Source organism: Arachis hypogaea, chromosome 16 (assembly GCF_003086295.3).
Source record: "Arachis hypogaea cultivar Tifrunner chromosome 16, arahy.Tifrunner.gnm2.J5K5, whole genome shotgun sequence".
Taxonomy (NCBI): domain Eukaryota; kingdom Viridiplantae; phylum Streptophyta; class Magnoliopsida; order Fabales; family Fabaceae; genus Arachis; species Arachis hypogaea.
The window spans coordinates 145,480,143-145,536,467 of record NC_092051.1 but is presented as its reverse complement, the minus strand read 5'-3'; the positions used below and the strand labels follow the sequence as shown (position 1 = coordinate 145,536,467).

The window sequence follows — 56,325 nt, the reverse complement described above, 5'->3', positions numbered from 1 at the left end:
TAAATACCCACTTAGTTCATTCGCAAGAGCATTAATGTCAAAATAATTGAAACAATTGACTATTACGACTTATATATATACACACACTAATTACAAACGATATAAATTTTAATGAAAATACTTGATACTAATAGAAAAAAATTATATAAATAGAAATTATTTAATTTCAATTTCAATTTCATATAACAAAACAATGATTTTCAAAAATTATGGAATCTTTTTGTGACATATGTATTATGCCATACGTATAAATTATACGGGTTATTATACAAATTCATATATATGCATAACAAAACAGTTTAATATTATATATTTTCTACATTAATTATATGTCAATATTTAAAAAAAAAAAGATAAAAGAAGAGATATATAAATATGTATAATATTATGGCTATATATGAAGCAGTTTTATATTGCTTTGATTATAGAGATTTACTATAATTATATAAAATTTAATTTAAAGAAATAATTTTCCTTGCCATAAATAATATACTAAAACTGTTAATATATTATCTTTTTTATGGTTAATTGAATTTATCAATGATTTTTCCGTATAAATCGTTATTATCCAGTTTTTAATAATTACTTAATATACAAAATTTGAAATTGAAAATTGTTATTACTAATTCAATTAACTGGTTAATTGAGTAATAATTGTCAAATTATTAAGGTGCAAAATCATTGATTTATTCAATTGATTTTCATATATTATTTATATTTTAAATAATAATTTGAAATTATATTATTTATCCAGTTAATAATACTATTATTAAAAATTATTTTTTGCATTGATTTTTAAATCAATTATTAAATAATTATTTTTGTTAAGATACTTGTTTATAAATTATTTCAAATTATATTTTGTTAAGATATAATTATTTAGATTATTACTCATGACACGGGTATAATTTCATTTTATACCAATTAATCAATTATAATTATATGACACGGGTGTAATTTCAATTTTATCTACGGATTATTTCCCGTAATAATATACAACATATTATTTATCGCGATAATTTGATTTGATTGATTTCTAATTATTTACGTACATAAATGATTAAAATATATAACATAAATATCGTAATTATTATAATTCTATGATATAATTATAATTGACATATTTTATCATAATTAAATATTGATTTGATATAATTATAATGAAAATACTTTTCCAAAATAATATAATCTACTATTATTCATCCACTAATTATTTGGCAATAAACCTTAATATGATTTTTTACATCTCCACTATGAGAAATAACTACTTAGATATACCAAATAATATGTAATATATTACTACTTGTATAAGTTAAGGCACAAAGACATGATTTAATTAAGGTGATTAAAACTTTCACCAAACAGAATATGACCTCAATTGAATAAAAATGGGTACTCAATTTTGTATTAATTAGCTAGTCGAAGAAATAACATACTCATTCATTATTCATGTTTCATTATATTTTTTAAATAATATATAGAAAACATATATCTTGTATATAAAATGTGACTATTAGTAATTTTATTAATAAACCTTTTTTAAAACTATTACTAATTTCAATTTTAATAAAAAATCTGAGAAAATAATTTCGCTTGCCATAAATAATATACTAAAACTGTTAGTATATTATCTTCTATATGGTTAATTGAATTTATCAATGATTTTTCCGTGTAAATCGTTATTACCCAGTTTTTAATAACTACTTAATATACAAAATTTGAAATTGGAAATTGTTATTACTAATTCAATTAACTGGTCAATTGAGTAATAATTGTCAAATTATTAAGGTGCAAAATTATTGATTTACTCAATAGATTTCCATATATTGTTTATATTTCAAGTAATAATTTGAAATTATATTATTTACCCAGTTAATAATACTATTATTAATAATTATTTTTTGCATTGATTTTTAAATCAATTATTAAATAATTATTTTTGTTAAGATAATTGTTTATAAATTATTTCAAATTATATTTTGTTAAAATATAATTATTTAGATTATTACTTATGGCACGGGTATAATTTCATTTTATACCAATTAATCAATTATAATTATATGACACGGGTGTAATTTCAATTTTATCTACGGATTATTTCCCGTAATAATATACAACATATTATTTATCGCGATAATTTGATTTGATTGATTTCTAATTATTTACGTACATAAATGATTAAAATATATAACATAAATATCGTAATTATTATAATTCTATGATATAATTATAATTGACATATTTTATCATAATTAAATATTGATTTGATATAATTATAATGAAAATACTTTTCCAAAATAATATAATCTACTATTATTCATCCACTAATTATTTGGCAATAAACCTTAATATGATTTTTTACATCTCCACTATGAGAAATAACTACTTAGATATACCAAATAATATGTAATATATTACTACTTGTATAAGTTAAGGCACAAAGACAGGATTTAATTAAGGTGATTAAAACTTTCACCAAACAGAATATGACCTCAATTGAATAAAAATGGGTACTCAATTTTGTATTAATTAGCTAGTCGAAGAAATAACATACTCATTCATTATTCATGTTTCATTATATTTTTTAAATAATATATAGAAAACATATATCTTGTATATAAAATGTGACTATTAGTAATTTTATTAATAAACCTTTTTTAAAACTATTACTAATTTCAATTTTAATAAAAAATCTGAGAAAATAATTTCGCTTGCCATAAATAATATACTAAAACTGTTAGTATATTATCTTCTATATGGTTAATTGAATTTATCAATGATTTTTCCGTGTAAATCGTTATTACCCAGTTTTTAATAACTACTTAATATACAAAATTTGAAATTGGAAATTGTTATTACTAATTCAATTAACTGGTCAATTGAGTAATAATTGTCAAATTATTAAGGTGCAAAATTATTGATTTACTCAATAGATTTCCATATATTGTTTATATTTCAAGTAATAATTTGAAATTATATTATTTACCCAGTTAATAATACTATTATTAATAATTATTTTTTGCATTGATTTTTAAATCAATTATTAAATAATTATTTTTGTTAAGATAATTGTTTATAAATTATTTCAAATTATATTTTGTTAAAATATAATTATTTAGATTATTACTTATGGCACGGGTATAATTTTATTTTATACCAATTAATCAATTATAATTATATGACACGGGTGTAATTTCAATTTTATCCACCGATTGTTGGCAAATAAATTTTATTCCAATTATAAATAAAATCTGTTTTTATTGGCAAATAAATTGTCTTTAGGTCAACGATTTAATATATGTAGGTTCATTTTTTGTCAAATATAATGAAAATACAAATAAAGAAATAAAGGATAAAAATAAACTTAATAATATCTGACACTACTTCATTTATTAAATTATTTAAAAATAGCACATCCACAAAAAATAATCGTAATATATAAATTGAGGCAATAATTTAAAATTCTATAATTATAATTTAATCAAATACTAATAGTAAAACCAAATTACCTAAACAATATTGAACCTATTCTAGTCCTTAGTCACGTATAGTATAGAATCATTCTTGTAACGACAACCAACTGAAATAACATCGTTTTAATATTTAGAATTCGTGCAAAATCAGACCATCCTCTTGTTAGATAAGCTTCATCATCCGCTATCCATGCAATGCGGCAAGGTATAGAATTGTCACACCGAGAAACCAAACTAACTCTTATTCCCCTCAATGGCATTGCATACATGCAAAAGAAAACTGGTAATTTCTGAAAAAAATCAAAATATGTTAAAATATTCTAATAATGAACAGTTTAAACTAAAAAAATTTAAATATATTACCAATCGTTGAAATTGCATATCTGAATTTGTCATGAATTTAGCAAAACTGAACGCTTACATTTTTCGATAAAGTAGAGACAATTGCCTCTTATTTGAACGCTTACATTCATGTAGTTGGAACCCGAATCAGTGAAGACAACTCAATGATGTATTTCATGGATGTGATGCATTATAAATGATTGTGACAAAAGACAATCGAATTGGAACATTAGACGATAAAAATAACTTAGAGTAACAACAAATAAAAAATTATCAAAAGAATAATATAATAGATTGAGTATATAAAAAAATATTATAAAAAATTATAAATTATACCTTAAAAAGATCAACTTCAATAAAAAACGAATAATACATTCTTATTCTATGAAGTAGTAAAAAAAAACACTAAATATAAAATGATGAATTGACTCTCAAATTTAGATTCATGTACCACAGGAAAACACTATATATAGACTTTAGTAAAACAAAAATAAATATGTAAATTATCTATTATTAAGGTAATTTTTTAATAATCCATTAAATTTTGATTTGATACAATTATAATAAAGATATATTTCTAAATTAGTATAATTATATATTATTCATTAAATATTAATTACAATATAATTATATTAAAGATATTTTTATAAAATAATTTAAAAAAATTATTTGATATACGTGAATCGGGTAACCAAGATTTATTATTATTATTATTACTATTATTGATATTATTATTATCATTAAAATTATTAAAAATATTTTTAATTGATAATTGATAAGTAGTTTAATAGTGCATTAAATATTGATTTGATATAATTATAATGAAGATATGTTAGTAATTATATATTATTTATTTAGTATTAATTATAATATAATTATAATAAAATAATTTAGAATAGAAAAAAAATTTTATTCGTTTTGGAGGGAAAATGGAGGCACGAGAGATCGACACATCACCTTTAGTAGTTGGGGGAAAACCCAGTTTTAGTATATTAAGTAGATAGTAGAAAAAGGTTTGCTATAAATTTGTCGACTAACAATTCATTATTCCTAGTAAACATATATATTTAGTAATTAGTGAATAAATGGAAATTATCCGATTTGTATATTTATTACGAAACACCAAATAATACGGATCATTTAATGTGTTGTATATGTATAGTATAGGATAGTCGGTGTCCTTATAGTATAGATTCATGTATCATCTATGCATGATAATAATGGTCCACTTTCGAAAATTTTCGTCAGATTTTGGCCTCAACTTTTTTGTTTTACCACATGTATTTCGTTGTGTTGTTCTTAGAAGGACAAGCACATCAAACTACTCCTACAACGACAACTCATGTAACTTTCAACTACTCCCTCACTCCCTTCTAACTCTATATACTAGATATTAAATGTTCACAAAACAGTAACACTGTTTATTATATACTGATATTCGTATAGAAATAAAATTGTTATTTAATTAATTATACATTTTAATTTCTTTTAATTAATAAATAAAAGAACACATATTAATTATTAAAGCTATTAATATCAAAATAGTGTCTAACTAGATGTAAGAGAATGTATATGAAATGATAGTTAATATATCTCTTGTTGAATGGTGTACAAATTTGTTAATGTAGAAACGAGTCATGGAGTGGAAGTATTAATAATATGCTCAAAATTTTTAAATAAACGATTAGGTAAACCACCAAAAATATATTTGAATTTGTTTATCGATCGAATATTTTTAAAATGTGATAAAAATACTCAACATTAAATAATGTTCTCAAAAAATATTTTAAAAATTAATTTTGATGTATTTTTGTAAATATGATTTAAAAAATGAAATATTTTATCTTTAAAATTTGGTAATTTTTTGCTAAGTATATATTTTTTTATGATTTTTCTGTCAACAACTAATAATACTTTTAAATAATAAAAAAATATAGAAATCAAATTTTTATCCAATTTTTGTATATGTATTTTTTAAATAATTATCTAAATATTTCTATAAAATTTTAGATCAAATACATAAAAAATTTGCTAAATACAAAGTTGTTTGCTATTTTCAAAAAAAAATATTCTTTTAGGTATTTTTATTGTATTTTTTAATTATTTGAGGATATGTTTGTCAATAACAAAATTTAAGTATATTTTTTTCTATGACAAATTTTTTTAAACACTATGATTCAAGGGTATATCAGTAACATCAATTGTTTTAGGGTCATTATATATATATGAATTAACAAAGTTATGCTACATACCCTCTTGATGTAGGGCCTCTAAAATCTGCAAAGAAAACATTATTAATTATGGAATGTGGTACCATACATAACAATTATGTAACCTTTTCTATTAAAGGCGTGCCCATTATATATTTTGCCTTTGCAGGTTTTTACTTTTTTACTTTTACTTTTAACTGGACACAAGAAACATTTAATTAGTTGTCCAACAATTGTCTTTACCTTGATTTCCTCTTTGTTTGCTTCATTTTGTTTATGCTTTTTATTTTTTTAAAAATTGCATGTGCAAAGAGCAATCATGTGTTTTATAATGAAATCCCCACACTTTACCAAAAGAACAAAAGAGAAAGTGTAATCATTTGTGTCTATTGAGACCACTGACCAGATATCATAGACTACTAACATTTTACTTTGAAGTTTGAGAAAGGGAAATTAAAGGAAAACTAAAACTAATCATATAGTTCAACATTTTTACAATAAATTATAAATAGTGCCACAAATCATTGACTTAGGTCAATATATAGTAGTGATTGGGACAGGCTCTGCAAAGATAATACATAAACCTAAAGAGAGAATCAAACTCTGTTTATTTATTTGTGGATTTAATTAATATATATCTTAAGGACACATGATAAGTTTATTATTAACAAAAAATTTTAAATTTTTTATTTAATAGATACAAAATAAATATAATAAAAATTTAAACTTTTTTATATTTTTAATTTTTTTTTTAATTTATAATTTTAACCTATATTTTTAAAGTTCATGATTGATAAACCCTTTATTTATTTCAGAAAATTTTCTTAGACACTGGTGGCCCCATCTTCACAATAATTTTCGTGGGGGGATACACTGCTAATGTCATGGTACTATGCAATTTATGATGCACACATTTATGTGTAGATTTTCATAAGATCATTTCTCATTTATCAAAGTCCCCACATATTCAGTTTACCCTAAATATGACATGTATGATGTATGTATAACATCATCATACACAAGCACTGAATTATTTAAAACTTTCATTTCATTTTTTTCCCCAACAACATTGCTTTATAATGCAATTTTTTCATTGAGCAGCATGTGAATGAAGTTATATATAGTGCAGTTTGACAAAGAACAATTGCCTTTGTCTAATTTATTGGCTTTGGCATGAAGCTTGAAATGGGTGACATCATGTTAATTTAATTGCAAATGCAATTAGTGGTTTACTTCAAGATAATTTAGGTTGAAAACTTTGTGTAATTAATTACTATTTATATACTCATTATGATTGTTTGGAATAACCCTTTGTTTTATAAAAACACACGTACAACATCTTTTTTGTATGAACTAATCTTCACATCATTTTCTCTCAAGTTTCAACGCAAATTCTCAAATTTGTTGCCACCGAATCAGGAAATTCACTATAGTGCCAACCACTAATTGACGCCTGCTTTTCCAGAATTTATATACATTATATGTTTATGAAATTACTATGGCACCCTGTAAAATTATAAAGGATCAATATTACTTTTAAGATGTGTGTGGTTAAGAAACTGCTAAAATTAATTTATCAATTTAAAAAAACTTAAAAGCCATTCTTAAACAATTGATTAGATTAAAAATACCTATATATTTTCATATAAAAATTAAAAAATATCTCGCATAAATGCTATTGGACAGAGATGGTATTTTTTAAAAAGAAATATAAAAATATTTTTCTCAAATATTATAATAAATATCAATCTTGTTAATATTTTTTAATTTTATTTGTATTTCAAACGTTTTTAAAAAGTCTAAATATTATTCTCACTTTTAATTCTATCAAGGTACTAATGAATATGTATGTAAATTTTTTTAAACTAATTATTTTCTTCAATTTAGTAGGGGAAAAAAAGGATCTTATAGAAAGATATAAGAATTTGAAATAATGACGTGGAATGGAAAACATGATCATAATATGCTAAATCTGTCATGAATTAATTTTTTTATTTTTCTATTTTAAGTTTATTATTTTTAACTATTCTTTATATTTATTCATGGTAAAAAGTAAAAAATATTACAAGAATTTGTCACATACAATATTTATGGCAATATCTTTATTAATAATTTTCAATTGAGTTAAAGTGGAATAACATTAAATCACTTTTGCACTGTCTGAGACAAATATGTGGATAAAAAAGTGTTATACTGTGCATGCTAAAAAAAATGTTTTAAATATACTTTAAAAACATGCAAATATTGCTAATATAGAAGACAACCCTTTGAAACTGCAATACCGGAAAAATTAAAGAAAATCAACCCTCAAGAGGCAGTGTAGTGTAGCGCATGATGGGAAGAGTGGCCTAATTAATTAATTTTATGAAACCAATAACTACATTAACATAAGAATATTTACACCAAAAAGTCAACAAAATTAAAAGCAAATATGAGAAGATAGCATTACAAAATGAGAACCCCACAAGGACCATCACCTAACATTTACATAGTGGGGACAAAATGCCATACATACTTATTTGCAACAACAGCTCAGCCATGCACTCAAACCAGATCTAAGTTGTAACCCTTTCTTCCATCACATATGGATCTGCGAATAGTTGAAAAAGAAATATATATTATATACTACACTTCAGTAAACTTATTCATATGGCATTAAACTATTTGAATAATTACTAGATGGCTATATCATTACTCTTTTTTCCAAGATTTCAACACATTTATATATTTAATATTGAATTTTGCTATCTTATGTCCTAAGACTATATGTTAAAATTACATTTATTGAAAGAAAAAAATTAAAATCTTTTATTATGTGTCTTAAGAATACATATTAGTTAAACCTTTTTAATATTTAAGAATATATATATCATTACTCATAAATATCAAGGGTTTTAACTTAATGGCTTATTAATCTGATTGAAAATGCATAAGCAATTAAGCATAATAAACTACAATCAACTCATTATCCAAGATTCCCGAAGCACAAAACCACGAGGAATTGACAAACCAACCGGGGGAAAGATTCTCAAATAGAGAAACTGCATTGAACAGTCTCTGTTTATATAGAGTGATGATAATGACCTACAATCTTTTCCTAATTGGCTCCAATTAGATTAAATATAATAAAACACATAGTAGGGCCATTAAGGAGACAAGACTGTACTATGGTTTGAAAGTCACTCCTGGAATGTAGGGACACTAACATCAATTGTTTGACTGAAAAAGCCCTAAGATTTGTTCAATTTTTCATGCATACCCCTTATTGGCAGGAACCCCACTATCATTGCAGTGTGTTTACAAATGACAAAGGGAAAAAAAACTCATACAGGTTATTGTCCATTTCTATAGCTTAAAGGGTCTCAATTTTAAACAGTGAGTTTTTTGTGTTGGATGGTTCGTATTCATGCTCATGTCATAGAAACAGGATCTGCCTTTAAAACACACCCAACAGACAACAGCAACCCAGAAAGAATGGATGCTACCAGAGAAAAAAACTAAAACTAAAAATAATTTAACAACTATCTAATATGATTTTGACAAAGGCTTATAACGAGCTATAGACATAAAATGAAAGATCAAAACAATTATGAATTGAAGACTAACTCTTCAAAATGGCAGGCTCTTCGAAGTTGAACTTGCAGTGAGTGATTTAAAATGATCTGAAGGAACAGTATCTTGAGGCAAATTGGCCCTTTTAGCAATCTTCCTCATATTGTTTTGCAGACTCTGCTGGACTAACTGCTTCACTGCTTTCTTCTCCTCACTCATCATCTCCTCCTCCTCGTCCGAACCATCCTTTCCCCCTCCATCCATCTTTGCACAAGACGATGACGATCCGCAGATTGGGGCGGATACCGTTGCGCCTAAATTCCCTCCAAAGCTCCCTGAAACCTGCTTCCCTTTGTCTACCCTCAAACATTCCAATATCCTTGAGGCCCTTTTCTGTGCCAATGTGGTGCCAAGAAGGGACAACTCAAGGAGTGACGACGCAATCCCAGCCTCAATCATGGCCTGCCTATCGCCATAAGATTTGTGTGCCATTATCATCAAAACATAAGATGCCTTTTCTTGGCATTCCGGTGAGTCAGTCCAATTCAACACATCCACAAGGATAGGGAAAGCATCCGGGACGGCACTAGTGGCCTTCCTACCCTCTCTTGTTGACACCAAGTTGCTTAGGATTGCGAGGGCTCGGTTGGTTACTTCCATATCTCCTACGGAGTTTATCAGAAATGGGACCAAGTTGGTTTCCAAAATGAATGAAACATTGCCTGGGAAGATTGAAAGATTGTACATTGCTCTGAGAGCATCTTGTTTGGCTTGGGAGCTTGTTTTATTATCTAAATTCTGGAGGGTTCTAACTAGGAATGGTACTGCTGCAGAGGATCCAATTATTGGTTTGTTCGAATCCAAAGCACTCAATCCGAGAAAGTTTGCAACTATTGCTTCTGAAACTGATGTTTCCACAGAATCTGGAGATTCAATTAGCTTCAACATCTTGTGTACAGACCCAACTTTCACAATAGCAGCTTTATTTCTGCAAAGAAAAATAAAATAAATTTTTTATTAAATAAATCACAGAATTTGGAAATTAACCACGAAAATTTTCATGAAAATTAGTATATGCAAAAGTGGAATGTGAAAACAGAGCAGCAGAGAATCACGAAAAATGTATAAAAAATATTAAAAATCACAGGCTCGTCAGTCCAACTAGCTAATCACCACAAATTAAATGAATGAATGCGCAAAAAAGACAGAGAAAAATGGCCAAATAATAAGAAAAGGGGGAAATGATCAAATTTTATGATTAAGCATGCTAACATGAAGGGAGAAAAAGGTGCTCTTGCAAAGTATAATTGGAAAATAAAACAACAGAAAAGAACACAAAGCTACGATTTTTCTCTTCCCTTCTCAGTTTGAATGCATTAATAGAACCACACACAACAAACAAAAAAAGCATAGGATTCTCATTTCAAGAACAATTAACTGGCCAAAGAAGAAGAATCAATCAATGCGCGCAAATGACCGCAGAATGAAAACTGAATAATGAAAGAAAGATGAGAATAACGAAATTAAAATAGGTTAATCGCGTTGAACAACACAACATGTCTGATCAAGAAAAAAGAAAAGAGAGAGAGAGAGAACGTTGACATTGAAAATGACACATAACAACTCAATCAATACAGTGATACACAGAAAAAGAAAAATAAATTCAAACAATTAAAAGAAGAAGAAGAAGCAGCAGCTCACGCATCGTTTCCGATTCCAAGGTTAAGCAACGCGTAGAGCGAAGCTACCTGAGAATCGAGGTCTTCTAAATCGAGCATGGCTGCAAGCGGCGGAATCGCTCCGAGCATTGCGAACGTCACTCTAACCTCAGCGTCCTCCCTCGCCAGCCTCCTCACGGCGGAAGCTGCGGCTACTCGCTTTACCGGAGGCGAATCCTCCGCCTGAAGCTCCGACACGAGGCGCTTCAGGTCGTCAAGAGCCTCCTCCTTCTTCTTCGTCTCGGTTTCCGCGTCCACCTCCGAATCCGCCATGCTCAGGAGATCCGAGAGCTTCTCGGACCTCACATTGCGCTTCGGGTTAGGGTTAGGTTTCGGGCATTCAGAGTCGGAATCGGATCCGTCGGTGGAGGAGGCTGAGTCGGTGTGATTATTCCGGCGGTAAGCGGCGCCACCGCAGCTGAGGGCGTCGAAGATAATGCGGCGGAAGGAGGCGGCGGAGAGGGAGTTCCACAGGCGGACGTTGCCGCTAACGGTAGCGGCGGAGGACTTTGTAGGGTGGTGGCCGAGAACGAGGGATCCGACGTTGTTCCGGTGACAGTTTGCCATTGTTCGGCGACCTACATTGCAGAGAGAGAAAACGGTTTCGGTTTTTTAAGGAGTAAGAGACCGTTGAGTCCACGCATTGGTTTTGTTCTTTGGCATACTAATTTATACTCTGCTCAACCAACATTTTTTTTCCCCGGAGACACTGTAGTTAATATGCGTGCTCACAAAGCTTCACTGAATATTTTTTTATTTCTATATATTTATTTATTTATTTTCCGTTTTCTGTTGGGGAAAATTGGAAGGATTGGTTGCTATCAAGTACGGACACTTTGCGGCTAAAAATTTGGTGCATGAGTCTCTATATTCTGTACAGCTGTACCAGCAAATATACTGGATTGTTCAAGTAATATATGAGGGAGTTAGGTCGATCCCACGAGAATTGTAGTTTGTAGTAAATTATGATTATCTTGCAGGTTTTAGTAAGGCGGATCAAAAGGTTGATGGATTGAGACAAGGGCAATCAGTAATAGAAATATGGTTAAGGGTTGGAGTTATATTTGTCTTTCTGAATTAATTCTGGTATTACTGTTTTCTTTGCTTGTGAATTATTTCTTCCATGGCGTTGATCGTGTCTGTGTGTCTGACACATTTTGGACACGACATTTATCCGATATTCGTTTGATACGCGTGTTTATTGTGTCCCACCGTATCTTAATAAAAACTAAAAAATTCTTTTCTGGACACACCTAAATACCATCACGTGTCAACATGTCCAGTCTTATTCTTAATATATATTCTTAAAATAAATTTAGATATAGTATATATTATTATTTATTAAAACAAAAAAATATTTTAAATACTTGATATAATTAAAATAAGGCGTTAAAAATAATTACAAAATTTAATTTATATTTTAATATCAATAAAATATCAAAATATCATTACGATTTATCTAAAAAATAATTTATATTTTATATCTATGCGTGTCCTCGTATCATGTAAAATTTTAAAATTTGTGTATCGACATATTCCATATCATATCGTATTCTATGTCGTGTCGTATTCTGTGTATATGTATCAGTATCCGTATATCATAGATCGGTAGAAATAGAAACAAGTCACTTCATGCTTGATGACTTGATGTTATCGAAATGAATAGTCAAAATTATCCTAAAATATCACCCATTTTTTAAATTGATTTTTGAAAAAATTTTAAATTAATTTCGTTTTTAAAAAAAATAAGTTAGCATATTAATTTTTTTGTTATTTTTATTGTTAATGGTATAAAAATTTATTAATATGATATGTTAGATAATGTTACAGTATACATTTAACAAACATTTAACCGTTTTAATTGATTAATAAATTTATAAATTTAAATTAAAAAAATTTAATGTCTTAAAAACTCTTTTAATTTGGAGTTAATTTAATTTAAATACATAAAATTTATTATGTTAACAATTAATATTTAATGTATTGGATCAACAAATTTTATTATCATTAATAATAAAAGTAATAAAAAAATAAATATGACTAACTTACAATTTAAAAAAATGAATTAGAAATATCTTTTTAAAATCAATTTAAGGAACAAATAATTTTTGAAGGACAATTTTAACAAGTTACTTATTATTAATATATCAATCTTGTATTGTAGATTTGTAGTTATTACATATTAGACATAAGGTTTGGCAAGGATGGACCGTTAGAAAGTCTACTTTGACCCTAAACTTGTTAACGACTATATTAGTAAATAAAAATTTTACGTTGAGTTAAAATTTTAAGTGGGTTTAAAAACTAATAAATATTTTTTGGTGACCACTCAAATAAAGATGTCTATTTTATTTTTTGCTAAAAATATTTTTATGTTGTGTTTTAATTAATTTCTGTATAATTTATTTGGTGTTTCTCTCACATATTATTAAATTTCTTAAAAAAAATTTCTTTTCAAAAAAAATAAAAAACATTTAATTTAGACTAAAATAAAAAAAAGTAATAATTTAACTATTAAATTTTTTTAAATTATTTATATAAAAAAATATATCACATTCATCAAAATATATATATAAAACAAGTTCAAGCCTCTTAAAATTTTTATAAATAAAAAATAATTAATTTATATTCGTATAATATATAAAATAATTACTATATTATTATTATATTATAGATTAAAATTCACTAATTTAAATTTTCTTTTCATTTTTAATATAAGAATTAGAAATAAATAAAATTTTTATAACTAAATGTAGTGAACAAAATATATATAATATTAATTAGTTCTTAAAAAATTATAAAAAATAGTTTTTTTAGTTTAGTAAAATAATTATTTATTAAAGTAGACAAATTAATTATTTTTTTTTCATATACAATCTTTTTAAGACATAAAAATAATTAATTAGGACATTGGTTAAGATAATTAAAGTCACTATTTCATTAAATTTTTAATTTAAAGAGAAATCCTAGTTAATTTTGGTATAAAAATTTTGAATTTGAAAACATTGATAAAAATTATGTTGAATTTTACTTTATTTTATTCTCATTTAAATTAATCACTACATAAGTTAAAGTTCTGTTTTGAAATTATATTCGAACTTTAATATGATTTTTAAAGTTTTAATTTACTTAGTTTGATTTTTCAACTTAGGTATCCGTGACTCATATTAGGGTTTTAAGTGTTTAGTTGAAAAAAAATTAAGGTAAAAAAAATTCAATTGTCAAATCAAATAGTCGCTAGAACATATAATATAGTCGTCGTTATTCCATCTCAGCATGTTGTTAACGATTTTGTGAGACTGTGACAAAAATAATATCAGGAACCAACGTGAGTTATAACTATTAAGTTGGGAGACTAAATTGAGTAAATCAAAATTTTTGAAATTAGATTGAAATACGAACATAATTTTAGAGACCAATAAGTATTATCTCTTTGTTGACAATTAAGTTGTTTTAATGGTAATTAAGATCTAATAATGATTTATAATAAAAAAAAGTAGTCTTTTGTAACAATGAACCTATAGTAGTAGTTAGGGGTGTTTATAGATTAAATCATATTCATAAATCCACAGTATTTATCCGTATCTGATCTGTAATTTGTGGATATGATCTTATCTGTAAGATGATCGGATTGGATCGAATCGGATCCACACTCTAATCAGATAGAAGTAAATATGTTTTAAAAAATCGGATCTACACTCTTTTTATTATTATTATTATTATTATTATTATTATTATTATTATTATTATTATTAATTATTATTATGTATATTAAAAAATAACAGACCAAATTATTGCCATAACATAATAGAAGTACGGAAGTGTTCTTCTCTAATGGAGAAAACAAAATTCTTTTTAATAGTTTATTTAACGTTTAGTAAAATAAAAATAAATTTTATTAGAATAAATTTTAATACGAGTTTAATATTTTTATTCATCATAAAATATTTATATAATTACTCATAGATAAATTTTAGAAAAAAAAAACATGATTTTTAATTTTATTTTTAAATAAATTTTATTTTTAATTTTAAATAAATTTTAATTTTATTTTTTAATAATATTAATTTTTTACCGTATATAATTATTCAATTTTTTTTAATCATATATAAATAAATTACTCTTAATAAGATTTTTTTGTGTTATTGATTTTTTTTTTAAATAATTAAACTTTTCACAACAAAAATAATAAAAGAATTATGGACGAAAAAAATTAACCATCATGATAATTTTTTATATTTTTATTAATATTTTAATTATAAACATAAATATAATTTGATTATATTATTTTTGAAATGTGACTATAAATGTAGATAAAATTTGGTTATATTACTTATATATAGTTTCATTGTATTGTATTGCTTATAAAGTTAGATTATAATTATGATAATATAATTGTTCTGATATTTTTATATGTGTGACTAATTAGTGGTGTTAAAATATTATTCTTAATTATAAATAAGATTTATAATTTAAAAAATAAAAAATTCAATTAAAAAGATAAGAAAAATATAATGTTAAAATATTCTAACTCTTTAAAATAAAAATATTCGAAATTCAATAAAAAATAATTTAAAATTTAAACTACTCAATAAGAATTTATATTCAATGTGTTTTGTATTAAATATATTTGATAACCTATTATATTATATTGGTTGAAATTATCTTTTATAATGTTAATTTTTTAATAACACTTTATTATAAAAACCATTTTTTAGAATATTTTAAAAACTAATTAATATTATATATATTTTATTACACTATATCTTATTATAAAAAAATTATTTATTTCTAATGCTTATATTAAAAATGAAAACAAAATTTAAATTAGTGAATTTTAATCTATAATATAATAATAATAATAATAATAATATAGTAATTGTTTTATATATTGTACGAATATAAATTAATTATTTTTTTATTTGTAAAAATTTTAAGATCTTGTTATATATATATATATATATATATATATATATATATATATATATATATATATATATATATATATTGGTGAATATGATATATTTTTTATATAAATAATTAAAAAAATCTAATAGTTAATCTATTACTTTTTTGGTTTTAATCCAAATTAAATATTTTTTATTATTTTTGGAAAGAAAATCTTTTGATAAATTTAATAATATATGATGAGAAACACTGAATAAATTATACAGAAACTAATTAAAACACAACATAAAAACATCTTAAAAAAAAGATGAAATAGGCGAGTGGTCACCATAATTTTTTTACATATTTATTGAAAAGATTTGGTAAATTCAAAATGGAATAATGGATTGGATAAGGATGTGTGCATAATGTTTTCAAAGAAAAAAAAGAGTTCAAATAATAGAATAAGTAAATTCTTAGATCTTTGTTATTTTTAAATATTATATATAAATAAATAATAGAATAAATAAATCATGTTTTATTTTTTTATTTAAATAAATTAATTTTATTTTTTGTTAGTCTTGCTAACTAAATAAATTGTAAATGATAATTTTTATATATTATTATTTTATTTTATTCATGATATGTATTATTATTTATTTATAAAATTATTTTATTATTTTGCAAGAACAAATTGTATAATAATTGAATATTACATATACATGTCAATAAAGTTAAAGTTACTAGTATATCTTTTATTCATTATATGTCTTTTACTATTATGAATATTTGATTGAAATTATATATTTAGTTTTTTTTATTTTATCATTAAAAATAGTAATATAAAATATTTTTAGTAAATTATTAAACATGATTTTCTTAAATAATTAGTCTAGTTTTGTCTCTGCTTATAAGCTTTAGTTTTTGGATGAGTGATTTTATTTAAGGGTGACAATATTGGTAGGGTTTGATAGGGTTTAGATCCAACCTTAACCCTATCTGCTAGTTAAAATTTGTATATAAATTTAACTCTATTCTATCTGTCGGTTAATAATATTCCAACACTAACCCTATATATTCACCCATTCTTAACTTGTGGGTATCCAACCCTACTTGCGAGTTACAAAAAAGATTTAACATTATTATATAACTTGACGATAATTTAAAATATAACTGACTTTGATTTAAAAAAGAAAAATATTAAATTATCAATTAATGATCTTTTTTTAGTGGCTAAGTATCTTTTGTATTTAGTGATAGGTCTTTGATTCAACATCCACTACATATGCATATATAACGTACGAGTTAATCAGATAGAGTTGAGACTCAAACCCATATCGGCATATCCTATCCGACCCGCACGAAAATTTTACCCACACTCTATCTTATTCGTTAGGAATCGAATTAACACCAAAAGTAAAAAAATAGTATAAACCATGATATAAATAAATAAGAAGGAAATGCTCAAACAACTTTAAAATAGGCTCTTGTTTAAGATTAATTTATTTTTTTATTAATTTAAATTTTTTAGATGAAAAATTTTATAAAAATTTATATTTAAAAATTATTATACAAAACTTAGTATATATATGTATATATCTTGCATGCTAATTTTAAACAAGTCTAGACCGGTTTGATAATAAGCTTCACAAGCCTAACAGATCCTTACATCTTAACATTAAAAAGTTATAACATTTGTCTAAGCTTTAGAATTTTCCCATCAAGCTGGGCCGCTTGGCCTGATTCAATTTTTAATTTGGTCGATTTTGGTGCAAATCCTAGAATCACACTTGATTTGCAAGTTTTTTTTTTTCATTTTTTAAATATTAGTTTTTACTCTAGTTTTTAATTTTAAACAAAATTTTATAATCTTAGCTCCATATTTAGTTTTTTCTAATTTATTATTGATAATTTAAACTGTCTTTTTAATCATTAGGATATGTATTTATTATTAGCATTTAGCATTTTGCACCACCACTCGTTATTTAACAATTAGTTTCAGAATAACTAAATTATTAATTTTCACGTTAAAAAAAATCATAACTGAAATTAGCAAAATATATAACTAGTTTTTAAGAAAAAACAATTAAAGAGTGCTGGTGGATCTTGACTAATCCAAGAGAAAAAAGATTCATGTCCTTTCTAAAAGCATTTGTCATGCATGCATACATACTTGGCCAAAAATGAAGGACCAGAACTTCTGGGTTCTGACAAGCTTCTCGATAATGTTGTGATTTCAGCAGTTCCAAATCATTTGATAAATAAGTGCTAATAAAGTAATTAACTAATTACTCGTCAGTTTCCAAATAAGAAAGGTTAGAATAGAAGAACCATGCATGCATGTAACCCGTTTTAACCCTCTCATGCAAGTGTGTGAAAACTAAGAAATAGAAAAGATATTGATAAGAGGAGGCATCATCATTATAACTCACAATATAAAGGTGGCTTCGGTGCTAACTGCATGCTTCCGGGCGGTCGCTACCCACTTTATATACGCCCTTAATTAATCTTGTATTCTTGTGTTTGTGTGGTACCGTCTGGAGGCCATGATGTCATGATGGTGTTGAAAAAAATTTAAAATTTTTTTATTTACTCAATTGTTTTATTAAGTATGATTTTTTATTATTTAATACTTTTTATTTATTTTTTTTATCTCACTTAAAAAATATATTATGAGAGATTACGCTTAATAAAAATAATTGAAAAAAATTTAAAAAATGCATTCTCTAGTAATATACATGCATTTCTTTCAAAGGATTAAAATAACATATTTTTGAATGAGAAAAGGTTAAATTGATCTATGATCTTTTGGTTTGCAGAAGTTTTTAATGATTTAAAAATACGTTTAAGTCTTTGACCTTTTTAAAATCTAAACACATCGATTCTTGAGTCTATTTTGTCCAATTTTAAAAATTTTATCATGTGTGTATGCATATGAACTAGGTTAGTATATACAACAAAGGGTTTTTTTCGTTAAATTTGACAAACCCAAGTGAATATAAGAGGTTGATATATTCAAATTTTAAAAAAGTCAAAAATTTAAATATATTTTTAAATCTTTTAGAAGTTAAATATCCGTGAATCAAAAGGTCAATAACCTATTTTTTCTTTTTTTCTTTTTTGAATCTATTTAATCAAAATAATACAACACATATATATATATATATATATATATATATATATATATATAATTATTATTTCATTCTTTCAAATTAGAAAGAGTATGTTATTTTACATTTGTATTTTTTAAATAAAGAGGTAAAAAATATCATTTAAGGAATTAAAAATAAAATTAAAATAAATTAAATATTAAAAATATTTTTTTTAAATTAGAAATTTAAGAGACAGAAGGCATATTTTTTGGGTTTGATTTTGATGGATTTTATATATAATATATCAAAACTTAATGCTTTAATAAAGAACTTTTTTTAGTTATAAATTTTCTATAAATATGTGCACTATTAAGTAATCTTTTAAAATGCTTTTGTTTTGTGACACGGTGTACAAGTCAATTTGATAATACTAGTGTTAAACCCGTGCGATGCACGGGCTTATATTTAAATTTGATAAGTTAAATTAAAAATAATATTTTATAACTATATATTTTTTTAAATTTAGTATAACACTATCATCGTAGTTATATAATAAACGTGTTAAATATGTTGTTTTATCTTTATTCAAAGTAAAATATAAATAGAAAAGTTTGAAGTTTATAATATTCTTAAACCATAAGGAGGGAGACATGAAAAAAATAAGAACATATATAACTGTAATAATAGCATGTTAATTTTACACTAAATTTTGTATAAAAAGCTAATAAAAATTTATCGATCGATAACCTAGTATCTTACTAACTTCATTAGAAAAGCAATTGGCATAGGATGTTGTGCTCCTTGTTACACATTTCATTTCAAATCTGAAAAAAGAGTTATAGATAAATTAGTAATATCTATAGTAAATATTTGTACAAAAGTATAAATCATAACATGCTATTAAAATAAAAATAATATTATTCTTACCTAAATATTATTAAAAACCTCTTTGAACACGACATTTGTTGTTGATGACTTTGGATTGCCGTCTTCATCTAGAATTAAAACCCTGAGGCCACTGCGACTCTTAACTCTTGACAAAGCAACATAAAGTTGTCCATGGGTAAACACTGATTTTGACAAATAAAGCCCTACATGTGATAATGATTGACCCTGACTCTTGTTAATGGTCATTGCAAAGCATACTGTCAATGAAAATTGTCTCCGTTGGAACTTAAATGGCAATCCTGAATCTGAAGGGATCAAGTTCATTCTTGGAATGTACACTTTATCTCCAATATTTCTACCGGTCACTACTGTCGCTCCAATTACATTGCTGCCAAGTTCGTTAACTATTAATCTTGTCCCGTTGCATAAACCTGCAAGTTCAGCTACCTCATTAATAGCTGCAATGAATTCCCTATCATCGCACAGTAGTCCCATGGAATAGCAAGCATCTTGGAAGCTAGAATATGTAATTCCATTAACTGTCCTAATAGACTCATATGTTGTGCAACCTCTCTGAACAGCTAACAAAATTCTCATATAATAAATATCACCTGTACCCGGTGGAACATAATTTAACCTCCCGATAGAATACCCTCTTTTGCGTGGATGCCACACCCTTGATTCTCTATCATAAACAAATTGATTTGGAAACTCAGCATACGTCAAAGTTTGACCTGCTTCAAATTTTTTATTGGCCTCCATCCATGCTAAGAACATTGTACATTTTCCTTCCTCTTCTTCCACGATTTCTTCAAGATCGTCATCATCTTTAAAGATGATATTTTGCTCTCCAGGCAAATGAAAGGTTAATCTCATCACTGAAGGCCACCTTTGATGAATATCATACGCTAAGGTTCTCCACACAGCCTCACATGCAGACAAATATCTGCAATCATAGAATTGTTTGATCTCATCAATAACCTGAGCATCCTCTCCACTGGAAGCTTCCTTTGTAACTCCAACTGCTACCCTGTCTGGACCTTTATTCACATACTTGAACAAATATTTGATAGCATTCGACTTGTTGCAGTACTCTACATTAACATGCGCTTGATAAGACATCAGTAGATATGCATTGTATGGAACCACATTCCTATTATCCATATGGACTCCCTTCTTCTCAGTAACCACCCCTGTGTCTCGTCTTCTATATGATGGGTATCCACTATCATCGATAACTGTGGTTTTACTGAATGTCTTGGGATAATATTTGGTGCAGTACCCATCTTTCATGCAGGGAGATTTTGAGAATGCTCTACCACATGGTCCATGAATCATATATGTAGATACAGCTCTAAACAATTTTGGATGCTGAGCAGGATCTGGCAACTCTGAAGATATTAATTGATCAATTTGAGTTGTCGTTGTTATCTTATGGTCTCCACTTAACCACAAAAGAATGTGAGCATGTGGTAGACCTCTTTTTTGGAATTCCACCGTATACATCCCTTATACCAAAAAGACAAAAAAAAAGTTATATGTTATATTTAAACTATCTATTTTATGTATGTGCTTTGATAAATTAAGGGTGATAATAAAAAATCAACAATACGTTAAGTAAGAAAATATTTTGCCATTTATTTTATAACAATCTAAATGAATATTTCTCTAAAAATAAGGTCGGATGATGAGCAATACCTGCATCTAGCACTCCAAATGGAATTCCTTGCTTAAGATCCGAGATTATCATGTCAAGCTTAATTTTGAATACTCTACATGATATATCCGGCCGGTCTTCAACCTTTAAGTTCCTTGGATTGTTAACCCTGCCAATCTCTTGCCAACTTGAGTTACATGTCATTGTGATGAAGAGGTCTGGATATCCATATTTCTTACAAATTGCCATAGCATCTTGACAATTATTAAACATGTATCTCATGCCACCAGTGAAGGACGCAGGTAGGATGATACGCTTACCTGCTTTAGAAGCACGTGTCTCACCCCTAACAACTGCATCTTGAATCCCTTTGTATATATCACTCCTCACCTTGGTTTGGTTGTTTCGGTAGTAGGTCAACCTTTGTGCTTCAATCATAGAAAAGCAATCAACCAAGAACTGCTGAAATAATCTTCCACCATTGACAATGGTTGCATACTCGACCTTTCTCTCTTGTATTCTAAATGCTATGAACTCCCTTAAACTCACACGCTGTCTCTTTCTATTTTCATGAGCCCTATGAGATTCTCGCAAAGGAATGTCTTCTTGGTAGCCATCTTCACCGTAAGGAAACATCATAGGGTACTGAAGAGGAATAAATGCGGTGTGTGTATCATGAATCCTTTGCAGATGTCCAGACTTTAATTGAACTATAATATCACGCCCTGCATCTCCAGAATCAAAATCTCCTACTATTAGAGCTGCGACCTCGTTAGAAGATGGTAAATTGTAGACTCTTGCATCCTTTGATCTTTTTCGGTACAACCGTAGTCTTATATTTGCGATATCTCCTTGATTCAGGTAGTTTCTCACTATCCTAAATGTGTGAGCAAGAACATTATGTTGATCGATCATGTCCTTGAGATCTAGAACTAAGGACTGGTCAATGTTGTTGTTGTTTGTTCTTGAACTGTATAAAACATCAATTGAAAAATATTAGTATTCATAATTAACCAAAATCAAAGTACGAACTACCTAAATAATTTTTTAATCAGTTTGGAATGCATGATACAAACCTGAAAATCTCTATCCTGTTTGAGACCTCATTTTCTGTATCATAAATATATAACTGCGCAAATTTTGGTCTTTGTCCCTCAATTGGTACCAAGCTTCCAATTCTGTGGTAGTTTTGTCCACTCACAATGAACTGGGGAGGACCTGTCCCATCATTGATAGAGGTCTCTATTTTACCTCCGAGGGACGTGAAGCAAAACATGCTATTATAAGTTCTTATATTATCCTTAAAGTGTTTGCTTCTCTGGTCTGCTCCAGATAATAAACCTTGCAAGAGCTGAGGTGGACGTTGCAAAAACGGCAATTGTACCTTCCCTCGCATACAACATATTGAGAACTCAATATTGGATCCTGTTTTAGACTTTTCTGATCTCTCCTCATACCACATCATGGCGTCGCAATGCCGACAAAAAAATTCTGGGTCACCAATATCTATCACATCTAATAATCACCAAGATAATAAATTATGTTTCAGTTATATCTGAAAAAAATACTTTATATAAAAATATATCTTTCTTTCACCATGTTAGGTATAAAAATAATATTTATAAAAGATTACCGAATACTGCTATTTATAGATTAAAAAGATGAGATCATATAATACAATTTTTTTGTGCCAACCTCAAGGTTTAAGTTTTATATGCACACTAATCAAACAATAAGAATTACAATATATCAATGTTCAAATACAAAAATCATAATATATAACCATATCTTAGTTTGAATTTTAAAAACTTGAACACTAAACGATAATTTTTTGTTTATAAAAAGCATAACAATAGTAAATAATAAACTGTTGATATTGCTACTTCTTAGATTACCTGTATTCTCAGCAACATCGAATATGGCTGGGTATTCAATTTGCACAGAATCATCTAATATAGTCGTGTTTTCAGTAATATCCTCAACTTCTTCAAAAATTTTTGAAAGATTTATAGCCAATTCCTTCAAGAATGTTTTTCTTTGTCTCAGGTGTCTTCCTTTTTCAGCTATGCACACTTCTTCTAATTCTTTAGTATCTAAATTTGAATTAGATTTACTTGCTCCTGTAATCATTAGAGATAGTAAATCAAGCACTTTATATTATAAAAAAAAGAAAAATGAATATATATTAAATGTTTGAATCAGCTGAGTTATGAATATATATTATGAAAGTAGTATTAAAGATAAAAGAAGTAGAATTTTAGCTTTATGATAATTACAATCTATCATGCTTATCTTACCATGTCTCTTTTGAAGTAGCATAGTCTTTCTATTCAGTCTTGCATCCCTTTGCAATCTAATTCGATTTGAGTACTCCAATGAATCTATAATAATTATTTAGCATATATCAAAGATTGTTTTCAAGAGACCAATTGAAAAGTTAAATGTTTGGTCTTTAAGTAATAAAAGCATATATTAACATACGCTGGCTTTGCAACTGGTCGATATTGTTTGATGTTTGTTGAAGCTGTTGTTGACTTGTCTGATGACATGGGCTATCATATGCTTCGCATGTGATACCTGAATTACTAATATCACTAATATTGGAACATCGTTCCTTTTCACCTACAGAGTGTAGATTAGTAGTTGGAGACCTTGATCGATATGGTGTTGGGTTATTATCTAATAAGATAACTCGAGATATTAGTTTTTTGAACATATTTTTTGTTAAAGTTTATAATTGAATAAATAGTAGGAAAATCAAAATACATAAAGTGCATGTACATTCACATAAGTAAGTTCCAAAAAAAATCATCCAAAAATTAACCTGTATTGAGTCCATTTGTAATGTTCGACAACACCGATTGAAAATGCACATCATTGGAACCATCACTCGAATTTCCTGTAATTTTTTCATAAACAAATTTAGTAACATATTACAAAAACAATGTAAATTAATAATTTATTACTTGTCAATAGCTAAATAATATATAGAAAATATTGTATTTTATGGGCTTTCATTCGTCCAAAATACTCATGACATGTTAGTTATTTTTTGTATGAAGTCTACCTTGAATTGTGGTCCGCTTTGTATTTTCTTTGTCTTTTAATATCAATTTTCTCTTCGATCTTGCTTCTCTTTGGACTTCTTGCATCTTTCAATATATACCTGGAAATACCAAATAAATAATTTTTTTAACTAATTAAAAATATATATACCTTATACCTAATACATTTTTATTATCAATTTTTTTATATTATTAAAAAAAATAAAGTACACAGGAGTACACATATGGCGGCGTTTGTTTTTGGTATACATATCGATCAAAACATAGATACGGGAGTACATAGGAGTACATGTATAGTGCTTGAATACTGAGACAAAAATGATGAAAGACATGGTATGGATTTAAACATATTTTATGGAAAATAATATATATTTTTATGGAAAATAATAATGTATGGATTTAAACATATTTTATGGAAAATAATATATATTTTTTTTCAAAAGTATCTTTTTTCAAATAAATATAAGTTTAATCTCACGATCAATAAATTCAACTTACAGAAGTAAAAAGAGAGAAAAAGATGAAAGTACCTCTATTGTTGTGCTGAGATAATATAAAAAATAACAATGTAAACGAAGTAAACAGAGAAATTTATAAATGTGACAAATCAAAAAAATTTAAATTTAAAAATCAAAACGGTTAAGAAGTCACTTAATTAGGAATTAGTATTAGAATTTTAAATTTCAAATTTTTAAATAGAGTTTCCTAATTAGCTAGTTTATTTAAAAAATTTTAAATAAACTTTCTTAATTAAACGTTTGTTGTTTATTAAGAATATAGAAATTTGTTAATTTACAAATAATTTTTATTAGTTTTGTCATAAATAGTATCAATCCTATTATTTATCGATAAAAATAATAAAATTAAATATAATCTAAAAATTAATAATATCGTAAATTTAGAAAAAAATATTTAAAAAGAGAGAAAAAGATGAAAGTACTTCTATTGTGGAGAAATAATCTAAAAGATAATAATAAAAATTTATAAATATGGCAAGTAAAAAAATTTAAATTTAAATATTGAAATGGTTAAGAACTTACTTAATTAGAAATTAGTATTAGAAATTCAAATTTAAAATTTTTAAATAGAATTTTCTAATTAGCTAATATAAATTTTAAATTTTTAAATAAAATTTTCTAATCAAACGTCCGTTGTCTATTAGGAATATAGAAATTTGTTAATTTAAAAATAATTTTTTTTAGTTTCATCATAAACAGTATTAACTTTATTATACTTTTTCTAAAATTTAAACAGTATTACATTTTTTTAAATAGTATAAATAATTTCACGTCTTAATAAGACTGATAATTCTATTTACTTTATTATACTCCTTTGTAATTAGCATAATAACTTATAAATTATATAAATTCTTAAAAAATATTGTCAAATTGTTTACGTAAAAATTAAAAAAAAAAGTATATTTGAATTTAAATTTAAAATTCTAAACATAATACTTTAATTATAAATTATAATTAGATTTTTTTTAAAAAAATAAATACACATTAAAAATTAATAACTAACTTAATTGTATCAACAATAATTCAAAGAAAAAATTTATAACTTTATGACATTAAATATTAAATTAGATATTATCAGAATATCAACGGTGAAAATCAAATTAAAAATAAAACCACAAGTAATAACCAAATAACTTCAATTTATATTTAAAAAAATTCTAAATTCCAAACATAAAAATAGAAAAGAACCAAAAGAAAAATAACAACTCAAGAAAAGATAATGTTTCCACCAAAACAAACATATGCTTGACATTATTCTATAAGATAGACTCTAAAAGGGATTCCAAAACATGTGTATCCAAATTCTCAAGTTTCTTTCTCAATCTTGATCTTCTTGGAAGTTGAGGTATCACCTTCTACCTTCGATTCTTCCCACTCCGAGCATAATGTTTAATGTTAAAAAAGTAACTACCAATAAAATAATATCAAATTATATATATTTTATATTTTTAAAATTTAAAATTTAATAATAAAATTAAAATATCAAATACAATTTAAAAAATTAATAATTAATTAAATATTTTAAATTTATAACAAATAAATCGCGGAAAGAATGCTTTTTATTATTTTTTTTAAATTTGAATCTTTTTTTTTAAATCAATCCGAAGTGATTTATTTTAAAAAAATTTAAATTTAAATAATTAGACGTTTAAAAACGGTGGCTTTGAATCTAAAACATTTTAACTAAGCTTAATGTTAGTTAAGATACATTTGTTACTTATTAATATTAATAAAAATATTTATAATAAAATAAGTTAAAATAATAATTTAAAAAGATGAGATTAGCAAAATTTGTATATTTATAAAAATAAATAGATAATTACCCATCATCAATCTCTAATTCGATAACAGTATATTTGGTAGATTTGTCATCCTTTTCAAGAGTCTTCTCATTCCCAATTTCAGCAAGATATCCAACAACATCTGAAATGATTTAAAATAAAAAAAATTATTGTCAATAAATTTGTTAAAAAAAACGCAGAATAAATTATCAATAAAATAAATAATTATACTTTTTCTAAAATAATAAATTTACCAACTAAATAGGTGCAATCATACCCAGGAGCATTGAGAGTGTCAAAACTCACAAACTTAAATCCATATCGTGGGATACTCGACAATTCTGGAAGTCTGTGCACATCAGTACGTTGGTTTAAATTAACCACGTATTCATGATGTGTAGTCTTGAAGTAACCCTTATTGAGTCCAACACCAAAATATCTTATTTGGTAAGATATTCCTTCCTCCAGCAAATTCACGAATCGAGACACAAAAGCCTTCTTAACTGAGGCGTGTATTTTTCCTCCCTAGAATTAATGAACAAAAAAAACGATTAGATGGGAATAAACAAATAAATTTAAAATATAAATAATATAAATTTTAAATAAAATAGAAAAAACATTAGTAGAAAACTCACGTCTTCATCGAGCCAAACCATCTCAATTGAGTATGGCAATGGAGAATTTCCGTAGCTTGGCAGTGTCCATAACCGTATCACTCGTATACGTACACACAAATTGTCGATTGTAGGATTGATGTCAGCAATTTTGTGAATACTAGCCATTAGAATAAATAGAGAGACTTTAGATATATGTAAAGAAAGGGATTGATGTACTTTAAATTGTGGTGCTTTACATCTCTCGTAACTTATACTTTTATAGTTGCATCATAACTAATATTTTTTAAATTTGGTTTACTTTAATTTAAAATTTAAAAAATAACAAACTAAATAAAACAACCAAAACTTAAATTTTAAAAATAACAACATAAACAAATTATAATTTAAAAATTCTAACATAACGTAAATTTTTATAATAATATAATAATATAATAATTTTTATAATAATATAATAATATAATAATATTAGTACGTAACAATCGAAGAATAATTAACGTAAATTTTTTTAAAACTCTAAATTTCTTTAAAAAAATTTATGTAGCTGCAATTTAAAAAAAAATTAAAATTTTAAAAAATAATGCTAAAAAGAATTAACAGATATTTAAAAAATAGTGTTATAATATAAAAAAGAACAACCTAAGTAAAATCTAAATAAAATTAAAAAAATAACAATTTAAATAAAATAATTTGAAATTTAAAAAATAACAACCTAACTAAAACAACCCAAACAAATAAAATAATTTAAAATTTAAAAAATAACAACCTATGTAAAACAACCCAAACTTAAAATTTGAAAATAACAACTTAAGCAAATAATAATTTATAATTTATAAATATAAATCTAAAAATTTCTAGTCACGACACGTAAGCAAATAAACTTCCAGACTTAACGTATGAGCGCCACGTCAGCAAATTGGCTCCCTATTTGTATTACTACTAGTGTTAAACCCGTGCGATGCACGGGCTTATATTTAAATTTGATAAATTAAATTAAAAATAATATTTTATAATCATATATTTTTTAAATTTAGTATAACACTATCATCATCGTTATATAATAAACGTGTTAAATATGTTATTTTATCTTTATTCAAAGTAAAATATGAATAGAAGAGTTCGAAGTTTATAATATTCTTGAACAATAAGGAGGGAGATAAAAAAAAAGAACATATATAACTATAATAATGGCATGTTAATTTTACCCTAAATTTTATATCAAAAAGCTAATAAAAATTTATCAACAACCTAATATCTTACTAACTTCATTAGAAAATCATTGGATGTTGTGCTCCTTGTTACACATTTCATTTCAAATTTGAAAAAAGAGTTATAGATAAATTAGTTATATCTATAGTAAAGATTTGTACAAAAGTGTAAATCATAACATGCTATTAAAATGAAAATAATATTATTCTTACCTAAATATTATTAAAAACCTCTTTGAACACGACATTTGTTGTTGATGACTTTGGATTGCCGTCTTCGTTTAGAATTAAAACCCTGAGACCACTGCGACTCTTAACTCTTGACAAAGCAACATAAAGTTGTCCATAGATGAACATTGATTTTGGCAAATAAAGCCGTACATGTGATAATGATTGATCCTGACTCATGTTAATGGTCATTGCAAAGCATACTGTTAATGAAAATTGTCTCCGTTGGAACTTAAATGGCAATCCTGAATCTGAAGGGATCAAGTTCATTCTTGGAATGTACACTTTATCTCCAATATTTCTACCGCTCACTACCGTCGCTCCAATTACGTTGCTGCCAAGTTTGTTAACTATTAATCTTGTCCCGTTGCATAAACCTGAAGTCTGGTCTATGTTTCGCAGTAGCATTACAGCGACTCCTGGCTTCAAAGTCAACTTGTGATTGAGTAGTCCCGAACATTTGATGTCATTTAGAAACTCTGATGTGAACCACTCTTGTTTTACATCTTCATTCTCATCAGCTTGACATGTTGTGTCAGAGCTCAAATACTCCTTTTCCATCCCTGAAAAGATTGTCAAGACAAAATCGTTTACCTTCTCGACACTCTTAAGTGTGGGTGCAAGAATTGCTCTACTCTGAAAATATATGTAATCTGACATGTTTTGCAACAAATTTGGATATGCAAAGTCTACCAAATGAGAGAGAGGATCATCAGTAGTTGTAATCAATAGATCATCTGAAATTTTAACTTCTGATTCATCACCAACAACAGAGATAATATTTCCATTTCCAACATCAAGTATCTAATTAGCAAATATCTTCATTTCACCTTCATCTTGATCCAAAGAAGACATTAGAAGCCTCATATTCGTATGCAGTTTCAGAACCTTACAAAATGACCAAAACTGGGATGAGTTAATAGCGGATGCTAATATATCATGTCTACTTCCTTTCAGAATCACCGGAAGGTATCTGTCTGAAATCACTTCCTAGAACAACAATCTTACCACCAAATGGTTTATGTGTCTTATGTTGATCGGTAACTGACATAAGATTCCTGAGCGTCCGATCAAGTGCTTCAAAACGGCAGTTGTACCTTTCCTCGCATACAACATATTGAGAACTCAAAATTGGATCCTGTTTTGGACTTCTCTGATCTCTCCTCATACCATATCATGGCGTCGCAATGCCGACAAAAAATTCTGGGTCATCAATATCTATCACATCTAATAATCACCAAGATAATAAATTGTTTTAGTTATATCTGCAACAAATAATTTATATAAAAATATACCTTTCTTTCACCATGTTAAGTATAAAAATAATATTTATAAAAGATTACCAAAGAATGCAATTTATAGATTAAAAAGATGAGATCATATAATACAATTTCATTGTGCCAACCTCAAGATTTAAGTTTTACAATAAATCAATGTTCAAATACAAAAATTATAATATATAACCATATCTTAGTTTGAATTTTAAAACTTGAACACTAAACGATAATTTTTTGTTTATAAAAAGCATAACAATAGTAAATAATAAAGTGCTGATATTGCTACCTCTTAAATTACCTGTATTCTCAACAACATCGAATATGGCTGGGTATTAAATTTGCACAGAATCATCTAAAATAGTCGTATTTTCAATAATATTCTCAACTTCTTGAAAACTTTTTGAAAGATTTGTAGTCAATTCCTTCAAAAATGTTTCTCTTTGTATCAGGTGTCTTTTTTTCAGCTATGCACACTTCTTCTAATTCTTTTTTTAGTATCTAAATTTGAATTAAATGTACTTGCTCCTGTAATCATTAGAGATAATCCATCAAGTATTTTATATTATAAAAAAAGAAAAATGAATATATGTTAAATGTTTGTGATAATTACAATCTATCATGTTTATCTTACCATGTCTCTTTTGAAGTAGCATAGTCTTCCTGTTCAGTCTTACATCCCTTTGCAATCTAATTCGATTTGTGTACTCCAATGAATCTATAATAATTATTTAGCATATACCAATGATTATTTTTAATAGAACAATTAAAAAGTTAAATGTTTGGTCTTTAAATAATAAAAACATATTAACATAGTAACTGGTAGATATTATTTGATGTTTGTTGAAGATGTTGTTGACTTGTCTGATGACATGAACTATCATATGCTTCATGTGTGATATCCGAATTACTAATATCACTAATATTGGAACATTATTTTTTTTATCTACAGAGTGTAGATTAGTAATTGGAGACCTTGATCAATGTGGTGTTGGGTTATTACCAATAAGATAACTCGAGATATTAGTTTTGAACATATTTTCTGTTAAAGTTTATAATTGAATAAATAGTAGGAAAATCAAAATATATAAAGTGCATGTACATTCTCATAAGCAAGTTCTAAAAAAAATCATCCAAAAATAAATCTGTATTAATGCTATTTGTAATGTTCGACAACACCGATTGAAAATGCACACCATTAGAACTATCACTCGAATTTCCTGTAATTTTTCATAAACAAATTTAGTAACATATTACGAAGACAATGTAAATTAATAATTTATTACTTGTCAATAGCTAAATAATATATAGAAAATATTGTATTTTATGGGCTTTCATTCGGCCAAAATACTCATGACATGTTAGTTATTTTGTATACCCAATAAAAACTAAATATATAGAACTGACATACTTAAAAATACCAAATAAAAAAATATATTATTCTAACCTAAAAACAAAAATGATAAAATAATTAATTTATTTTTTTATATGAAATCTACCTTGAATTGTGCTTTGCTTTGTATTTTCTTTGTCTTTTAATATCAATCTTCTCTTCAATATAATCTTACTTCTCTTTGGACTTCTTGTATCTTTCAATATATACCTAAAAATATCAAATAAATAAATTTTTTAACTAATTAAAAATATATATACATTATACATAATACATTTTTATTATCAAATTTTTTATATTATTAAAAAAAATAAAGCAGTACACATATGACAGCGTCTGTTTTTGGTATACATGTCCATCAAAATATAGACACAGAAATACATGTATGTTGTTTGTTTACTAAGACAAAAATATGAAAGACATAGTCGTACACAAACACCCATTAAAAACATGTATTTTGTGTCTCTCTAAAATGTGAAAACACTAATTTTTAACTTGAGACACTAATTTTTTTACAATTTTTTCTCATGTCTAACTTACCAAATAGAATATGAAATTAATGCCTTCTTATGTCTATGTAAAATTGCACAGATTTTATTTTCGATGGCTGCTTTAATTTCTTTTTTATTCTCGTTTATTTAGTTACGTAAACATATTTTACAAAAAATAATATATATTTTTTTATAAAAGTATCTTTTTTCAAATAAATATAACTTTAATCTCACGATCAATAAATTCAACTTATAGTTAAAGAGATTGAAAATGAACAACTTATAAGTAAAAGGAGAGAAAAAGATAAAAGTACCTCTATTGTTATAATCTAAAAAATAACAATGTAAACGAAGTAAATAGAAAAAAAATTATAAATCTGACAAATAAAAAAAATTTAAATTTAAAAATCAAAACGGCTAAGAAGCCACTTAATTAGGAATTAGTATTAGAGTTTTAAATTTCAAATTTTTAAATAGAATTTTTTAATTAGCTAGTGTAAATTTAAAATTTTTAAATAAACTTTTTTTAATTAAACGTTTGTTATTCATTAAGAATATAGGAATTTGTTAATTTAAAAATAATTTTTATTAGTTTCGTCATAAATAGTATCAATCCTATTATTTATCGATAAAAATAAATAAAATTAAATACAATCTAAAAATTAATAACCTTATAAATTACGTAAATTTAGAAAAAATACTTAAAAAGAGAAAAAAAGATGAAAGTATTTCTACTGTGGAGAGACAATCTAAAAAGATAATAATAACAATTTATAAATGTGGCAAGTAAAACAATTTATAGCTAGTATAAATTTTAAATTTTTAAATAAAATTTTCTAATCAAACATCCGTTATCCATTAGGAATATAGAAATTTGTTAATTTAAAAATAATTTTTTTAGTTTCATCATAAACAATATTAACTTTATTATACTTTTTCTAAAATTTAAACAGTATTACATTTTTTTTAAATAGTATAAATAATTTCACATTTTAATAAGATTGATAATTCTATTTATTTTATTATAATTCTTTGTAATTAATATAGTAACTTATAAATTATATAAATTTTTAAAAAATATTCTCAAACCCAATTGCTTACGTAAAAATTCAAAAAAAAAGTATATTTGAATTTAAATTTAAAATTATAAACATAATACTTTAATTAAAAATTATAATTAGATTTTTTTAAATAAATACACATTAAAAATTAATAACTAACTTAATTGTATCAACAATAATTCAAAGAAAAAATTTATAACTTTATGACATTAAATATTAAATTAAAAATTATCAGAATATTAACGGTGAGAATCAAATTAAAAATAAAATCACAAGTAATAACTAAATAATTTCTATTTATATTTAAAAAAATTCTAAATTCCAAACATAAAAATCGAAAAGAACAAAAAAAAAATAATAACTCAATAAAAGACAATGTTTCACCAAAACAAACATATGTTTGGCATTATTCTATTAGATAGACTCTAAAAGAGATTCCAAAACATGTGCATCCAAATTCTCAAGTTTCTTTCTCAATCTTGATCTTCTTGCAAGTTGAGGTATCTCCTTCCACCTTCGAATCTTCCGACTCCGAGGATAGTCACTTAGTTGGTGTAATAACACTTTCCAACAATTCAGATTCATCATTGGCCGCAACTTCAATGGAGAATTCAAGCAACAAATTCTGTACAAAAAACCACGTTAAATTAAAGACTTCTTTCTAACCTTTGATTTTATCTCACTAATATTTTTGAATAAAATTAAGATCTAATTTTGAGAGAACAAACAAAAAAAATATTTTTTGAACAAATACCTTAGTACCTTCTACTTTCTCCCCTTCAATGATTGAGGATGTCTTTGAAATTAGAAACAAAGCACCGGTGTAGTCAACATCCTAAAATTATAATTAATTATTATTTATAAATTAGATACTACTAATGACCAAGAAAGCAAAAAATAAATTAATTTTTAATAGAAGTACACTTATATATACTCACAATTTGAATAGGGTGAGTCTCTTTGAATTTATTTATGAGATCCACATTATTAGTCATCTTCTTAACTTTATAAGAAGGTGAAAAATATGAAATATCATATATTTGAACTTCAATGATGAAGAGAAAGATCTTATCAATTAGGTTGAGTAAAAGTGTAGGTGTATCTGATAGATCTCCTTTCTACAGGATATTACGTAATATATTAATAATAAATAATATAAAAAGTACCAATAAAAATATCTTCACTAATGCTTTTAGAAATAAATATTGGTTAGATCTTACCAATAGGAGTGGATCAAGTATCTCTACACAGCTCTCTTCCAAAACTTGTTTTGCCTCATTGTCAAAGACTACATAACATGCACAGTCAGAATCATCAATGACACCAAGCTTTATTCGATACCTGCTTAAAAAAGAAAATAACATAAGAAAAAGTTAAATATAGACTTATTTAATATCTAATCCAATGTACATAGACTTTAATTTAAATAAATAAATAAATAACCTTGGCGTCATGAATAAAAGGATATTAGTAGAAAACTCGCGTCTTCATTGAGTCAAACCATCTCAATTGAGTATGGCAATGGAGAATTTTCGTAACTTGATAGTGTCCATAACCATATCACTCGTATACGTACACACAAATTGTAGATTGTAGGATTGATGTTAGCAATTTTGTGAATATCAGCCATTGGAATAAGTAGGGAGATTTTGGATATATGTAAAGAAAGGGATTGATGTACTTTAAATTGTGGTGCTTTACATCTCTCATAACTTATCCTTTTATAGTTGTATCATAACTAAATTTTTTAAAATTTGGTTGACTTTAATTTAAAATTTAAAAAACAACAAACTAAGTTAAACAACCCAAATTTAAAATTTAAAAATAACAACTTAAATAAATAATAATTTAAAAATTCTAAACTAACGTAAATATTTATTTATTGTAATATTAGTATGTAACAACCGAAGAATAATTAACGTAAATTTTTTTAAAACTCTAAATTTCTTTAAAAGAATTTATATAGCTACAATTTAAAAAAAATCAATAAAATTTTAAAAAATTATGCTAAAAAGAATTAACAGATTTTTAAAAAATAGTGTTAAAATATAAAAAAAGAACTATCTAAATAAAATTTAAAAAATAACAACTTAAATAAAATAATTTAAAATTTAAAAAATAACAACATAAGTAAAATAATCCAAACAAATAAAACAATTTAAAATTTTAAAAATAACAACCTAAGTAAAACAACCCAAACTTAAAATTTGAAAATAACAACCTGAGTAAATAATAATTTATAATTTATAAATATAAATCTAAAAATTTCTAGTAACGACGCGTAAGCAAATAAACTCCCAAACTCAACGTATGAGCGCCACGTCAGCAAATGAGCTCCCCATTTGTATTACTGTAAAGATAAATATTATTTGTATCATCATAGAAAATAACAATTGATTCTGAAGTTGTTTAATAATAAATATTAAAATATTAAAATGTATTACGAAAAAGTGTCAGACAACATATGTAACTTTTTGTTCTCTGGATATAATTAGAAGTTATATATTTAAAGAAATGTTACGGATAAAGCATTAATTAATTCAAAATCTTATTTATATTCAGAAAAACTTCACCTAATAATGATTTTGATATTTTTCTTTACGATATATATCTTTACTATCACAATTTTTTCACTTTTTACTGGATTACACAATGACATTGATTAATATCTTCTAAATATGTTTTAGCACTATATAATTTATTTTTCTCGCTCCATAAAACTAATTTCTATTTAGTACTTTGTTTTTGGGTGATCACTCATGTAAAGTTATTTAATTTTTATATGAAATTAATAAATAAATTTTATTGAATAATTTAATATATTTAATTTAATTTCCATCTAAAGTTTCAAATATTAGCTTTGGATAATAGTCATTTATAAAAAAAATTATATTAATAATTTTTAGTATTTTTTATTATTATTTATTCAGTTAAGATATTAAATTATTTTTAACAAATAAATTTTATTAATTAATATATATGAATTTTAAAAAATCTTTATAGTAATACAAATAGGGAGCCAATTTGCTGACGTGGCGCTCATACGTTGAGTCTGGGAGTTTATTTGCTTACGTGTCGTGACTAGAAATTTTTAGATTTATATTTATAAATTATAAATTATTATTTGCTTAAATTGTTATTTTCAAATTTTAAGTTTGGGTTGTTTTACATAGGTTTGTTATTTTTTAAATTTTAAATTATTTTATTTGTTTGTGTTATTTTAGTTAGGTTGTTATTTTTTAAATTTCAAATTATTTTATTTAAATTGTTATTTTTTTAATTTTATTTAGATTTTACTTAGGTTGTTCTTTTTTATATTATAACACTATTTTTTAAATATCTGTTAATTCTTTTTAGCATTATTTTTTAAAATTTTATTTTTTTTTAAATTGCAGCTACATAAATTTTTTTAAAGAAATTTAGAGTTTTAAAAAAATTTACGTTAATTATTCTTCGATTGTTACGTACTAATATTATTATATTATTATATTATTATATTATTATAAAAATTTACGTTATGTTAGAATTTTTAAATTATAATTTGTTTAAGTTGTTATTTTTAAAATTTAAGTTTTGGTTGTTTTATTTAGTTTGTTATTTTTTAAATTTTAAATTAAAGTCAATCAAATTTAAAAAATATTAGTTATGATGCAACTATAAAAGTATAAGTTACGAGAGATGTAAAGCACCACAATTTAAAGTACATCAATCCCTTTCTTTACATATATCTAAAATCTCTCTATTTATTCTAATGGCTGGTATTCACAAAATTGCTGACATCAATCCTACAATCGACAATTTGTGTGTACGTATACGAGTGATACGGTTATGGACACTGCCAAGTTACGGAAATTCTCCATTGCCATACTCAATTGAGATGGTTTGGCTCGATGAAGACGTGAGTTTTCTACTAATGTTTTTTCTATTTTATTTAAAATTTATATTATTTATATTTTAAATTTATTTGTTTATTCCCATCTAATCGTTTTTTTGTTCATTAATTCTAGGGAGGAAAAATACACGCCTCAGTTAAGAAGGCTTTTGTGTCTCGATTCGTGAATTTGCTGGAGGAAGGAATATCTTACCAAATAAGATATTTTGGTGTTGGACTCAATAAGGGTTACTTCAAGACTACACATCATGAATACGTGGTTAATTTAAACCAACGTACTGATGTGCACAGACTTCCAGAATCGTCGAGTATTCCACGATATGGATTTAAGTTTGTGAGTTTTGACACTCTCAATGCTCCTGGGTATGATTGCACCTATTTAGTTGGTAAGTTTATTATTTTAGAAAAAGTATAATTATTTATTTTATTGATAATTTATTCTGCGTTTTTTTTAACAAATTTATTGACAATAATTTTTTTTATTTTAAATCATTTCAGATGTTGTTGGATATCTTGCTGGAATTGGGAATGAGAAGACTCTTGAAAAAGATGGCAAATCTACCAAATATACTGTTATCGAATTAGAGATTGATGATGGGTAATTATCTATTTATTTTTATAAATATACAAATTTTGCTAATCTCATCTTTTTAAATTATTATTTTAACTTATTTTATTATAAATATTTTTATTAATATTAATAAGTAACAAATGTATCTTAACTAACATTAAGCTTAGTTAAAATGTTTTAGATTCAAAGCCACCGTTTTTAAACGTCTAATTATTTAAATTTAAATTTTTTAAAAAAAATCACTTCGGATTGATTTAAAAAAAAAAGATTCAAATTTAAAAAAAAATAATAAAAAGCATTCTTTCCGCGGTTTATTTGTTACAAATTTAAAATAAATAATTAATTATTAATTTTTTAAATTGTATTTGATATTTTAATTTTATTATTAAATTTTAAATTTTAAAAATATAAAATATATATAATTTGATATTATTTTATTGGTAGTTACTTTTTTAACATTAAACATTCTATTTGATATAGAAAAATAATGGAGTGTGCACTTTTTGACAACTATGCACATGAATTAAATGCTTTTCTGGGATCTGGCAATAAGGATGGAGCTGTTGTCGTCTTACAGTTTGTTAGAGTGAAGTTATTTAACGGTAATATTTATCCATATTTTTTTAACAATATATTTTTATATGTGAGCTTTTACTTATTGTTTATGTGAATTTTTACTCATTTTGTATTAAAATAAATTTTTCAGAAAAGATTGTTTTACAAAATTCCATGTATGGCACAAAGATGTTCTTCAATCTTGAAGATACAACTGTCATCCAATTTAAAAATAGGTGGGTATTGTCTTTTTAATTCTTTAGTTCCATACTATGTGTGTGTTATCTAACATAATTTTTTTTTTTAACTTTATTTATCAAGCTTTGTAAGATTTGAAGAATCTACAGGTAACATCGGCGGAATTCCAAATGAGGCTGCATTCTTAAAAATTTATCAAGGCAAAACCATCGAGCAGTTAAAAGAATTCGAAACGGTAATTTTTTTTTTAAAAATGGAGAAAAAAAATAATTGAAATCCGTTGTACATAGATTATTTTTATTTATTCATCTTATTTATTTAAAAAATTCACCAAATTTAGGGAATTTAAATCATTATTTTTTTTTCAGAATTCTATTTGTATTGTCTTGGCTACTATAAGTCATATTATGGATACTCCAGACTGGTGGTACGGCCAATGTGAATGCAACAGGTCCACATATGCTTTTACAAAAACTTTCAAATGTTCAAGTTGTGGCCGTCTCCTTTTATCCATAACTCCAAGGTTATTTATTTATTTTTTTTAAATTAAAGTATATGCACATTGGATTAGATATTGAATAAGTCTATATTTAACTTTTTTTTATGTTATTTTTTTTTTAAGCAGATATCGAATAAAGCTTGGTGTCATTGATGATTCTGACTGTGCATGTTTTGTAGTCTTTGACAAGGAGGCAAAACAAGTTTTGGGAAAGAGCTGTGTAGAGATACTTGATCCACTCCTATTGGTAAGATCTAACCAATATTTATTTCTAAAAATATTAGTGAAGATATTTTTATTGATAATTTTTATATTATTTATTATTAATATATTATGTAATACCCTGCAGAAAGGAGATCTATCGGATACACCTACACTTTTGCTCAACCTAATTGATAAGACCTTTCTCTTCATCGTTGAAGTTCAAATATCTGATAATCCACATTTTTCACCTTCTTATAAAGTTAAGAAGATGACTGATAATGTGGACCTCATAAATAAATTCAAAGAGGCTCACCCTATTCAAATTGTGAGTATAATTATAAGTGTATTTTCTATTAAAAATTAATTTATTTTTTGCTTCCTTGGTCATTAGTAGTATCTAATTTATAATTAATAATTAATTATAATTTTAGGATGTTGACTACACCGGTGGTTTGCTTCCAATTTCAAAAACATCCTCAATCATTGAAGGGGAGAAAGTAAAAGGTGCTAAGGTATTTGTTCAAAAAATAATTTTTTTTTGTTTGTTCTCTCAAAATTAGAAATTAATTTTTTTATAATTAATAATTAATTATAAAATCAAAGGTTAGAAAGAAGTCTTTAATTTAACGTGGTATTTTGTACAGAATTTGTTGCTTGAATTCTCCAATGAAGTTGCTGCCAATGATGAATCCGAATTGTTGGAAAATGCTATTACACCAACTAAGCGATTATGCTCGGAGTCGGAAGAATCGAAGGTAGAAGGTGATACCTCAACTTCCAAGAAGATCAAGATTGAGAAAGAAACTTGAGAATTTGGATGCACATGTTTTGGAATCCCTTTTAGAGTCTATCTTATAGAATAATGTCAAGCATATGTTTGTTTTGGTGGAAACATTATCTTTTCTTGAGTTGTTATTTTTCTTTTGGTTCTTTTCTATTTTTATGTTTGGAATTTAGAATTTTTTTAAATATAAATTGAAGTTATTTGGTTATTACTTGTGGTTTTATTTTTAATTTGATTTTCACCGTTGATATTCTGATAATATCTAATTTAATATTTAATGTCATAAAGTTATAAATTTTTTCTTTGAATTATTGTTGATACAATTAAGTTAGTTATTAATTTTTAATGTGTATTTATTTTTAAAAAAAATCTAATTATAATTTTTAATTAAAGTATTATGTTTAGAATTTTAAATTTAAATTCAAATATACTTTTTTTTTGAATTTTTACGTAAGCAATTTTACAATATTTTTTAAGAATTTATATAATTTATAAGTTATTATGCTAATTACAAAGGAGTATAATAAAGTAAATAGAATTATCAGTCTTATTAAGACGTGAAATTATTTATACTATTTAAAAAAATGTAATACTGTTTAAATTTTAGAAAAAGTATAATAAAGTTAATACTGTTTATGATGAAACTAAAAAAAATTATTTTTAAATTAACAAATTTCTATATTCCTAATAGACAACGGACGTTTGATTAGAAAATTTTATTTAAAAATTTAAAATTTATATTAGCTAATTAGAAAATTCTATTTAAAAATTTTAAATTTGAATTTCTAATACTAATTTCTAATTAAGTAAGTTCTTAACCATTTCAATATTTAAATTTAAATTTTTTTACTTGCCATATTTATAAATTTTTATTATTATCTTTTAGATTATTTCTCCACAATAGAAGTACTTTCATCTTTTTCTCTCTTTTTAAATATTTTTTTCTAAATTTACGATATTATTAATTTTTAGATTATATTTAATTTTATTATTTTTATCGATAAATAATAGGATTGATACTATTTATGACAAAACTAATAAAAATTATTTGTAAATTAACAAATTTCTATATTCTTAATAAACAACAAACGTTTAATTAAGAAAGTTTATTTAAAATTTTTTAAATAAACTAGCTAATTAGGAAACTCTATTTAAAAATTTGAAATTTAAAATTCTAATACTAATTCCTAATTAAGTGACTTCTTAACCGTTTTGATTTTTAAATTTATATTTTTTTGATTTGTCACATTTATAAATTTCTCTGTTTACTTCGTTTACATTGTTATTTTTTATATTATCTCAGCACAACAATAGAGGTACTTTCATCTTTTTCTCTCTTTTTACTTATAAATTATTCATTTTCAATCTCTTTATTTAAGGAAATAAAAAAAAAAGATTTTAACTGTAAGTTGAATTTATTGATCGTGAGATTAAACTTATATTTATTTGAAAAAAGATACTTTTGAAAAAAAATATATATTATTTTCCATAAAATATGTTTAAATCCATACATTATTATTTTCCATAAAAATATATATTATTTTCCATAAAATATGTTTAAATCCATACCATGTCTTTCATCATTTTTGTCTCAGTATTCAAGCACTATACATGTACTCCTATGTACTCCCGTATCTATGTTTTGATCGATATGTATACCAAAAACAAACGCCGCCATATGTGTACTCCTGTGTACTTTATTTTTTTTTAATAATATAAAAAAAATTGATAATAAAAATGTATTAGGTATAAGGTATATATATTTTTAATTAGTTAAAAAAATTATTTATTTGGTATTTCCAGGTATATATTGAAAGATGCAAGAAGTCCAAAGAGAAGCAAGATCGAAGAGAAAATTGATATTAAAAGACAAAGAAAATACAAAGCGGACCACAATTCAAGGTAGACTTCATACAAAAAATAACTAACATGTCATGAGTATTTTGGACGAATGAAAGCCCATAAAATACAATATTTTCTATATATTATTTAGCTATTGACAAGTAATAAATTATTAATTTACATTGTTTTTGTAATATGTTACTAAATTTGTTTATGAAAAAATTACAGGAAATTCGAGTGATGGTTCCAATGATGTGCATTTTCAATCGGTGTTGTCGAACATTACAAATGGACTCAATACAGGTTAATTTTTGGATGATTTTTTTTGGAACTTACTTATGTGAATGTACATGCACTTTATGTATTTTGATTTTCCTACTATTTATTCAATTATAAACTTTAACAAAAAATATGTTCAAAAAACTAATATCTCGAGTTATCTTATTAGATAATAACCCAACACCATATCGATCAAGGTCTCCAACTACTAATCTACACTCTGTAGGTGAAAAGGAACGATGTTCCAATATTAGTGATATTAGTAATTCAGGTATCACATGCGAAGCATATGATAGCCCATGTCATCAGACAAGTCAACAACAGCTTCAACAAACATCAAACAATATCGACCAGTTGCAAAGCCAGCGTATGTTAATATATGCTTTTATTACTTAAAGACCAAACATTTAACTTTTCAATTGGTCTCTTGAAAACAATCTTTGATATATGCTAAATAATTATTATAGATTCATTGGAGTACTCAAATCGAATTAGATTGCAAAGGGATGCAAGACTGAATAGAAAGACTATGCTACTTCAAAAGAGACATGGTAAGATAAGCATGATAAATTGTAATTATCATAAAGCTAAAATTCTACTTCTTTTATCTTTAATACTACTTTCATAATATATATTCATAACTCAGCTGATTCAAACATTTAATATATATTCATTTTTCTTTTTTTATAATATAAAGTGCTTGATTTACTATCTCTAATGATTACAGGAGCAAGTACATCTAATTCAAATTTAGATACTAAAGAATTAGAAGAAGTGTGCATAGCTGAAAAAGGAAGACACCTGAGACAAAGAAAAACATTCTTGAAGGAATTGGCTATAAATCTTTCAAAATTTTTTGAAGAAGTTGAGGATATTACTGAAAACACGACTATATTAGATGATTCTGTGCAAATTGAATACCCAGCCATATTCGATGTTGCTGAGAATACAGGTAATCTAAGAAGTAGCAATATCAGCAGTTTATTATTTACTATTGTTATGCTTTTTATAAACAAAAAATTATCGTTTAGTGTTCAAGTTTTTAAAATTCAAACTAAGATATGGTTATATATTATGATTTTTGTATTTGAACATTGATATATTGTAATTCTTATTGTTTGATTAGTGTGCATATAAAACTTAAACCTTGAGGTTGGCACAAAAAAATTGTATTATATGATCTCATCTTTTTAATCTATAAATTGCAGTATTCGGTAATCTTTTATAAATATTATTTTTATACCTAACATGGTGAAAGAAAGATATATTTTTATATAAAGTATTTTTTCAGATATAACTGAAACATAATTTATTATCTTGGTGATTATTAGATGTGATAGATATTGGTGACCCAGAATTTTTTTGTCGGCATTGCGACGCCATGATGTGGTATGAGGAGAGATCAGAAAAGTCTAAAACAGGATCCAATATTGAGTTCTCAATATGTTGTATGCGAGGGAAGGTACAATTGCCGTTTTTGCAACGTCCACCTCAGCTCTTGCAAGGTTTATTATCTGGAGCAGACCAGAGAAGCAAACACTTTAAGGATAATATAAGAACTTATAATAGCATGTTTTGCTTCACGTCCCTCGGAGGTAAAATAGAGACCTCTATCAATGATGGGACAGGTCCTCCCCAGTTCATTGTGAGTGGACAAAACTACCACAGAATTGGAAGCTTGGTACCAATTGAGGGACAAAGACCAAAATTTGCGCAGTTATATATTTATGATACAGAAAATGAGGTCTCAAACAGGATAGAGATTTTTAGGTTTGTATCATGCATTCCAAACTGATTAAAAAATTATTTAGGTAGTTCGTACTTTGATTTTGGTTAATTATGAATACTAATATTTTTCAATTGATGTTTTATACAGTTCAAGAACAAACAACAACAACATTGACCAGTCCTTAGTTCTAGATCTCAAGGACATGATCGATCAACATAATGTTCTTGCTCACACATTTAGGATAGTGAGAAACTACCTGAATCAAGGAGATATCGCAAATATAAGACTACAGTTGTACCGAAAAAGATCAAAGGATGCAAGAGTCTACAATTTACCATCTTCTAACGAGGTCGCAGCTCTAATAGTAGGAGATTTTGATTCTGGAGATGCAGGGCGTGATATTATAGTTCAATTAAAGTCTGGACATCTGCAAAGGATTCATGAGACACACACCGCATTTATTCCTCTTCAGTACCCTATGATGTTTCCTTACGGTGAAGATGGCTACCAAGAAGACATTCCTTTGCGAGAATCTCATAGGGCTGATGAAAATAGAAAGAGACAGCGTGTGAGTTTAAGGGAGTTCATAGCATTTAGAATACAAGAGAGAAAGGTCGAGTATGCAACCATTGTCAATGGTGGAAGATTATTTCAGCAGTTCTTGGTTGATTGCTTTTCTATGATTGAAGCACAAAGGTTGACCTACTACCGAAACAACCAAACCAAGGTGAGGAGTGATATATACAAAGGGATTCAAGATGCAGTTGTTAGGGGTGAGACACGTGCTTCTAAAGCAGGTAAGCGTATCATCCTACCTGCGTCCTTCACTGGTGGCATGAGATACATGTTTAATAATTGTCAAGATGCTATGGCAATTTGTAAGAAATATGGATATCCAGACCTCTTCATCACAATGACATGTAACTCAAGTTGGCAAGAGATTGGCAGGGTTAACAATCCAAGGAACTTAAAGGTTGAAGACCGGCCGGATATATCGTGTAGAGTATTCAAAATTAAGCTTGACATGATAATCTCGGATCTTAAGCAAGGAATTCCATTTGGAGTGCTAGATGCAGGTATTGCTCATCATCCGACCTTATTTTTAGAGAAATATTCATTTAGATTGTTATAAAATAAATGGCAAAATATTTTCTTACTTAACGTATTGTTGATTTTTTATTATCACCCTTAATTTATCAAAGCACATACATAAAATAGATAGTTTAAATATAACATATAACTTTTTTTTTGTCTTTTTGGTATAAGGGATGTATACGGTGGAATTCCAAAAAAGAGGTCTACCACATGCTCACATTCTTTTGTGGTTAAGTGGAGACCATAAGATAACAACGACAACTCAAATTGATCAATTAATATCTTCAGAGTTGCCAGATCCTGCTCAGCATCCAAAATTGTTTAGAGTTGTATCTACATATATGATTCATGGACCATGTGGTAGAGCATTCTCAAAATCTCCCTGCATGAAAGATGGGTACTGCACCAAATATTATCCCAAGACATTCAGTAAAACCACAGTTATCGATGATAGTGGATACCCATCATATAGAAGACGAGACACAGGGGTGGTTACTGAGAAGAAGGGAGTCCATATGGATAATAGGAATGTGGTTCCATACAATGCATATCTACTGATGTCTTATCAAGCGCATGTTAATGTAGAGTACTGCAACAAGTCGAATGCTATCAAATATTTGTTCAAGTATGTGAATAAAGGTCCAGACAGGGTAGCAGTTGGAGTTACAAAGGAAGCTTCCAGTGGAGAGGATGCTCAGGTTATTGATGAGATCAAACAATTCTATGATTGCAGATATTTGTCTGCATGTGAGGCTGTGTGGAGAACCTTAGCGTATGATATTCATCAAAGGTGGCCTTCAGTGATGAGATTAACCTTTCATTTGCCTGGAGAGCAAAATATCATCTTTAAAGATGATGACGATCTTGAAGAAATCGTGGAAGAAGAGGAAGGAAAATGTACAATGTTCTTAGCATGGATGGAGGCCAATAAAAAATTTGAAGCAGGTCAAACTTTGACGTATGCTGAGTTTCCAAATCAATTTGTTTATGATAGAGAATCAAGGGTGTGGCATCCACGCAAAAGAGGGTATTCTATCGGGAGGTTAAATTATGTTCCACCGGGTACAGGTGATATTTATTATATGAGAATTTTGTTAGCTGTTCAGAGAGGTTGCACAACATATGAGTCTATTAGGACAGTTAATGGAATTACATATTCTAGCTTCCAAGATGCTTGCTATTCCATGGGACTACTGTGCGATGATAGGGAATTCATTGCAGCTATTAATGAGGTAGCAGAACTTGCATCTGGTCATCAATTGAGAAAATTATTTGCGATGCTACTGATATCTAATAGCATTAGCAACCCAGAGCGTGTTTGGAATGCAACTTGGACATTATTGGCTAATGGAATACTATATGAGAGGAGAAAAGCTTTGAAAAACCAAGGTATTTTACTATGTCTTTTTTTATATATCAAGATTGTATTCTCTTATTATCTTTATTTTTATTAAGAATATTAATAATTTTATTTTAGAATTATTTATTAAATATTTCATAAAACCACTATGTGCTTTTTCTAGGACTAAGCATGGCTGATGACGAATTGAAAAACCTCTGCCTTATTGAGATTGAGAAGATACTCAACAGCAATGCGAGATCTTTAAGAGACTATCAATCAATGCCATATCCTGAGATGTCTCATGTTCGCCTTTTTCAGAATAAGCTAATAGAGGAGGAGTTAGCATATGACACAAATGAGTTGACTCATACAAACTTATATACAGAACAAAAGATGACTCATGAGCAAAGGTTAGTATTTGATGAGATACTCAATGCTGTTGTTACAGACTCTGGTGGTTTTTACTTCGTTTATGGGCATGGTGGGTGTGGTAAGACATTTATTTGGAATGGACTTTCTTCTGCTATTCGGTCTAGAGGAAAAATTGTTTTAAATGTTGCATCCAGTGGAATTGCTTCTTTACTCCTACCTGGTGGCAGAACGGCTCATTCTAGATTTTCAATACCCATTACAATTACTGATGAATCTACTTGCAACATCAAGCATGGCAGTTTGAAGGCTGAGCTGCTCATCCAAAGTAGCTTAATAATTTGGGATGAAGCTCCAATGCTCAATAAAATGTGCTTTGAAGCACTTGATCGGACGCTCAGGGATCTTATGTCAGTTACCGATCAACATAAGATACATCAACCATTTGGTGGTAAGGTTGTTGTTCTAGGAGGTGATTTCAGACAGATACTTCCGGTGATTCCGAAAGGAAGTAGACACGATATATTGGCATCCGCTATTAACTCATCCCATCTGTGGTCATTTTGTAAGGTTCTGAAACTGCATACGAATATGAGGCTTCTAATGTCTTCTTCGGATCAAGATGAAGGTGAAATGAAGAGATTTGCTAATTGGATACTTGATGTTGGAAATGGAAATATTGGCTCTGTTGTTGGTGATGAATCAGAAGTTGAAATTCCAAATGATCTATTGATTACAACTACTGATGACCCTCTCTCTCATTTGGTAGACTTTGCATATCCAAATTTGTTGCAAAACATGTCAGATTACAGGTATTTTCAGAGTAGGGCAATTCTTGCACCCATGCTTGAGAGTGTCAAGAAGGTAAACGATTTTGTCTTGACAATCTTTCCAGGGATGGAAAAGGAGTATTTGAGCTCTGACACAACATGTCAAGCTGATGAGAATGAAGATGTACAACAAGAGTGGTTCACACCAGAGTTCCTAAATGACATCAAATGTTCGGGACTACCCAATCACAAGTTGACTTTGAAGCCAAGAGTCGCTGTAATGCTACTGCGAAACATAGACCAGACTTCAGGTTTATGCAACGGGACAAGATTAATAGTTAACGAACTTGGCAGCAATGTAATTGGAGCGATAGTAGTGACCGGTAGAAATATTGGAGATAAAGTGTACATTCCAAGAATGAACTTGATCCCTTCAGATTCAGGATTGCCATTTAAGTTCCAACGGAGACAATTTCCATTGACAGTATGCTTTGCAATGACCATTAACAAGAGTCAGGGTCAATCATTATCACATGTAGGGCTTTATTTGTCAAAATCAGTGTTTACCCATAGACAACTTTATGTTGCTTTGTCAAGAGTTAAGAGTCGCAGTGGCCTCAGGGTTTTAATTCTAGATGAAGACGGCAATCCAAAGTCATCAACAACAAATGTCGTGTTCAAAGAGGTTTTTAATAATATTTAGGTAAGAATAATATTATTTTTATTTTAATAGCATGTTATGATTTATACTTTTGTACAAATATTTACTATAGATATTACTAATTTATCTATAACTCTTTTTTCAGATTTAAAATGAAATGTGTAACAAGGAGCACAACATCCTATGCCAATTGCTTTTCTAATGAAGTTAGTAAGATACTAGGTTATCGATCGATAAATTTTTATTAGCTTTTTATACAAAATTTAGTGTAAAATTAACATGCTATTATTACAGTTATATATGTTCTTATTCTTTTCATGTCTTCCTCCTTATGGTTTAAGAATATTATAAACTTCAAACTTTTCTATTTATATTTTACTTTGAATAAAGATAAAACAACATATTTAACACGTTTATTATATAACTACGATGATAGTGTTATACTAAATTTAAAAAAATATATAGTTATAAAATATTATTTTTAATTTAACTTATCAAATTTAAATATAAGCCCGTGCATCGCACGGGTTTAACACTAGTATGAGTATAAATTATATTAATTTATAAATATGAATGTAAATTATTATTGATTAGGTCTAGACAAACATGATAATATTCATTTAGCTGATCGCTCAGGTAAGACAATACTTTAGCAAAATAAACGTGGGACGTTTCTTTATTATCAGTACTTAGTAGTACTAAGTATGTTTGTGCAAGAAAACAGGCAAAGAAACAAAAGCCCAATGAACTCGAAAAGCTTAAGAAAGAAGGCACATGGTATGTGTTCATGTGCTTACACTATAGTGTACAGTACAAATGCTGTCGTTACTGCTGGCCAGCTAATCGTGTGGATCAGGGAAGCTTCCTGTGGGGTCCACGTTAAGATACTTAGAATTGTCTGATATGGTGAGTTTTGATTGAGGGTGCACGGTAATAAATGTAGATGTGCTCGTACTCGAAGAGGACCGGAATGTCGTTAACTTAACTGTACAAGTGTACATGTCAGGAAGACTTAGGTGTTAAAATATGTGCATGTTCTTTCTCTCTTTTCTATTTGCATGTGTCATGTGAATCCATAATTACAATCAGCATACATACGCTGACTAATCCAAATGTTTTAAGTCTCTTAATACTTCGAAAATGTTGAATCGGCCAGAGTTAGATAATTTAGTCATTAAAAACAGCCAAGCATATGGTTATTGCTTACGTGACTCATTAACTTGTTGATTTAGCTAAACAACTTCATCACACGTGGAAATGGTTCGCGTTTATGTGCACAATTTAGATCCCTGCATTATTAGCAAAGAGCAGCCATGTATTTGAAAATTAATACATTTATATCTATTAATCATGAGAACTTATTCTTTAACAACGGTATATATGCAGATTAGGAATTGTAGAAAAAGAAATAATAATTAGTATAAAACACACTACACGCCCGTTGCACGTTGATTGTTATTTTGAGATGCATTAGAAAAAATATAAGAGAACATTTTTTTTTGAACAACCGTAAACAACAAATAAAAAAATATATATTTAATTAATTAAGAATAATTAAATTTTTAATTTGAATAATTATAAGGATCGCGTTAGGAACACAATGGACGATTTGTACAATGGGCTATTGAGTTACAAAATAAACATTCCCATACCATCCCAAAATGTTTAGTTGATGGGAAAAGGTAACACTAATGATTATACCTCTAATACTCCATAAACCTCCATTGAACACATTGTACGAATATTCCATTGGCTCTTCATACTTTCCCTAATTATAATTAGCAATGTAACCTTTTCTAAATATATCATGATACCATGTTCCGTTCCCTCTCATCCACTCTCATATCATGCCATGTTCCCTCTCATCGCATCAACCATTTGCTGTTCAGACTACAGCCGCTCCGCTTCCACAAGGTGTCGTCGTCGCCGGAGGGAGTTGCATTGTGACGCGAGGTGCGCGTCCGTTCACGCGTGACGCCATTTCCGCTGTCTCGCGATTCCCATGCCGCTGCTGTCTCACGATCCTGGAGGGTGCCGCCATGTGGCACCTCCTTCTGTGGCACGAAGCGGAATCCACCCTACTCCATCATTCGCGTCGCACAACCTCACTGACCACCGGTGCTGCATCCATCGCGGCGCAAAGGCACCTCCTTTTGCAACGCAGTGCATCATCCACCCTCCATCAATTACGTCACACAGCCTCACGGACCACCGGTGCTCCCTCTATCTCACTGTGCATACAAGTCGGACACCGCGCAAATCCTTTGTGAGAATAAAAGAAAGGCAGCGAGAAAACAAAGGAAGACAGACAAAGGATGGAAGAGAGAAAATGGTGGATAGTTAAGGAGCTTTTATAGGAAACTATTTCATAAGGAGCTTTTATAGGAGACTATTTTATAGTATGCTCTCTTGTTATTTATAGAAGTTAGGAAATTATATAAATGAGTAAAATCAAAATGTATTTAATTCAAATAAAATTAAAGGAATTCACATCCATAGCAATTATTCATTTTTTTCTTTTTGTTCTCTTTAATAATTATATAGCGAGTGTATTATTGTGAGTAATGTTCAATTTCATATTACTTTCTATCTATTAGAAGTCAAAATTTTGCTGCAGACTCAACAATTGGTATCAAGAGCCAACGTTATATTATTCATTATTTGAGTGGTAAAATTCAATTTTGAATATAATGGCTTCTACTAGTAGTAATGTCAAAGTTGGCAAATATAAAATCGAGAAGTTCAATGAAAAAAATGATTTTTCTTATTGGATGATGCAGATGAAAAATCTGCTTATATCACAAAAGTTACACAAGGCACTAGTGGAAAAAGAGAAAAAGCCGGAAGGAATGAAAGATGAGAATTGGGAAGAATTAGATCTTGAGACACAGGCTACAATAATCTTATGCCTTGAGAGGGATGTTGCTCTCTTGGTGAACAAAGAAACAACTGCAGCAGGCGTCTAGACAAAGTTAGAGAGTAACTTCATGACGAAGACTCTAACTAACAGGATCTACTTAAAATTCAAATTGTATACATGCAAGACGGAGGAAGGCACCTCAATCCGAAAATATATCAATAAGTTTGATAGGATCAGATCAAACTTAAAGGATATAGATGCGAAGGTTGATGATGAAGACCTGTCACTCATATTGTTACTTTTATTACCGAAGTCCTATGAAAATCTGATGCAGACATTGATGCTGATGGGTGACACTCTGACCATAGATGAGACGAGGACATCACTTTTAGCGGATAATCTACGTAAGGTTGCTACAAGTGTAATATCATATTCAAATGGAAGAGAGTATAATGATCAATTACAAAGATTGTTCGCGGCTAGAGGAAGGACTAATGAAAGAAAAAAAGGTAATAAACGTGGAAAGTTTAGGCCAAAATCTAGACCTCACGCAGAGAGAACATGCTTTAAATGTGGTGAGACTGGACATTTCAAAGCAAATTGTCCAAATAAGAAGATAACTTTTAAGAAACAAAACAACGACAACCCAAAAGAAAAGTAAGAAGCAAGCTACGTCTCCAATAACGAGGAGGATTGTTACTCTGTAACAGAACAATCTTATGAAATCTCAGGTAAGTGGATTCTTGATTCAAGAGCCTCTCACCATATGTGTCCAAATAGGAAGTGGTTTACTACCTATGAAAGCATAAATGGTGGCACAGTTTTAATGGGTAATGATCATGCTTGTAAAACTGTGGAGTTGGGTACTATAAGAATCAAGATGCATGATGGAGGAGTAAGAACCTTAAAGGATGTGAGACATATTCCAAACTTGTGGAAAAATCTTATCTCCATAGGTTTGTTGGGAAAAATGGCTGCAAAATAGTTGCAAAAAATGGGATACTAAAAGTTGTTCGTGGTTTTTTGGTAGTGATGAAAGGAGTTCGTCACGATAATCTTTATTCTCTTTTAGGGACAACAGTCACAAGTGAGTTAGCAGTTGGAATCGGTGAAAGTAGAGATCAAACAAATTGCACAAGAATATGGCACATGCAGCTTGGACATATGTCAGAGAAAGGTCTATCATTGCTTTGTGGACAAGGTTTGCTGAAGAATATGAAGAAACCACAAATGAAATTTTGTGAGAATTGTGTGTATGGAAAGGCACATAGGGTGAAATTTTCTACTAGTAAGCATAAAAGCAGAGGGTTGTTAGACTACGTGCATACTGATGTTTGGGGCCCGCCTAAAGTTATTTCTAAGGGTGGTTCCAGGTATTTTGTTACTTTTGTTGATGATTATTCCAGGTATGTTTGGATTTACTTCCTCAAACATAAGAATGAGGTATTCGATACTTTTAAGTGATGGAGAGCAATGGTTAAAAACCGAACAGGTAGGAAGCTGAAAACTCTACGATCTGATAATGGCACAGAGTACACGGATGGGGCTTTCAAGGAGTTTTGTGACTGAGAAAGCATTGCAAGACACTGGACAGTTAGAGAAACACCACAACAACATGGAGTCGTCGAACGACTAAATCGTACGCTGGTGCGGAATTTCACAACCCACACTACTAACCGGCAAGTGCACCGGGTCGTACCAAATAATACCTTACGTGAGTAAGGGTCGATCCCACGAGAATTGATGGATCAAGCAATAATAGCGTTTGATACGATTAGTTAGGCAAGCAGAAAATAGTTTTGAGATATTCAAAGAGCATTAAACAGCAAATTTGGACTATTAAAGACAGGCAGATAAATAAGTTGAGAATAAAGTATTGAAAAAGCAGTTAAGGTTTCAAAGTTATCTATTTTCCGGATTAACTTTTATTACTAATTAATTTAATCATGCAAGATTTAATTTCATGGCAAACTATATGTGACTAGACCCTAATTCCTTAGACCTTCCTAGTCTCCTCTAAAATTCATTAATTGCAAATTCTTTGGTCAGTTAATTCCAATTAGAAGGTGATGATCAATTTCTAGTTTATATGCCAAAAGAATCCTAATTATCCACAAATAAGGGGATTATATGTCACGTATCCCGTTAAATACAAACAATTAAAAATTCAGTATAATATGTTTTCAACCTGTTGTTCAAGTAAAAAGCTTTTCCAAGTTTTACCAGAACTCAATTAGAATATGGGTCATACTTCCGTTCCACCCATATTCATAAAATAAAGAACGAAAACAATTATTGAAATATAAATCAAGACATGAATTAAATTAAAAAGATCAAACAAATCAATCCATGAAAATAGACAAAGCTCCTAACTTTAACAATGGAGGATTAGTTGCTCATGGAATATTAGATGTAAATTTGTATAGAATTCCTTAATGGAATCCCCCTAATGGAATGTGCCTAATAGAAGAGAAGTCTCCCCTTTTTATAACTAATCCTAATTAATTTAAAATCTAATATTTTAAATTAAGATAATATCTTTTCCTATTTTAAAATCAAATTTGAATTTAAATCAGAATTAACTAACTACTCCGCGTCTTGTAACGTGGGGACCACTTGGCTTCACTGGATCCGCGCCTAACTTGGGTGCTAAAATGGGGCCCAGAGATCACCCCCAGCAGTTTCTGCATTATTGCAGATCCGCGCGGTCGCGTGAGCCATGTGTCCGTGTCGGTCTTCGCTGGTCATCTCTTTGGTTTCTTCTTTTTCTCTGCAAAAACTTCATCAAATCCCTCCGAATGCTACCTAAAATAAATAAAATTGCACAAAACTCAAAATAGCATCCATAGTGGCTAAAATATAATTAATTCTTAATTAAACTCAACAAATTAGATGCAAATTCACTAGGAAAAAGATAGATAAGATGCTCACGCATCATACGTTACTTGAGAAGGCAAGGTGTATGTGCTCTAACGCATCATACGTTACTTGAGAAGGCAAGGTGTATGTGCTCTAATTCTGGCTTAGACAGAGAATGGTGGGCAGAATCGGTTGCTACTTCTTGCTACATAGTAAATCGATCCCCATATTTTTTTCTAAATGGAGACACACTTTATAAGGTGTGGTAAGGGAAACATGTAGATTACGAGAAACTTAGAGTCTTTGGATGCACAACCTATTATCATGTCAAAGATAATAAGCTTGATGATAGAGCTAAGAAGACAATCTTTTTGGGGTATCCAAGAGGGGTTCAAGGCTATCACCTTTGGAGTGTAAATGATTCTAAGTTTGTAATTAGCAAGGATGTTACCTTTGATGAATGATCTATGGTAGCTTTGTCTAAAGATATAGTGCCAGATGATGGTGATGTTGGGAAAACTTCAAATACTCAAGTGGTGGAGATAGAGTCTAAATGCCAACAAATAGACACTAGTAATGTTCATGTCGAGCATCCTAATGTTACTCGAGATAATGCAGAGGATGAACTTGATCATGAGAAAATTCAGCGAGAAAATGCACATGCATTACAACAGTAGCAGCATGATTCTTTGGCATCTACTAGGCCAAAAAGGAATTATAAATTTGTTCAGAAGTTTGGGTCAGACAAGCCTTTGAGACATTATGGACATGTAAACTTGGTAGATTATGCACTCTCAGTGGAGGATGATGAGACGGTCACCTTCAAACATGCTATCAAAGACAAAGATAGAGAGAGTTGGTTGGTCGCTATGGAGGAAGAGATGCAATCTCTTCATAAGAACAAGACATGGGATGTGGTCTCATTGCCCATGGAAAAGACTGCAATTGGTTGTAAGTGGGTGTATAAAAAAAAGAAGATCCTACTAAGTCAGATGGTACAAGATTCAAAGCTAGGTTAGTAGCAAAGGGATTTGCACAGAAAGAAGGTGTTGATTACAATGAGATATTTTCTCCTGTGGTGAAGCACACTTCCATCCGGGTGCTTTTAAGTCTTGTCGCTCATGGTGATATTGAGTTGGAACAACTAGACGTGAAGACTGCATTCTTGCACGGTGACTTAGAGGAAGAAATCTACATGTATCAACCTGTGGGTTTCAAGGTTGAGGGTAAAGAAAGCCAGGTATGTCGCTTGAGGGAATCACTATATGGATTGAAACAATCTCCTTGACAATGGTATAAGCGACTTGACTCCTTTATGTTAAAACAAGGTTTTTCTAGAAGTAATTATGATTGTTGTGTATACATTCGTAAGCTTCCTGGAAGTAATTATATCTATCTTCTATTGTATGTGGATGACATGCTTATTGCCTCTAAGAGCAAGGTAGAGATAGATATGTTAAAGGTTCAATTTGGTAAATAATTTGAAACAAAAGACTTGGGTGCTGTACGAAAAATATTAGGCATGGAAATTAAAAGAGAGAGATCAAGCCAAAAACTATTCTTGAGCCAAAGAGGCTACATTGAGCACGTCATTAAAAGGTTTGAAATGAAAAATGCTAAATCGGTGGTAACGCCGTTGGCTCCACATTTTAGCCTTTCTGATAAATAATCTCCCACAACAACAGAGGATAAGGCTTACATGGAAAATGTACCTTATGCTAGTGCAGTCAGTAGCCTAATGTATGCTATGGTGTGTACACGCCCAGATATTTCACAGGCAGTCAGTGTTGTTAGTAAGGTCATGGCAAACTCGGGTAAGGCACACTGGAAAGCAGTCAAGTGGATATTAAGATACTTGAAGGGTACCATTGACACAGGTTTATGCTTTAGTGGAAAATTATGTCAAATCATAAAATACAAGGTGCTCCAATTAGTTGGCAATCGATGTTACAAGTTACAGTGGCACTATCTACTATAGAGATTGAGTACATGGCAGTAGCAGAAGGGGTGAAAGAAGCATTGTAGCTAAAGGGTCTTCTAAATGATTTGGGGTTGAAGCAAGATTGCGTGAATTTGAGTTGTGATAGTCAAAGTGTAATTCATTTGGCTAAAAATTAAGTTCATCATGCTTGTACCAAGCATATTGATGTAAGATATCACTTCGTGCGCGATGTTATAGAGAAAGGTAACATTTCTCTTATAAAAGTACACACAGATGAAAACCCTGCTGATATGTTGACTAAAGTAGTGTTAGGAAACAAGTTCCAACACTGTTTGAAATTACTCAATATTGCTTCATGTTAGGTATTACATGGAGAAATAGAGGAAGTACGATTGGTTTGATCCTGAACAAGGGTACGTAGG

At 27.8% G+C, this 56,325-nt stretch overlaps 4 protein-coding genes across 4 annotated transcripts; 1 reads left to right on the top strand and 3 right to left on the bottom strand.

The window, feature by feature from the left end:
* Positions 1-8,381: 8,381 nt before the first annotated feature.
* On the bottom strand, positions 8,382-12,038 carry LOC112697549 (U-box domain-containing protein 45). Its single transcript, XM_025750783.3, has 3 exons — positions 11,279-12,038; positions 9,632-10,565; positions 8,382-8,615 (listed from the first exon to the last, which is right to left on the bottom strand). The coding sequence occupies exons 1-2, from the start codon at positions 11,860-11,862 to the stop codon at positions 9,635-9,637; spliced, it is 1,515 nt and encodes a 504-aa protein (XP_025606568.1). The 5' UTR covers positions 11,863-12,038; the 3' UTR covers positions 8,382-8,615; positions 9,632-9,634.
* Positions 12,039-20,605: 8,567 nt separating this feature from the next.
* On the bottom strand, positions 20,606-24,971 carry LOC112805929 (uncharacterized). The gene is made up of 9 exons (XM_025848246.2): positions 24,887-24,971; positions 24,644-24,718; positions 24,301-24,441; positions 24,117-24,200; positions 23,715-23,939; positions 22,896-23,334; positions 21,861-22,789; positions 20,945-21,670; positions 20,606-20,679 (listed from the first exon to the last, which is right to left on the bottom strand). Exons 1-9 carry the CDS (start codon positions 24,969-24,971, stop codon positions 20,606-20,608), a joined length of 2,778 nt encoding a protein of 925 aa, XP_025704031.2.
* A 2,250-nt stretch (positions 24,972-27,221) lies between these two features.
* Positions 27,222-34,906, bottom strand: LOC112805928 (uncharacterized). Its single transcript, XM_072220773.1, has 4 exons — positions 34,896-34,906; positions 34,700-34,793; positions 27,438-27,708; positions 27,222-27,325 (listed from the first exon to the last, which is right to left on the bottom strand). The coding sequence occupies exons 1-4, from the start codon at positions 34,904-34,906 to the stop codon at positions 27,222-27,224; spliced, it is 480 nt and encodes a 159-aa protein (XP_072076874.1).
* A 67-nt stretch (positions 34,907-34,973) lies between these two features.
* On the top strand, positions 34,974-52,738 carry LOC112805927 (uncharacterized). Its single transcript, XM_072220772.1, has 24 exons — positions 34,974-35,018; positions 37,460-37,730; positions 37,843-37,942; positions 38,396-38,517; positions 38,818-38,903; positions 39,037-39,191; positions 39,294-39,387; positions 40,016-40,133; positions 42,226-42,300; positions 42,503-42,643; positions 42,744-42,827; positions 43,004-43,228; positions 43,485-43,490; positions 43,608-44,046; positions 44,153-45,081; positions 45,272-45,997; positions 46,169-46,489; positions 46,624-47,139; positions 47,617-47,675; positions 51,023-51,175; positions 51,437-51,611; positions 51,834-52,058; positions 52,175-52,545; positions 52,634-52,738. Exons 1-24 carry the CDS (start codon positions 34,974-34,976, stop codon positions 52,736-52,738), a joined length of 5,541 nt encoding a protein of 1,846 aa, XP_072076873.1.
* Positions 52,739-56,325: the final 3,587 nt, after the last annotated feature.

Coding starts and splice junctions, on each gene's coding strand:
- LOC112805929 (XM_025848246.2), bottom strand. CDS start 24,971: ATGCAAGAAGTCCAAAGAGAAGCAAGATCGAAGAGAAAATTGATATTA. Junction 23,335..23,714: donor CGATGTTGCTGAGAATACAG/GTAATCTAAGAA, acceptor GGTGATTATTAG/ATGTGATAGATATTGGTGAC. Junction 22,790..22,895: donor AACAGGATAGAGATTTTCAG/GTTTGTATCATG, acceptor TGTTTTATACAG/TTCAAGAACAAACAACAACA.
- LOC112805927 (XM_072220772.1), top strand. CDS start 34,974: ATGGAGAATTTTCGTAACTTGATAGTGTCCATAACCATATCACTC. Junction 38,518..38,817: donor TAGAGTGAAGTTATTTAACG/GTAATATTTATC, acceptor AAGAATCTACAG/GTAACATCGGCGGAATTCCA. Junction 45,082..45,271: donor ATTTGGAGTGCTAGATGCAG/GTATTGCTCATC, acceptor TTTTGGTATAAG/GGATGTATACGGTGGAATTC.
- LOC112805928 (XM_072220773.1), bottom strand. Junction 27,709..34,699: donor AAGTTTTGGAAGAGAGCTGT/GTAGAGATACTT, acceptor CATTAATTCTAG/GGAGGAAAAATACACGCCTC. Junction 27,326..27,437: donor TGATTGCACCTATTTAGTTG/GTAAATTTATTA, acceptor AAATCATTTCAG/ATGTTGTTGGATATCTTGCT.
- LOC112697549 (XM_025750783.3), bottom strand. CDS start 11,862: ATGGCAAACTGTCACCGGAACAACGTCGGATCCCTCGTTCTCGGCCAC. Junction 10,566..11,278: donor CTTGGAATCGGAAACGATGC/GTGAGCTGCTGC, acceptor TTTTCTTTGCAG/AAATAAAGCTGCTATTGTGA.